General features: G+C 49.2%; 6 protein-coding genes across 9 annotated transcripts; 2 read left to right on the top strand and 4 right to left on the bottom strand.

Moving 5' to 3' along the window:
- Positions 1 to 807: 807 nt before the first annotated feature.
- Positions 808 to 4,304, bottom strand: Mag (myelin associated glycoprotein). The gene is made up of 5 exons (XM_036202091.1): positions 4,274 to 4,304; positions 3,543 to 3,878; positions 2,660 to 2,756; positions 2,282 to 2,381; positions 808 to 1,330 (listed from the first exon to the last, which is right to left on the bottom strand). Exons 1-5 carry the CDS (start codon positions 4,302 to 4,304, stop codon positions 1,166 to 1,168), a joined length of 729 nt encoding a protein of 242 aa, XP_036057984.1. The 3' UTR covers positions 808 to 1,165.
- Positions 4,305 to 12,607: 8,303 nt separating this feature from the next.
- On the bottom strand, positions 12,608 to 14,375 carry LOC118583861 (hepcidin antimicrobial peptide). Its single transcript, XM_036187624.1, has 3 exons — positions 14,117 to 14,375; positions 12,836 to 12,895; positions 12,608 to 12,750 (listed from the first exon to the last, which is right to left on the bottom strand). Exons 1-3 carry the CDS (start codon positions 14,204 to 14,206, stop codon positions 12,646 to 12,648), a joined length of 255 nt encoding a protein of 84 aa, XP_036043517.1. The 5' UTR covers positions 14,207 to 14,375; the 3' UTR covers positions 12,608 to 12,645.
- Positions 14,376 to 16,170: 1,795 nt separating this feature from the next.
- On the bottom strand, positions 16,171 to 25,754 carry Usf2 (upstream transcription factor 2, c-fos interacting). Of its 2 annotated transcripts, none has more exons than XM_036182980.1 (10): positions 25,649 to 25,754; positions 25,338 to 25,384; positions 25,106 to 25,224; positions 24,749 to 24,949; positions 24,241 to 24,391; positions 24,066 to 24,153; positions 23,696 to 23,754; positions 17,048 to 17,142; positions 16,824 to 16,952; positions 16,171 to 16,744 (listed from the first exon to the last, which is right to left on the bottom strand). In XM_036182980.1, exons 1-10 carry the CDS (start codon positions 25,708 to 25,710, stop codon positions 16,655 to 16,657), a joined length of 1,041 nt encoding a protein of 346 aa, XP_036038873.1. In that variant the 5' UTR covers positions 25,711 to 25,754; the 3' UTR covers positions 16,171 to 16,654. The 2 variants fall into 2 exon arrangements, with proteins under 2 accessions (XP_036038873.1, XP_036038962.1); XM_036183069.1 differs by having other exon boundaries at positions 24,830 to 24,949.
- A 547-nt stretch (positions 25,755 to 26,301) lies between these two features.
- On the top strand, positions 26,302 to 45,713 carry LOC118581936 (protein FAM187B-like). 2 transcript variants are annotated; one of them, XM_036184359.1, is made up of 4 exons: positions 26,302 to 26,507; positions 42,360 to 42,493; positions 43,109 to 43,313; positions 44,505 to 45,713. In XM_036184359.1, exon 4 carries the CDS (start codon positions 44,692 to 44,694, stop codon positions 45,466 to 45,468), a length of 777 nt encoding a protein of 258 aa, XP_036040252.1. In that variant the 5' UTR covers positions 26,302 to 26,507; positions 42,360 to 42,493; positions 43,109 to 43,313; positions 44,505 to 44,691; the 3' UTR covers positions 45,469 to 45,713. The 2 variants fall into 2 exon arrangements, with proteins under 2 accessions (XP_036040252.1, XP_036040338.1); XM_036184445.1 differs by lacking the exons at positions 26,302 to 26,507; positions 42,360 to 42,493 and adding an exon at positions 42,658 to 42,690.
- Positions 26,730 to 42,520, bottom strand: Lsr (lipolysis stimulated lipoprotein receptor). Of its 2 annotated transcripts, XM_036178750.1 has the most exons (10): positions 42,130 to 42,520; positions 40,895 to 41,239; positions 34,806 to 34,925; positions 31,786 to 31,842; positions 31,061 to 31,207; positions 28,106 to 28,273; positions 27,931 to 27,990; positions 27,719 to 27,850; positions 26,944 to 27,572; positions 26,730 to 26,856 (listed from the first exon to the last, which is right to left on the bottom strand). In XM_036178750.1, exons 1-10 carry the CDS (start codon positions 42,221 to 42,223, stop codon positions 26,821 to 26,823), a joined length of 1,788 nt encoding a protein of 595 aa, XP_036034643.1. In that variant the 5' UTR covers positions 42,224 to 42,520; the 3' UTR covers positions 26,730 to 26,820. The 2 variants fall into 2 exon arrangements, with proteins under 2 accessions (XP_036034643.1, XP_036034728.1); XM_036178835.1 differs by lacking the exon at positions 31,786 to 31,842.
- A 6,722-nt stretch (positions 45,714 to 52,435) lies between the features above and the next one.
- LOC118580901 (protein FAM187B-like) lies at positions 52,436 to 61,648 on the top strand. The gene is made up of 2 exons (XM_036182960.1): positions 52,436 to 53,148; positions 61,276 to 61,648. The coding sequence occupies exons 1-2, from the start codon at positions 52,436 to 52,438 to the stop codon at positions 61,646 to 61,648; spliced, it is 1,086 nt and encodes a 361-aa protein (XP_036038853.1).
- The last annotated feature ends 6,279 nt before the right edge of the window (positions 61,649 to 67,927 follow it).

Below are 67,927 nucleotides of genomic sequence, written 5' to 3'. Positions count from 1 at the left end.
AGTAGCATCTTCCCTCAGCGCTTTCTGACTGTGGCTGCAACATGAGCAGCCACCTCAAGTTCCCACTGCCCTGCCGTCCCTGCCCGGATGGACCGTGCCCTCAAATCACGGCCCAAAATAAACCCTTAAGCTGCTGGGATGGTTTGAATGAAAAGTTCCCAGTAGGCTCACGGACTTGGACACTTGGTCCGTGGTTGCTGTCTGTGGAGGTGACAGACGGCCTTCGTGGAGGAGGCAGAGCACGGAGTGGGGGCAGACTTTGAGTGCATATAGTCTTGTCTCACTTCCTGTCCTCTCTCTCTCTGTTTCCTGTGACCACCCAGCTTCCCACTCCTGCTAGCGTGTCCGATGCCAAGTCTCTCTTATCATAATGAACTCTATACTGGAACCATAAGTCAAAACAAGCCTTTTCTTGAGGTTGGAGGGATGGCTCAGTGGTTAAGAGCACTAGCTGCTCTTCCAGAGGACCTGGGTTCAATTCCCAGCATCCACATGACAGCTCACAACTGTCTGTAATTCCAGTTCCAGGGGATCTGATGTTCTCTTCTGACTCTGCAGACCCCAGACGTGGTATATTCATATACATGCATGCAAAGCACACATACACATAAAATGAAAGTAAATACATCTTTAAAAACAAATAAATAAGAAAAAAAAAACCCTTTCTTCCATAAGTTGCTTTTGGTTACGGGATTTTCTCACAGTAACAGAAATGTAACAACGTTGTTTTTGTCCAGTATTTTGTTACAGCCATGTGAAAAACAACTGATACACCCCTTTTCTCCAAAGGACGGGTCTAGACGGGTCTAGAATGCCATTTGGCATTAGGACATTTATTTCATGTCCCTTCTGTACAGGTCCCAGGGCCAGGTAGGGGGACAGGAGACAAAGGAGAGGGATCGCAATAAATAACACGGACAGACAGAGCGCCCCTCTAAACAGCTGAGGCTAAAGGAAGATAGAAGGAGCTGTAACGTGGCCATGGCATGTTGGCAAGGAGGAACAGCTGGGGAGGAGGGGAGGCCGGGCCCCCAGGACCTCACTATCTCCTGCCCTCACCCTTCCTGCCCTCAGCCTACCACTTTGAAGAGGAAGGGAGCCCACAGCCAGTGAGGGCCAGCGAGGGTCCTGAGGGGGTAAGCCACAGGGCCAGCCCCCAGGTTCATCACTTGACTCGGATTTCGGCGTACTCAGCCAGCTCCTCCGTCAGGGTGTAGCTGTCCTTGGTGGGTTGTTTTCCCAGGTCTGAGTGGGAATAACTGAGGTCCAGCTCTGGGGGTTCCCCCCGAAGACCCAGCAACCTCCTCTCAGATCCCAGGCGCCTCTTGCTCTATGGAGGGGAGATGACCATCAGCAGGGTTCTCTCTGACATTTCCCCATGCCAAGACTGGGGTGCTGGCACCGCTTTCCTCAGGGAGCTCCACAGTCACAGAGTCCCATTCAGGATGGGGGGGGGGCAGGCTTTGCAAGTGCTGATGCCCACTAACAACACATTTTTTCATTGCTAACCTTGACATTTGCCTAGGAATTCCAGGCTCCGGCAAGCCCTCCGACAAAGTAACCTTAGGGTGCAGGCTTTAACCCAGAACACCTCTCTAGAAGAAATCTTGGTTGGACTGCCCTTTTGGAAGGCCTACAAGTGCCTGTTTCAGTAAACCTTACTCTCTTTGGATCTGGCGCAGGGTCTCCCTCCTCAGTTGAGGAAATCCTGGGGGTGTGACTATCCATTTCCCCATCTCTCTATTCCTGTTTCCCACCCCACCAGCATTTGGACACACAATAGCACAGTGGCCACAGACAGAAAAAACGGATCAGCAAAGGAACAGACTAGACAAGGCCGGGGCTGCTGAACGAGGCTGGGATTAACCAAAGAGTGCCACAGACGCCTGACTGGAACACACACACATGCACACCAACCCCGAGGCCCAGCTAGGGCCCGGAGGCTGGCACACTGAGGCCCCCGGAACCTACCTCCTGGGGCTCTCAGTGACCTTCCCGGGTAGAGACCTCTCTGGACTATATTGAAGAAGGAAATGCAGTCACAGGCACAGGCGGGGAGGGCGGGGCTGCCCAGGCCCCACCCCCCAGCCCCCAGGAACAGCCTCAGCAAGGAGTCTCCTCCCCAAACCCCATCTCCAATCCAGCCCTCCAAACACCCGCCCATGAGGCTAGCCTCCCTTCTGCCCTGGCTTCACAGGCCTCCTCCACCCCACCTCCACTCTCAGCAACCTTGATGTGACATTCCCTAGCTAACCAGGAGCCGCGGGGGTGTGGCCCTCACCTCATACTTATCAGGTGCCCCGGAGATTCGGAATTCGGGGCTGTACAGGACGTGTGGGTTGTCTCCCGCTGAGAAACTGGGGCTGTTTGTGACGTTCTTTCTGCAGGGAGGCATGGCACACCAGTTTTATTGGGTCACCCTCTCCTCACACCAGAGTGGCTCCCTCCCTTCCCTGCTTCCAGGGTTCCTGTGCTTGCTGACAGGTGGAGAGCTTCAAGCAGCTGCAGCATGGAACATGGACAAACGTGTCCCCAGGGAGACTTTCTGTCCTTCCTGCCCGTACAGAACTACCCAGGTTTGCTCACCCCAGCCTCCCACAGGTTCTCATCACCCCGCTTCAAGACTCCACGTTTCCGGATCAGCGTGAAGGGTACTCACTTTCTGCGTGTCTGGGTGATGTAGCACACAATGGCTATCAGGATGGCAAAAGCAACCACGGCGCCTACAGGCCCAATTTTGGCCCACATCAGTCGGTCTAAGGGCAGAAGGGGCAGGAACCCTCAGGGCTATTGTTAGGCCTGAGGATGTCTGGGTTCGCAGGACTCCAGGGTCAGAGCCCAAATTTTTAGGCAGCCTCTGATCACCAATTACAAAGTGAGCTTTTTTAGTATTGGAGTTTGAACTCTATGACCTCCTAAGCAAATGACTGATCCCTAGGCCCCAGCCCCTCACTGGGGGGTTCTAGGCAGGGGCTCTACCACTGAGCCACACCCCAGCCCCTCACTAGGGGATTCTAGGCAGGGGCTCTACCACTGAGCCACACCCCAGCCCCTCACTAGGGGATTCTAGGCAGGGCTCCACCACTGAGCCACACCCCAGCCCCTCACTGGGGGATTCTAGGCAAGCACTGTACCACTGAGCCACGCCCCAGCCCCTCACTGGGGGGTTCTAGGCAGGGGCTCTACCACTGAGCCACACCCCAGCCCCTCACTGGGGGATTCTAGGCAGGGGCTCTACCACTGAGCCACACCCCAGCCCCTCACTGGGGGATTCTAGGCAGGGGCTCTACCACTGAGCCACACCCCAGCCCCTCACTGGGGGATTCCACTTATAGTCTTAGTAAGTGGCTTAGAACTCATAATTCTTCGACTCGGCCTACCAGTAGCTGGGATGACAAGTCTGGATAATGTCTTTTGCTATTTATCAGTCTACATAGCTGGCCCATGCTCAGCGACTTGATCATCAGCAGGAATAGGGGTTGAGCAGATCCAAGAGCCCTCCCCCACCTTCCTTTGGCTCCCACCCCCAGATCATCACTCACGTGCTCCCTGGAAGGGCAGCTCTAGGCTCTGGGTGCCGTAGAGGTTCCTGGAAGTACAGATGACCCGGGGTGGGGCCTGGGCCTGCCCCCGTAGTGTGAGGATGCTGGTGAGCAGGAGGCCACTGCGTTCTGAGTACACGAACTCCCTCTCTGTCTCATTCACAGTCACGTTGCGGGAAGGCAGCTCAAAGGCCACAGAAGGTTCTGGGTTGGATTTCACCACACACAGGCACTGCACTGTGTCTCTGGCTGCAGCACAGTGTGACTCCAGAAGGATTATGGGGGCAACTGAAAGATTAAAATCAAGACTAGGGTGAGACTGGGCCTCCAGGACTCCTTGGTAGGGGCAAGGTCAGGGTGTCCAGAGGTGGGTGAGCTAGCTCTGTGTAGGTCCTGGCCTAGAAACATGGAACTCCCAACCACTTAGTAACCCTGCCCACTGCATGTTGTCCCTTCAGACTGGTCACAACCCAGCAGCAACGTGGGACTTCACAGCCCCTGGAAAGTGGTAGGTCATCCCCAAGCACAGAAATACACTAGCCTGCACTGGGTATGATAGTGCATGCCTGCCTTTAATCCCAATACTGCTGAGGCAAAGGCAGATGGGTCTCTGTGAGTTCGAGGCCAGCCTGGTCTACTTGGAGCTCCAGGCCAACCAGAGCTACATAGTGAGACTGTCTCAGACAAACAAATTCACCAGCCTAAACCAACATCCTCACACTCATACACACCCTCAGGCCTCCTGTGCTCAGTGACAGTCATGGGGAGATTCAAGAGAGAAAGAGACTTGAGTTTGAAATGACAGGCACCTCAGAAGGACACTCATTTCTCACTCTGCACAAGATGCGGGCATCATAGTGCTCTCTCACACACACAAGTTCTCCTAGTAGATACCTTACATGGACCACCATGACATCCAAGGATTCTTTCTTTGGATCTTGACCCAAAGAGCATACCAGCCCAGGTGGTTGAGATGCTCCTTGTAAGACTCTCCTGCCTCTGCCACTGAGGTGACTCCAGCCTTGCTATGACAAGACAACTATACTCTCCCATCTGCACCGTCTCTAACTTTGGCCATGGACTCTCATTGTGGTTGGGGTGATGTTTTCCAAAAGGGACCTATGGGCTTTGGCCATTTGAGTATCCAAGCTATAGCCTCCTTTGGCAGTTTCCTTCCCTCTTCCCTGGCCCTGATGATGCCCCCCAACTGGCTTCCTCACCTGGAACACCCTGGAATTCCGATCCCCTTCACTCCCATCAACATCCCCCTCCACCCAAGGTCACTTGGCTGAGCCTTGCTTCCACAGCTTTGATTACACATGGAGTCTAGGATGGGTTTTCCCTTTTATTTTTCCAGGATAGAAGTTATATTACAACGTTGAATGATGCTTTTGGTTTGTTTGTCTTTGTTTTTGTTTTTTTTTTTTTTTTGAGACAGAGCCTTGTTATGTAACTCTGAATAGCCTGGAACTCTCTGTGGTTTTCTGTCTCCCAAGTGCTGGGATTTCCAGACTTGAGTCATCATGTCCAGCTAAATTATTTAATGCGTGTGTATGTATGTGTGTGTGTGTGTGTGTGTGTGTGTGTGTGTGAGAGAGAGAGAGAGAGAGAGACAGAGACAGAGAGACAGAGAGACAGAGAGACAGAGACAGACAGACAGAGAGACAGAGAGTTGCACATATATATATGCAATTGTACATTTATGGATGCATGCATATGTGGACGCCAGAAACATTGGGTGTCTTTCTCTATCACCTTCCACTTACTTTTTGAGACAGGGTCTCTCACTAATAATAGAGCTGGCCAGCCGATCCTTGGAATCCTCCTGTCTCTGCTCCCAGTACTAGGATTACAGGTGTCTGCCATCCCACACAACCCATGGCTTTCCTTGTCCTTTTTTCTTCTAACATGGGGGCATGTGGTTTGAACTTGGTCCCCTGTGCTTGTACAGGAAGCACATAACACACTGAGCCACTTCCCCAGCCCCTAAAGTATGCTTTTAAAACTGTTCATTTATCATCAACTACCTGGCACCTCTCTGCTGGCTCTAGACCAAGTGTTGGTGCTGAGTGAATTCTGACCCAAACCTTTGGCACAGGCCAAAGACCATCAGCTCACTGACTACCCACCTCCAAGCCCCGATGTTCTTATTTATATCTTAAATCAATTCATTTCTATTAATTTATAAGTTGCCATGTGGCTTGTGGCTTACCTGTATCTGAACATCTTCTCATGGCAGTGGCTGGCAGCATCTCTCTGCCCCAGCCTTCCTGTTCCCAGAATTCTCCTCTCTCCTTGTCCCACCTGTGCTTCCTGCCTGGCTACTGGCCAATCAGTGTTTTATTTATTAACCAATCAGAGCAACACATTTAACATACAGAACATCACACAGCACTTCCCCTTTTCTTTTTTTTTTTTCAAAAAGGAAGGTTTTAACTTTCACATAGTAAAATTACAGATAACAAAACAATTATCAAGCCAGAATTACAGTTATAATATTTAGTCTATTTATAATATTTAGTCTATTTGTATTTGGCAAAATTAAAGAAGATATCCTATCTATCCTATATTTGTGAGTCTAAGGTTTCATATCTAACTTATCTCCTACCATAACTAAGGAAATTATAACTATATAGTCTTCAACTACCCCAAAGATCTCAGAAGGATATACTATTACCTGAGAAATGGGAGAAGGATGCAAGCAACTTTTGGGAGTCTTGCAACAGTAGACAGAGACAGCTGGCAGCCTGGACAGTCATCCAAAGTTCTTTTGTAAAGTTGGGGCATCCGTCTTTAGCCCACAGGTCTGGAGTCTCTCAGTCACTTTTCTCTGTGTCCTGTAGAATGTCTGGCAGTTGCCCCTGTGAAACAGGAACCTGAAGAACCATTTTGCCAAGCAAAGTTCAGTGGTCACCTTCCTATGGTCCTGCATGTCCAGTCAATCAAGCAGTCCAGGAAAAAGCAGTTTCTTGCCCAAAGGGCTATTTTTGCCAAGAAGAAGATAAATCCATACAGAGTGTTTTTGATGCCCATTCTCCTCTCTGAAGTAAATCAGTGCTGCCAGGAGCAGACATGTCTCATTGTCCAGAAAGTCTAAATTTTTAAAACATTTTAAATGCCATATTCTGTAGGTCTTTGAAGTGTTTGAAGATTACTTATCTATCTGAAATATATCTTTGTATACCTAGAAGAATTAACTAACATGGCTACAAGTATGATTATCATAGATGACTAATTATTAATCTACTTCTTAATTATCCATTACAATTTTAAATGAGTTACATAAACATAATACCTCAAACAAGAGTAGATATATATATATATAGTATAACAAAATTAACTTTAAATTTGTATCAATAAACTAAAATCTATAGCAATGTAAACATTTTAAACAAGTTGTTATTCTTTAAAAGTAAGTTCATTAATCTACCTTTTCATCCTATCATATATAAACTATCCCCTTTTCTTTTTTAGAAAGAGATTGCATTTATAATCAACCTGTTTTAAATAAAAATATTAGTTTTTGTCTGTCCCCATACCAGAGGATTCTTTTTGGGACACAAGAATCTCTTAACCTTTTTTTTTTTTTTTTTTTTTAATGTGCCAGTAACGGTGATGGGCAGAAAGTCACAGGAGCAGATAAATCTGCACCAGAGAGGAGTGATTGCAGCTGGAGCCTCAATGCCTCCGTCTCTAAGTTAAAACTGATAGGCCCAGGGTACACTCTGCTCCAAGTAGTGGTGAGCAATCAACCCAGGCCAGAGGAAAAGAGAACACCAAATCTGAACTAAAAAAAAGAAGATCTAGAAGATTTCTGAAAGACTGGTGACAAGTGCCCACTACAGATGCTAGAGTGCTGGCACCTAACTGTGTGTGTACTCAGTATCTTTTCGGCTTCTCAGAAGTTTCAGAAGAACTGCACAACCCTTTGGCATGATTCAAACAATGGAGAGTTTTGGGGTAGCTGGCTTTGACATCCCAACTCTGCCATCTACTGGCTGAGAGTGGCCAGTTAGCCTTTAAGATGGGTTAGTAAAGGTGGGAGGACTTTGGGGTTTGGGTTTTTTGAGTCACAGTCCTGGGTGGTAGTGTTAATGCTCAACACTGTGGAAGTACCTGGGAAGGGAGTCTCAGTGAGGGGCTGCGAGAGATTTTGATTGAGTTCATTAAAAAAGGAAGACCCACTCTGAAAGTGAACAACATCGGTTCATGGGTCATCTGTCCCCTGACACACACTGAATGAAAAGGAGAGAGAGAACTGAGCTTGGCATTAACTGAATTTGGCTGTGGATGTGATGTGACCAGCTCCTTCAAGTCCCTGTTAACAGCAATGATGGGCTGTAGCCTGGAAACATGGAGAGTATTGTATCAACAACAAAGAAAATTAAGATGCCCAGGCTGGCCTCAGGCTCCCTAGCTAGTCAGGGTTTAACTTCTGATTCTTCTGCCTCTGCCTCCTGACTGCTGGAATTTGGGGGTGGGGGAGTGCCAATGTGCCGGGCTTATGCAACACTGTAAATACAACCCAGGGCGAGTGAGCCAATTCCATCTCCAAAGCCAGCTTGGTATATTTGGGAATGTGGGCACAGCTTCTCTCACTGTTTCCTGCTGGAGGGGGTCACTGTATCTTATGGGGACACAAAGAAGATTTTAGGATTATGGAGTAGTCATGAGGGTGTATTGTCTGAGCCAGTTTCCATTAAACCATTCTGGATGTCGGATCATCTGGGCCATGGTGTCATCGGAGACCTTTCAGGGGGTCTTGGCTGGTCAAACCTGATGTATCTTAATCTAGAACAACTCCATAGACTCCAGCTTTCTGTGGAAACAAAAACAGAGCCTCCTTTCCTAAGCAACATATCCTTACATCCAAATTTTGAAGTCAAGGTACCTTTAAAATATACATATTGGCTTAACTCAACAGCTTTTACAATCAAATATTTTTCTGTAGTTAAGAATCCCAAAGCCAGTTGCCAGGCAGTGGTGGCGAAGGCCTTTAACCCCAGCACTCGGGAGGCAGAAGCAGGGGGATCTCTGTGAGTTCGAGGCCAGCCTGGTCTACCAAGCAAGATCCAGGAAAGGCACAAAGCTACACAGAGAAACCCTGTTTCGAAAAACAAACAAACAAACAAACAAACAAACAAACAAACAAGAATCCCAAAGACTGACCAGGCTGCCAGTTGTCTCTGTCTACTCTAGCAAGACTCCCAAAAGTTGCTTGTGTCCATCTCCCGGTTCTCAGGTAATATTATATCCTTCTGAGGTCTTTGATGTAGTTGAAGATTAGATAGTTACAATTTTCCTTAGTTATAATAAAAGATAAGTTAGATATGAAACCTTAGACTCACAAATATAGGATAGATAGGATATCTTTTTAAATTTTGCCCAATAGACTAGATATTATAAATAGAGTAGATATTGTAACTGTAATTCTTGCTTGATAATTGTTTTGTTATCTGTAATTTTACTATGTGAAAGTTAAAACCTTTCTTTTTGAAAAAAAAAAAAAAAAGGGAAGTGCTGTGGATATCGCTCTGTGTAAATAAAATGCTGATTGGCCAGTAGCCAGGCAGGAAGTCTAGGCAGGACAAGCAGAGAGGAGAATTCTGGGAAGTGGAAGGCTGAGGCAGAGAGACGCTGCCAGCTGCCACCATGACAAGTAAGATGTAAAGCACCAGTAAGCCACGAGCCACATGGCAACTTATAGATTAATAGAAATGGGTTAATTTAAGATAGAAGAACTACGTTGGGGACTTAGCTCAGTGGTAGAGCACTTGCCTAGCAAGTGCAAGGCCCTGGGTTCAATTCTCAGCTCCACATTAAAAAAAATAAAAATAAAAAGATATAGGAACTAGATAGCAAGAAGACTGCCACGGCCATACAGTTTGTAAGCAATATAAGTCTCTGCATGTTTACTTGGTTGTGTCTAAGTGGCTGCGGGACTGACGGATGAGAGAGATTTGTCCTGACCCTGACCGTGGGCCAAGCAGGACTGGAGAAAACTCCAGCGGCACAGGGTCCTCTCTCCCAGTCCCTTCTGTCTCCATTCATGAAACCCCTAATTAGCTTCTGGTCCTTGTCCACTACAGCTGCTTGGGTCTTAAGAGAAATGACCTTTCAGTGGGCTGAGCAACCAGAGAATCTAGGCAATCTGCATTCACCCTGGGGCGATTGGCTTGCAGGGAACCCTGGACCACCTTCATTCCAAGATGCTCAAGTCATATCCTTAAAGTATGGGTGAGGTGAGAGGGACTCCTGAAGAGTGTGAAAGGCCAGGCCAGGGGGTGGAGCTCTTCATGAGCTCAGACATTTTCCAGAATATGAATCCTGTGCTTTGCTGTGTGTGTGTGTGTGTGTGTGTGTGTGTGTGTGTGTGTGTGTGTGTGTGTCTTAGCCATATAACCAGGGTCTATGATGTCACTGTTGGGGGTGGGGTGCTGCTTTCTGCTGCACTGAGTAGCTCCTTGTCCACAACCCCACCCCCACCAGAGGTTGTGGTCAGTGTCTCTGGTTTAACAGCATCTTGTCCAGCCTGCGTTTGTTAGGTTAAACAAGCTAGAGCCAAGAGAAGCCAGGGTGGCAGAAATTGCAAGGCTGAGAAAAAGTATGCTTTGTATTGGGCTCTCTTCACCTCCCTCAGACGAACGAACGGCCTCTTAGAGTTTCTGATGGCAAAAGGTGGTGGTGGATGAGGTTGATGCTGGCTTCCAGTTTAATTAAGTTTGTCCTATAGATTGATTTTTCATTTTCTTTTTAAGTTCCAGTTGGGTTGAGGCAGGGGGAATGCAGCAAGTTTAGAAGCCAGCCTGAGCTACATAGTGAGTTCTGGTGTAGCCTAGGCTACATATAGGGATAGAGATGTAGGAAAAGTTGGCACAGTGCTTGCCTAGAACCCACAAGGGTCTGATTCTCAGCACTGCATGATGGCACATGCTTATAAACCCAGAATTCAGGAGGTAGAGATGGGGGGGTCAGAAGTTCAAGGCCATTCTTGGCTACTTAGAGAGTGCAAAGCCAGGCTAGACTATACGAGACCCTGTCTAAAAAAAGTAAATAAAAAGAAGTCTCTTTGGGCTCCAGGTATTCTTAGTGGTGTAAATATTTGGCTGTGAGGCCTGGCTTTGATCAACCAGTACTGGGGGAAAAGAAGGGCCAATTGATGAGAAGCACTTTTTGTTGTTGTTATTGCTGCTGGTTAAAATGGCCATCCCCAGCTTAGGTGCCAACATTTAAAGTAGTAATAGATTTCACAAGAAGGCTTTCCAGACTCTCTTGACAAAGGCAGATGCCCTTCTCAGTGGTGGCCTGCCTCTGGACATGGTGGCCGGCTCCCGGGGATCCATGGGTTTGGGCTATTATTTCTCCTCCAGAATTTGACAGCAGCCACGTGATCAGTGTCTTTTCTCACCACTAAGGCTGCTGTAATCCTACAAGCTGGGATGATAGTGAATTACATCTCATGTCTCTCTATGTCCCTATTAAAAGTAGAGCGGTCCGGCTGGAGAGCTGGCTCAGTGAGTAACGTATTTGCCATACAAGCGTGAGAACCTGAGTCCCAGCACCAGCATCAGAAGCTGGTGTGACAGCACGCGTCTGTGTCCAAGCATTTGTGAGGACACAGGTGATCCCAGAGACTCACTGGCCAGACAGTTTAGGGGAGTCAGTGAGCTCCAGCTTCAGTGAGAGACCCTGTCTCAAAAACAAAACAAAAGAAAAAAAATGAAACAAACAAAACAAAAACAAAAAACCAAAACTAAATGAAACAAAAACCAAGAAAAAACAGTGACCTAGATGTGCTGGCACAGGCCTTTGATCCCAAGACTCATGAAGCAAAGGCAGGAGGCTCTCTGTGAGTTTGACAAAGCAAGTTTCGTACCAGCTGAGGCTACTCTGGCTGTTACCTGTGTTCACAGGCACACATACACGTGCATGCATTTTTAAAAAGTGTTTTGTTCTGTTTTGTTTTTGATTAAAAAAAAAATCTTTTAAAAAGAAAGAACAAGACTGAGAGGCAAGTCTATTCAACTCTCTTCCCGTGTTGCTACATAAACTTCAGATCATCTGATGTGGGAAAGAAACCGAAGAACAGACACAGATGGCTTCGTGCAGATTTCTAGCAGCCTCAAGGCACAGAGACTTGCATTAGACCTGCACAGCCTACTGAGTGTCTGTCCTTGGGCGGCAGGGCTTGCAACAAGCCCCTAAGCCTTTGTTAAGGGGTAAAAAACAAAACAAAACAAAACAAAAAAACAAATGCTGTGAGATAATCCTTCTGTACACTGTATGCATTATTCTCATTGGTTAATAATAAAGCTGTGGCTGGAGAGACGGCTCAGCAGTTAAGAGCACTGGCTGCTCTTCCTGAGGTCCTGAGTTCAATTCCCAGCAACCACATGGTGGCTCACAACAATCTGTAATGAGATCCGGTGCTCTTTTGTGACCTGCAGACAGAACACTGTATGTGTAATAAACAAATCTTAAAAAAAAAAAAAAAAAAAAAAAAAAAAAAAAAAGCTGTTTGGATCACAGCAAGGCAGGATAAGGTTAGGCAGGACAATCAAACTGAGGACTGGGGTGAAGAAGGGCGGAGTCGGGAGAGACAGCGAGCTGCCCAAGAAGCAAGATGCCAGAGAACCGGTAAAGTCATGGCCACGTGGCAATACTTAAATGACTAGAAATGAGTTAATTTAAATGTAAGAGCTAGTTAGTAATAACCCTGAGCTATTGACCGCACATTTTGTAATTAATATATAAGCCTCTGTGTATTTATTTGGGACCAGGCTGTCAGGACAAAAAGCACTGTTTATGGTGGTGCACACCTTTAATTCCGGCACTCAGGAGGCAGAGCCAGGCAATCTCTGTGAGTTCAAGGCCAGTCTGGGCTACTAAGTGAGTTCCAGGAAAGGCACAAATCTACACAGAGAAACCCTGTCTCGAAAAACAAAAACAAAAACAAAAAAAACCAAACAAACAAACAAAAAAAGCACCATTTACAAACAGACACTGTAGTTTAAAAGTACCATCATCACCTTTATTTCAAGTTTATAAATAAATGGGGGGCTGTGGGGAAGCTGGGTGTGTTGAGAGATTGGGGCACACAGCTCTATGTTTTGCAACAGAAGCCACAGGAACCATTTTTACAGCATCCACAGCAGAAAAGGCAGACTGGGAGGTTGGTGTCTCGCTTCTTTCGATTTGGGATCAGGAACTGTGTGGAAGAGAAGAGAGGTGAGCTGCCTTACTTGGGCATGGGGAAGCCTAGGGATCAGGGAGGGAGTCCCAGTTGCTCTTACCGACATGTCGGCCCTGGCTTCTGTCCTGTGCCCAGGCTGTAGGGCTCCAGGCTGTCTCGCCTGTAGAAGTAGAAAGGATACTTGAGTACTGTGGGGTCTCCAGCATTCTTCTGGTGTGTCTTTGCCAGCTTGTTCCTTCCCCAGGAACTTAGGGACCTGTTTATATGGAATTCCTAGAAGAGACCTCACTGCCCTGTTTTTCCCATCATTCTTTGGATGTTCTGCTTCATAAAAACATCTCACCTTTGTTGTTACTGTCTTCTTTCTGGACACTACCCTCCCAATGGGTCTCCCTGCATCTTATCCCTTGTAATCAGGTCACCACATAGCACAGTAACCTATCATCATCAGTTGGATTGTGGATTTTCCCTTTCTCAGCAACCCAAGGACCAATTATCATCTGCACAGCTGTCTACAAAACTTGGCAGTCAGAACTGCCACCGCCCTCTCCTTACTTCCAACACTGATGCCACCTATCAGACCCTACAGATCCAAGGGTCCTGTGATTGCCTTTCACTTGAGTGCCCACTCTGCTGTCTCAGATCCAAGGCACAAATCTAGTATCTTTGTTGTTGTTTGAGACAGGGTTTTTATAGCCCAGGTTGGCACTGAACTTGTTATGTAGCCAAGGATGACTGTGAACTCCTGATGCTCTCACCTCCATCTTGAGTGTCTATAACAAGGCTGGCTCAGTAGCACTTCCTTCCTTACAGACTTATGTGCATGAGTGTCCTGCCTGCATATATGCATGTGCACCACAGGCATGCCTAGTGCTCATGTAGGTCAGTAGGCATTAGATGCCCTGGAACTAGAGTGAAGGATGGTTGTGAGCCATGATGTAGGTGCCAGGAACTGAACCCAGGTCCTCTGCACAAGCATCAAGTGCTTTAACTGCTGAGCTGTCTCTCCAGCCCCTTCTGTATCATTTTCCTATAAAATGTTTTTGCTTGGCTTCCTGCCACTTGGTTCCCCCTCTGGTCCTTCCTCATAATAGTCATTCCATCCATCATCTTTTGTGCTATCCATAAATACATGTTTAGAAAACAGTCATTTAAAGGCAGTTTAAGGAATGCCCTGACTGTGATGGGACAGCCAGAGGAACATTTTGTCTGGCTTCCATCATGTTCCTCATGCTCCCTGTAGAGCTGAGGGTGGGAGTCCCTCAGCCCTTCCACTCAGGACCACTCTTGTCCTCTCAGTGGCTGCCCTGAATGCTCAGTGTTGAGGAGCCCCTGCCTCCCGGGGATGGCTCTCCCACTGTAGCAGGCTTAGAGTGCTCACCAGCTGCTGGAGAAGGGTGCTGCTGTTGGTCAGGCTGGCGATGAGGAGAAGCAGGAGACAGGCAGCCTGGATCTTGGTGCTCTGTACCATCTTGCCTTCTGTTCTGCTGTGCAGTCCAAAGATTTGCCTGGTGTCTAGGACCCAGTCTCCGTCCTTTTTATGGGACCGGTTGGAGGAGGGGACACCTGAACCCCCTCCCCTTTGCCCTGACTCATTTCCAAGAAGACAGTGGCGCCGAACAGGCGGGAGAGATAAGCGGGAACAGTGACAGGGGACAGACAGGGTTGTGTCACCCTGAGCCAGCAGAGGTGCGTCCAGGGGGTGGGGCAGCTAGCACCATGGACACAAGCCTCCAGCCAGCCACCTGTGACGTCACCCTGTGGATCGCAGAAAAAAAAAAAACCCAAAACCTTTCCCCTAGACGTTGCCTGTCTCCCTTATCCATGTCTCCAGTATGGCTGTCACTCACTGGGCTCACCAGAATGACCTCAGCAATGGGATACACATGTGCAGAATGCAGCCAAGCAGGAGTCGGGAACAGTGGCCAAAGGACTGGACAGACAGATGCCCAAGCATAGACTCCACCATGGTGTCCAATGTCCAGATCATACGATGTAGCTCTCGTGTTAAAGTCACTTTTCGCCTGTGGTGGTGGCAGTCATTATTCATAGCCAGAGCCAGCACACTTCCCAGTCCAGCATATGAGCTAGTTCATCCTTTCACATGCCAGCGCACAAACTAATTCACCTTGTCTTTTAACCAGTACCAATTCACTTCTGTGTTAATGGCTGGTGCTACTTGGCCTCCAAGTGGTTGCCTACTTCCTCCTGGGTTCACTAGTGTTGAGGCTTAAAGTTGCCTTCTAGTCACTGACCCAGGGGCCTGGCCTGATCTATTTGTCAAACTTCCATCTCCCTCCTAAGCTCAGGGGGCACAGTAGCATGTCAGACTTGGCTTGGCAGAGCAGACTATACCCACCACACAACTCCAAGTGCAGTGGAATTATGCCAAAACCTTCTCAATGCCACGCTGGGAGAATTTACACCACAGAAATTGGTACACAGCATACACTAGGGCTTTTATAGTTGTGTTCTTGGGGTACTATTGAAGCCTGGATCCCTCAATGTGTACGGCCTGGACATTATTAAACTTTGACTCCAGAGAGAGGCTAGTGGCCACCATGCCTGACTCACACAGGGACCATCCAGTCAATCTGTGTAGAGCTCTGGGAATGCTGCTGCTGCCACTCTGCTGCTCACTAGGCCCTCATCTGCTTCATAAGCTCTCAGAGAGCATTAGGGAGTGGGGAGGTCAAAGACGGGGTTCTCAGAAACCAGGGGCCATCAGATGTACTGAAGTTGTGGCAGGTCGAAAGTGCAGCAAGGTAAAACTGACAGGCAGCCCCAGATCCTGGGAAGGGTGAACCATTCTCCTGGGGACACGATGGTATCCCCCAGCCCTGCCAGGCATCACTGTGGCTGCTCAGGACAGGTTTCATCATCAGCCAAGGCCAGGGGTCAGAGCACAGGCGCCAGAGCCACTGTGAGAGGCGACAGACTGCCGGGCCAAGCCTGGCTTTCTGGCCATCTGCCCTCCCTTGGGGGTGGGGGGCTCAAGGCCAGGCCCCATCATTGGCTGGTGCAGAGGGGTGGGCTTCAGCCCCAGAGTTCAGGGATGCTCACCAGTCTTGTTTTCAAGAAGCCCTGACCTGGGAGATTCCAGCCTCCCCTCCAACATCAGGGGCCATGTCCTTGACCCAAGTTCCCATACCCTAATCTGCACTCCAGGGCCTCAAGGGAGAAATTCAGCCCTTAATTCTCCCAGTGGCTTGCCCTTTATCACGTCACCCAGCCATTTCCACACAGCCACAGTGTAGCTGAAGCTTAGACCTCAGGAAGGCTCTATGACGCCCACCTGTCCCCATGCCCGACATGGACCGACACACAGACAGACAAGGCGGGGCCACACTGGCCAGTTTATTGCAGTTAAATACCTCTCTCTCTATTTTTTTTCTCCATTTTTCCATAAAGAAAATTAAAACACACACACACACACACACACACACACACGCACACGCACACGCACACACACACCCACACACCCAGAGGGGAGCAGGGATCCAGAAACAAGAGGGATGGGGGACGTGGCCTCCCTGCATAGGTCCAGGCCCCAGGGAAGGCGCCCCCAAAGCTCCCTCCTTCCCATAAGCACCCTGTCTCAATACCTCTCGAGACCAAGGAGGCAGCAGGCAGCGGGGCCTCTGTCCTCCTCCCTTGCTCCTCCTGGTGAGCCCACTAGAAGTGATGGGCTGGTGAGGACCGAGAAGGGAGGCTGATGGACAGGTGGGCAGGTGGGCATCATTTCCGCATGGAGGAGGGTAGTGGGCAATGTATCCACAGAAATGCATTATGTCTCCTTGTTTTTGTTAAAAATCTACTATAAAAAACGCAGCTTGGGGAGGGGCATCTCCCTCTCTGTGCTAAGGGCTGGGGGAGGGTGGCAGAGGCCGGCAGCAGCCGCAGGGTGGGCCGGTGGGCATCACTGCCGGGTGCTCTCGCCCACCATTTCCAGGTTGTGCTGCTGCAGCTGGGCTCGAAGCAGGGCGTTCTCATTCTTCAGCTCCTCAATCTGCAGGTACCACAGAGGTCACATGAGCCAGGGGCTAGCCCTCGGCCTCCAGGCCCGTGGATTCCAGGTCCACACCCACCTGCTGCCTCAGGAGCTCGTTGTCCATCTGCAGCCGCTCGGCCTCCTTGAAGGTCTCCTGCATTCGCTGGTTGGTCTGGCGTAGCTCCCGGATGTAGTCACAGGCCTTGGACAAGATGCCCCCTTTGCTCTGGAGTGGGGAGCAGGCAAGGGTCAGAGGACAGGACAGCGCCTGTGCCTGGGGTTAGGCAGACTTCCGGAAGGGAGGGACATAGGGATACTTACCGCTCCTGTCTTGCTGTTGTCTGCATGACAATCTGGAATGATTTTCGAAAGCTGGACAATCCAGTTGTTGATCTTGTCCCTCCGTCTCCGCTCCACTGTAGGGACAGGGACAGTCACGGCTTCATGGCACTAGAAAGGACCTCACAGGGACCCTAGGCTGCCACCTCCCCATGGGCAGCCCAATCAAGTCTCAGGTGCCACACTGTCAGACAGAAACCCACGCTGACAACTGCCGGCCCAGTTCACTACCTGCCTAGCACACTCAGACACTGGCGCCAACATGGACGAACTAGTCACAGCACACGCTGCCCGGCTGAAATGCAGCTCTAGGCACTGGGAGCCATATCTTTTTTTGAGGGGCAGATCTAGCAACCCCACGGCTCCTGTAGTTCTTGCATTTCACTCTCTCTGTTCCCAGAGACTCTGGCTTCTATGATTTTGCTTTTCTCATCTTTTTTTGTCCCCTTGGGGATTAGGGTCTCATGTGGGTCAGACTGGCCTCCAACTGTGTAGCCAAGGACTTTAAACTCCTGGCTCTCTTGCTACATTTCCAAAGTAGCCATTATGCCTGGTTTAACTCACTGCTGAGACTAAGTCCACACTCTACCAACTGAGCCACAGCCCAGCCCTTCTCATCTGTGAAAACCTGATTGTGGCTTAGGGCCTGTTTAAAACTCCTCCACAGCCTTGGCAAGCTGTACTCTTCACACAATCGAGGGCTCAGGCTCTGAGGCCTGGCTGGCCCTATTGACCTCACCTCACCTGGGAAGGTGAACCCCATACCCTGAAGACAAAAGATGGCAAGGGACAGACCTCAGAGTCCAGACTTGTGCTTTAATTAAACTCTGTAACCTCCCACGGTTAGAGCTACACTGAATGACAACTGTCCTGTAGACAGGGCTTCCCTCTGGCCTGTCCTATGCTCAGGATGCCTGCCAGGAACCACCTGACTTGGAACCAGTTTCACAGTGAGTTCTAGCAAGGCTTCCTGGCCTTTCCTTACCTCCAGGGCACAGAAGACCCTGGTACTCCCAAGTCCCCTCCAAGCCCCCATCCACTTGTCATGAGGGCTAGAGACACCTGTTGAGTTTGTGGAGGGGAGCTGGGGCCTAGAGCCTGATGGGCTGTGGGAAAGGGTAAGGGGCATTTCCTAATGAGGGCAGAAAACAGGGAAAACTCTTAAGTGACGGGGGTGGGGAAGGTGGGTGAGGGTGGGCCCCTTTCTCTTCAGACCTCAACTCACACCTTGCCCCTGACATTCCTTTAAGGGACCTCGGCGCCCAGGAAGAGTGGAGGCCTCTGCCTTTGCTACGGTCAAGAGCCTCCCACTCGGGCATGAGTAATTTCATTTTCCAAAGCAGACTATCTCCCGCTCTGTCCACTCCCTCTTCACAGCAACGGTTCTTTCTGAGATCTTTCCAATGTCCTGCCAAGAACACAGCCATGCTGAGTTTGGTAAGGGCTAGGTTATGCCTCCAGTAGGCTTAGGGCTGGCTCACTGTCACTGACCGCTAAGTATGGTAGAATCTTCTGGGAACTTGGTGGCGGAGTCTAGCCAGGGCCTGGAAGCACTACCCACTGAGTTCCCTGGCAGAGTGCTCATCTCCAGGGTTCATTTAGTACTTCCCCACCCTCCTACTGTCCATTTCCCCCAGGCATTAGACTCATTAGGGTTAAGAGTAGATGTGTGTGTGTGGCAGAGCTCCTTTGGTCTCCATTTAATTCTGCAAAATGTAGAAGTGTGTGGCTTTAAACATGGATGGAGTCCAGGGTGGACTCAGCCCTGGCTTTGTCCTGGGTGGTGCTCATGACACCACTGTGAAGTGACGTAAATGGGGAACACTGTGCCCACAATAACTGTGCCCAAGAAAGGACAATGTGGAGCAATACTTTCTGCATAGAGCCCACAGTAGGATGAATCTCCAGAGAGACTTAGGAAATATTTGGGTTTCTTTGAGGGACCCCAGGCAGACGGATAATAAGATCACACAAAAGATGACATGTAGCACTTGTAGGGTTTGTGTGTTGTTTTTACATAAGCTGTCTACTGCTTGTGTCCAGATTAACGTAAGATGGTTAGGCCTGTGGCTTGGAAAAACTATTAGGACACACCGGACCAGCAGAAGGCCAGTTATCTCACAGAAGCCCTGCAGTTACAACACAGCACTTAAAAAACATCTCACAGCCAGACGTGGTGGTGCACACTTTTAATCCCAGCACTCAGGAGACAGAGGCAGGACAGAACTCTGAGTTCCAGGCTAGTCTGGTTTACATAGTAAGTTCTAGAATAGCCAAAGCTACATAGGAAGATCTTGTTTCAAAACCCAATAATTAAACCCCACAACTCACAGCACAACCTGTCAGGATGAAGGAAGAGCGAGACAACACAGTGGGAGACATTAGCAAGCCTCTCTCCAAGAAAAGAAAGAAAACAACGTCAGGCAGCCGGAAATCTCCAGCCATCTCAGCCAGCTGAGCCTCCTATGGACGACCTTTCCGAGAGGAAGGCACACGTCCACCATGGTACCTGTGGCACCTTCTCCAAGCTAGACTGTACACAGAGCCTAAGGTAAGTTCCACACCCTCAAATAACTGGAACCACACCAGCTACGCTCTGACTACAAAGAACTGAGAAATCCAACAAAAATGCAATCCTAAGCCCCACACAGGTCTAGAAATTGGGCAACATGCTCCCTGAATTTCCTGGGGTCAAAGAAGAAATCACAGGAGATCTGGAAAATATTGTGAGATAATAAAGACATTTGTCCAAATGGGACAGTCAGACAGAAGTTGCAGCTACAGATTTACATCAGAAAAAGGCTTGTTCGTTTGTTTCTTCCTTCTGTGAGACAGGTTTCTTACTGTGTAGTCCAGGCTGGCCTCAAACTCACAACTCGGCCTAAGCCTCACCAGCTGGGATTACAAAATGGAACCATATCCAGCTTTAAAAAGCAAAGATTTGGGAATTCCTGCTACTAGGGAATAGGAAGCAGGAGGCTTCCAAGTTCAAAACCAGCCTGGGCAAATTAGTCAGGCTGTCTCAAAAAGATTTCTTTAAAAAGTGAAAAGGCTGGGATCTAGTTACAAGAGAGCACTTTCCAGCACACTCTAGGCCCTAGGTTCTACCCTAGTGTCAGACAAGGAACTCTCTGTAAGACCACTAACATAAATTAAGACCCCAAGTAGAAAGACTCTATTACAAACAGTAAAAATTAATAAATAGAAAAAGCAACCTGGCTCAGCATTTCAAGTCACGTTTTATGTAAAGACCTGCATTTCTGCCGCCAGAGAGTAAATTCTGCTACCATTAACAACAGGCTCCCCACCTACCCCTTGGTGCAGGAATGCTGGCTGCTTACTTAGGGCCCTGCAGGAACCTTCGGGAACTCCCTAACCCTCACCCTGGCAGAAAAGCCAGAGGGAGAAAAGAAAGCGATTACAGGGAAACTCACGTTAGCAGAGTCCTGGGAGGGCAAGGGTAGAACTCTGAAGCTGCCCTGTCTTATTTCTGGCAGAGAAGCATACACAGAGCCTCTCCGGAGGGTAGACGGCATGTGCTGTACAGACAAGTTGGGTTAAGTCTCACAGACAGCGAGACATGGAGATTTTGAGTGGCAATTTCCAATGCCCAAGAATAGAAACTCCATCCTGTGATGCCATGGGGTGGGCCAAGCCCTAGGAGGCTGGGAAGAGGCGACTATCACCTTTCTGGAGAAAAAGCAGTAAGACTTCCGGTGCTGGGGACGAGTCCTAGTGGGGACAACTAGAGCTTCCAGGCACCCCTGGCCGGTGCTTACTAGCAGATGGAAAGGGACTCAGATTCAGGCCTTAAGAACACCCAAAGCCGAATCCAGCATATTGGGCGTTAACTGCTTAGATGCAAGATTGTAAAACATCAGGAGTGGGCGTGCGGATTTAGCTCAATGGCAGAGTGCTTGCTTAGCAAGTGCAAGGCCCAGGGTTTGACCCTCAGCTCAAAAAAAAAAAAAAAAGAAACAAAACAAACCATCAGAAGAAACTTCTGCCAACCGGGGTTCTCCCATTGTGTTGTAAGTCTGTATTTAAAACCTCCTCCCTCCTTCAATAAATGATGTTTGACATTCCAAAAAAAAAGAAGAGGGGGTCAAGGACATGATGGGGAAACCCACAGAGACAGCTGACCGGTGCTAGTTGGAGCTCACTGACTCTGGACTGACAGTCTGGGAACCTGCATGGGACCGAACTAAACCCACTGAATGTGGGTGACAGCTATGTGACTCAATCTGTTTGTGGGGTCCCTGGCAGCAGGACCAGGACTTATCCCAGGTACATGAACTGGCTTTTTGGAGCCCATTCCCTGTGGTGGGATACCTTGCTCAGCCTTGATACAATGGGGAGGGGCTAGGCTCTCCTTCAACTTGGTATGCCAGACTTTGTTGACTACCATGGGAGGCCTTACCCACTCTGAGGAGTGGATGGGGGTAGAGTGGGAGGGAGGTGAGGAGGTGGGAGAAAGGGAGGGAGGGGGAACTGGGGTTGGTATGTAAATTGGAAAAAATTAATAATAAACATATTAAAAACAAAAACAAAACACCCACAGCCAAAGCTGGTTCCCAGTTCTTGAGGGCATCTGCTGTAAAGATAGCCAAGACAGCCTTAGGTCTCAGTTAGAACACCCAAGGCTCAGTCTGAAGAGCAGATAGTTACCTGGTTGTTATAGGAATGGGTGGGGAGGGAGAAACAAAGAGGACATTAGAATAAGAAAGAGAGCCGGAAAAGAAGGGACATTCCCAAAAGCAGCGGGTGTAGAGGTGGGGTTAAAAGGCAGGGGCAGACGCTTGGAGCTCAGACAGAAAAGGAAGCCAGCAGATTTGGCAATGAGGTCATCACAGGTGACCTTCAATGGAGCCAGTCTGGTAGGCCAGACTGCCAAGCCACAAGGAAGACAGGCAGATGGTGGTTCAGACCTTCTACAGGTTAAAGCCGGAGGGCTGGTTGTAGCTGGTGGGTGGTGGGTAGGGAACTGCTTGTCTGAGGATGAAAAACAACAAAGCCCCCAAGCTGGATGAATCCAGGGGTAAGGCGCATACTCAGTGGGAGGCTGGAGTTGGGGGGGGGGCTAGGATCACTGAGGGGGTTGTGTTAGTCATTTTCCACAGGACAACACAGGTGCAAAGATTGAAAACCCAGCCTGATCTGGATAGAGGAACTATAACAGCCTGAGAAACCCACCAGAGGCTCCTCAAATTCCCCTGCACCAAACCAACCTCAAGCTCCAGTTCACCCTTTCCCTTCAAAGCCACCTGACCTGGGCATTAGACCCCAACCCAGCAGATCCAGAATCTTCTCCCTATGCCCATTCTCCACATCTTGTCACTTCAGACCAGGCCTCCCGTTTCCCAGAAGTCATCTCTAGCATGTGACTTCTTAGTCGCTGTTTTCCCATCATCTTATCATGCTGGTGTTGCCATCACCAGACTATACTCCCAGGTCAGGATAGCCACTCTGGGAAGAGCTTCTAGAGAGCCGGTGTGAGCCAGCCTGGCAGGTCCCCTCCCAGCCCCAAGACCTTCCTCTTCCCCCCCATTCTGCTCTTCCTCAAACTTAACAGTGTCTGTGGCTGAGGAGGCCTAGGCACTTGTCTGTTTCTCCCCGAGAGCCCTCTGAAGCACGCCTTCCCTCTGCTGCACTCACTCGGCATTCTCTCTTCCAGTGCTCAGGCATGCTGAGGGCACATGGTAACTGTGTGTGGCTTGTGTCCTACCCGTGAGTGGTGTGAGAGCCCAGACCTCGTCTCTGCCGTTATCTACACTTGAGGCCTAGCTGGGGCTGGCATGGGTGTGTGCTTGCCAGCTGCTTAGAAGAACAGTGGCACCCCCAGCCCCTGTTCACATCAAAGCACCCTCAAGTCTCAGGGCCTGAGGTCTCCATCCTGGTTCATTCTCAAAGAAACCACACAGGACCTCAGTGACAAGCCAACAGGACCCCTGAAGCAACTCGACTCTCTTCAGCCTGTGTCCCACTCTGCTTGCCAAGCGCCCAGAAAAACCTTCCTGGGGCAACCTCATTTCAGCGCCTGAGCTATCTCTCAGCCACAAGCCGTTCTTTGTTGGCAGTTCTGACTGCCCTCTAGGCCAGGCTGTAGACTCGGCACAGAGTCTGTGCCGCCCTGCCTGCCTGGGACCCAGGGTCAGGGAGTATTTGTTGAGTGATGGCTGTTTGGGTGTCAAAACTGCCCTGCTTTGAGGACGCTCCATGCTCTACACTGGTGGAGATGAGGAGCGGCACTCAGAGACAGACAAGACACCTCAGAGAGGAACAGCAGCGTCTGGGAGGGCGGGAGGCTCTGGCTTCAGCTGGCTGAGGCTGCCCAGCTACCCACGGAGGGCAAGGAACAAGTGAATGAGAAGAGCCAAACCCACATGCGGATATGGGGTCTGCCATTTTAAGAGGATGGCCCATAGAACAAATCAAAACCACAAACTGGGCATGAGAAAACATCTGGCCTAATTTCCGTCCTCTACCTTTCCTAACAGCTTCCTGCCTTTCACCCATCAGCCCTTACCTACGAATTCAACACACACCTTTCCCACATCCGGGCATGCCAGGGAATGGGCTCAAAGCCCCCAGGAGGCCAAGAGCTGGCCAAGGAACGCACCACCCCCTTACCTTCATTGTGCTGAGCTCGTCTTCTCTCATCTCGAGGAGTTCTGGTTCCATCGATTTTTCTAGAATAGAAGGGGAAATAACAGATACCTATTATTTCAGACCTATCTCTTCAAGTATTTATCAAGCTGTCAGACTCCACACACACCTTTGTTTTTAATGGCACTAAGGACCGAACCCAGGGCTTTGCAAAATGCTAGGCAAGTGCTCTACCACTGAGTTACCTCTTCAGCCCTTGACAATTATTTTTGCAAAGTAAATCCTTGTGAAAAGAGAGAGGGAACTTTCAAGCTAACGAAACCCACACCCCACTCCTGCTGCACACTGACAGTCCTAGCTGCTGGGCCCCCAACAATGAGGCTGTAGCACATACGGGGAATAGGGGTGCGTCCGAGGTGCGATTGTCCTCTGCGTCCCTGTCTGGAGCACATCCTGGGGTGTCATCATAACATAGAACTGGCCTGCAGGAAATGTGCAGTGAGCATCAGGAAGGGGCCAAGGTGGAACTAAGTAAGTGATTTCCCTCGTTCTACCCTTCCTTCTCTTACCTCCGGCCTGTAGGCTCTGGTCTGTGGTCTGTACAGACACAGCGGTGGTATCTCCCACACTGGATGCTGGGAAATATGCAAACCGTGCTTCCCCGCTGACAGCTTCTGCGGCTGGGCTGCCACCATTGCTGAATGGATTTTGAATTACAGCCTAGGGAAGAGGACACAGGCCATCCTCAGGCACCCCTGTCAGCCCACCTTTGTTGTTGGGGGTTGGTGTTTATTTACTATGATGAGAGGTGAGGGGGAAGCCCGCTGTGCGTACCCTTCCGTCTAGTATTTCATCTGTGACAGGACTCAACTGTCACTAGCCCAGCGACTCTACTTTTTTTCTCTAAGAAGTTTCTCCCCGTTTTATATGGAAAAAAATAATTTCAAGCGACCTGTCCAATGTCTGTGCAAAACATCAACCTTCCACGGCTCGCCGGGCTAGAGAACACCGTTTGTGGGTCACATCCCCACCCCTGGGACCTCCCCCCACCCCTCCCACAAGCTGCGGGCCACCTACCAGCGGGAAGGGTGCCGCGGGACCCGGGGGTACAGAGGCAGCGGCCGGGCCGGGGCGCTGGGCGGCCCCGTCCACACCCACCTGGGTCACAGCCTGCTGCCCCCCCGCGAAGGCAGCTGTGGACACGACGCTGACGGCGCCAGCCGCGTCGCCCTGGCCGTCCAGCTGACCGTCAGTCACCTGGACTACGCGGTATGTCACCTGCAGGGGGCGGCAGAGCGACGAGACCGACGCTAGGGCCCGAGGCAGGGCCAGGTCGGAGCCTCTCCCTGCCCCGCCGCACGCGTCCGCCCGCCCGCCCGCCCTCCGCCCGCCCCGGCGCCGGCCCTCAGGGCTCCCGGCCCGCGGCCGCCTCACCTGGCCTCCATTATTCTCTGTGCGGAACTGGTACTGGATATTGTGGTCGCCGAACGCCGCCTGCTGGACGCTGGCGATGGCCACCGCCGTCTGCTCCTCAGCCCCCGGGCCGTCCCCGCCTGTGGGGGCAGCAGGGCAGGGGGCACGCTCAGCGGGCGCGCGGGGCCTCCCGGCGTGCCCGGCCTGCAACCCCGGCGCGGGCCGCAGCCCCCGTGGCCCCGCAAGCACTCACCTTCCTGCAGCTCGACGCCCTCCTCGGCCTCGGGTCCCTTGTCGTGGCTGCGGGGGCACACGAGGGGCAGGGCCCGGCGTCAGCGAGGCCCGCACCCCGGCCGGGGGGCGCAGAGGGCCGCCGCCCGCCCGCCAGGCCCGGGCCCCGCCAGGGTCAACAGTGTCGCCGAGCCCCCGCCCGGGTCCCCTCCCCGCGGCCTCCATTTTGAGCCGGGCCCGGAGGCCGCTCGGGATCATGGCGGCCCCCGCGCGCGGGGCCGAGGGGCCGGGGCCCAGGGCGCGCGGAGGGGCGCGAGCCGCCGGCGCGCTTACCTGGCGGCGGCAGCAGCGGTGGCCGAGGAAGCAGGATCCAGACCCGGGTCCAGCATGTCCATGGGGGGGGGGGGGGGGGGGGGGAGGGGAGGGAGGGGGGGGGGCGGGCGGCCGGGGGGGCCCGAGCCCGGCGCTCACGCCGCGCGGCAGGAGGGGACGGAGGAGACACGGGAGCCGCTCGCGCTGATCACGGGGACAAACAGTGGGGTCATGTGAGGAGGAGATGCCGCCGCCGCCGCCGCCGCCGCCGCTCCTGCAGCCGCCGCCTCCTCCTGCCGCCTCCGCCCGCCGCCGCCGACTCCGGGCGGCGTGAGGCTCCGGGCCGCAGCTCGGCTGCCCCCCGCCCGCCCGCCCGCCCGCCGGTCCGCCGCACGCGGCCTGGGGCCTGCTTCCCTGAGCGCTCGCCGCCGCGACTTGAGCTCTTTTTTTTAAAACACGGCCCAGTCTGGATGGCGGCCGCTCCGTTCCCTGGATCTCCGGCTCGCTCGCCCTCCGCCCGGCTTGGCCCGGTCCGGCGGCGGATCGTGGCTGCAGCCGCCGCCGCTTTCTCTCCCCCCCCCCTTTTCTCTTTTTCCTTTTTTTTTTTTTTTTTTTTCCTTTCCTCCTTTACTGGAGCTGCGCGCGCGCGGTGGCGGCGACGGCGCGATCCCGGGGCGGACGCGCGCGGGGGAGGGGAGGCGAGGGCAGGCCCCGGGGACGCGCGCGCTGTCTGTCTCTGGTGGCGGCCGGGCGCGCACGCGCTTGGGCCCGGGGACTCAGCAGGGACCACCACGGGCTGGAACGCGGGCCGGGCTAGAATGCCGGGCCACACGCACGCGGGGCTCAGATCGCCGGGGTCACAGGGCTTGAAGACTGTAAAGTAGGTCGTGGGGGAGACCACAGGACTTTGGGGGGGGGGGGGAACGCGCGCGCGCGCTCCCGGATGCGGAGCGCATGCGCACGCTGGGGCGGGGCAGGGCGGAGGCGGCAAGGGGCACGTACTCCAGGCTGCAGGCCAAAGAGAAGGCAGAAGGCCTGTCTAGTCCCTTCCTGCGCTGGTCGTGCCCCCCCCATCTCGCTCAGCAAAACAGACGCTTAGAACTTGTGATTAGGTATTTTATTAGTCTTGGTAAAGAGTTTCATCAGTACTCCAATTAAAAAAAAAGTATAAAAGCTACATACAAAACGTGGGATCAGACGACTAAACTTTCCCGACTCAGGGCCAAATTCTGCAAAGGAAGAAAAGAAGAAAGTGTGAACTGGACGGGCTGGGGAGGAGGGTCTGGAGGGTCTGAAGTCAGAGGGTCCGGGCTCACCTTTTTCATCCTCCGCTCCCTCGAGGCCTGCGAGTCAGTCTCTGAGTAAGGAGGCGGCGCTGGGGGGTAGTGGCCTTCCTCTTCCTCATCTTCCTCCCTGTAAAGCCGCCTTCGCTCTCCAGACTCCTTTTTCTTTAAGGCCTCTTCTAATAGTCGCCCATCATACTGAGGGTCCCGTGACCTGGAGCCAGCATCCCGAGGGTCCCGGGATCTCGGACGGGACCTGGGGTCAGCACGCCGATCCCTAGACCTCGAGTCGTCATAATAGTGGGGATCTCGGGAATGTGGCAAGTCCCGGGGATCGTCAGGGTCGTAGAGGTCATCCCGGCTGCGGCTTCTGGGAGGTGCATAGGCCCGTCCTCTTCTCCCACTACTTGGGGGAGAAGACCTTCCTGATTCAGTGGAGCCAGGCCTGTTGATATCATCCAGAGCATCTACAGAGCGGGCCCGAGGCCGCCCCGATCCCCAGCAGCCCCTTGGCTGTTCTTGAAGGGGTTCCTGCTCCCACATCCTGGGACTCCGAGGCGAGTGGCCACTCCACCCCTCATCCCGGATTGGGGTAAGGGCAGGACCCCTGGAAGGCCGAGATCTCCAGTCATCTTCATGGAGGGAGGTGACTTCACTCATGGCTGTAGAGAAGGGAGATGTCACTGGTACTAAGATAGGTCCAACCTTGTGACCCATAGGCTCACACCCTCCCCTGGGAGCACAGCAGGCAAGGCAAGATTGGTAGCAAGCATGCTTCACCCCCCTTAGACCCAAGTTTGCAGCTCACCCCGTTCCACTCGGCCATTGGGAGGGCCAGGTCGGGAAGGGTCAAAGTTGGCTAGCTCCTTCTCCATATAGTATAGGACCCTCATGGAGTCGTCCTGCTGGCTGGCCTGTATCCTGTAGCCACTTCTTACTTCTGAGGAGAGGAACAAGGTGATTGGTTTGGAGGGGAGGAAATGCAGGCACATTCAACCTCAAAACAACAGGTTTTTTTACCTGAGGTTACACTGCCATCCACATCCCGCATCAGAGGTACCTGGGAGCTGTGGCCACCGACTAGTAGAAATCACATTGTCAGTAACTGCTCTTTGGAGCAGAGCAGGGCACTCCCGGTCTTCCATGCTCCCTTCCAGCCCTATCCCACCTTGTTTGGCTTCCCCCCAGGCCTTACCTGAGCTGTTCCTGTCAAAGTCTCCAGGGTACCTGCTGTAGGGAGGGCCCATGGGAATCATGGCAGGTGGTGGTGGTGGTGGTGTCTTGGCAGGAGAGAGGTGGGTGTAGATGCTGGGGGCATAGATGCTGGGGACACCTGAGGTGGCTGCTTTTCCGGCAGCATAAACTGGGAGGGCAAATTGGGATGAGAAAGGTGATCAGAAGCTATGCTGTCCCATGCTGGAATGGGATTCTGGGGGACATGAGTTTGCCTCTCCATCTCATTCCTGCAATACTATAGGTTAGGGAACCCAGCCTTCACCAAGTTCCTGCTTCCCATCTGACCTCACATGGAGCTATGTGAGAATGGGTGCACACTGGCAGATCAGGGCACCAGTCTGCACATGGTTCCCTGCCAAGGGCTGGCAATGGAAAGGCTTCATGCAAAATGCCAGGATGACTGTGTGTCTGTCCGTGTTTTGGTACTGGGGAAGGATCCCAGAACCCTAGACTTTTTTTGTCTTGAGACAGGCTTTCTTTATAAGTGGCCCAGGAAGATCTTAAACTCATTGTGTAGCCAAGACAGACCTTGAACTTGTGACCCTCCTGCCCCAGCTATCATAGAAACTAAGAATAACAGGCTTGCACCTAAAGGCAATAGTAGGCAAGGTCATTCCCTTTAGAGAAATAAAACTGCCCCCCCCCCAAAAGCCCCCACTCCGGGACCACTCCTGTCTACATAAGCTGAGGCAGTGTAGCCCATACTGTGGAAAAGTCGTGACCGTGGAGTCAGGCAAGGACATGCACACAGGAGCTTCGGAAGTTACCTTGCCTGCACCCAGGAGTAGTGCACACATCCAGGGTTTCGAACTGCTGGCCACACCCCACACTACCCACCCAGCTGATTCTGGCTAGACAGCTCAAGGGTAAATCCTCAGCCTAGAGGCTGGGTCCTGGTGGCAATTCCTAACTCAAGTCACTGGATTCAGCCTGGCTTGGTGGTGCAGGCCTATAATACCAGCTACCTAGGAGGCTGAGGCAGGAGGATTACAGCATGTTCCAGGCCTGTCAGAGCTAGAGGGTTTTGACTGTTTATCAACATCATCTACATTTAGTGTGTGTGTGCCACAGCATGTGTGGAAGTCGAAGCATAACTTCTGGAAGTCTGTTCTCTCCTACCACGTGGGTCCCAGGGCTTAGATCCTTTGCCGCAAGTGCCTTTACTGAGCCATCACACCAGCCCTGGCTCCCTGGAATCTGGTTGATGTTCTCAGGATTTCTATATTTTTCATTTGTGTATGTGTGGTGGGGATAGGTGTGTGCATTTGAGTGAAGGTGCCCCTGGAGACCAGAGGAGTAAGATACCCTGAAGCTGGAGTCACAGGCAGTTGTGAGCTGCCTGATTTAGCCCACCTGGTCCCAAACTCATAGAGTTCCACCTGCCTATGCTTCCTGAATGCTGGGGTTATGGGTATGGGCTAATCTCTCCAGTCTTAAAGGGCTACAGAGTTTTAAGGCCAGCTAGCTTGAGTAATTTAGGAAGATGCTGTCTCAAAATAAGTAGAGAGAGGCCCAGGAATGTAGGTCAGTGGTAGAGTGCTTGAGAGTCTGGGTCCAATACAAAAGTCACTGGGCCCTGCTTGGGACTTTAGAAGCTCCTTGCTCCTCTGATTTGGAGGCAGAAAACTTAAGTGCTCAGCTCTACCCATGAGGAACCCCTTCATTAGTTAAGGTGACTGGCTGGGTTATAATTAGCAGTAGGAGCTGGGGCAGAATGCACAGGAGGACCCTCCCATGGGAGGCAATGAATCTGTGGGTATGTGACACGTGAGTTGAGATGGATAAAGTATGGTTCTGGGATGAAGTCCCTGTCTTAGTGGTTGTAGCTCTTGGGGTCCCCTCCACATCTGTAACAAGGACTAATCAAGAACTGCTCCTTGAGAGCAGCATTCAAGCATACAGTCTGGCACCTTCACTCCAGTCCCTTAATGGTTGTACCCCTAATAGAGAAGGGAACATGGCTCAGAGGCCACACACAGTACACAGCAGGCCTCCTTGACCTGTACACTGGCTCACGGCAGTGGCCAACAGGAGCAGGTGTGGAACACGTTATGTGGGCCCCACCAAACTCCCGCTGTGCAGAGCTCTGCCCACCTAGCTAGCCTCAAAGCCCCATTTGGCCTGTTCTTTTCTGTGGGCTATGCACCAAGGTGCAGAGCTATCCTAATAGCCTCCCAGGGAAAACTAAAGGGCCAGCAGCTTTGTCCCCTAAGAGGCACAGGCAGCTGGAGTCACCCGCTTTCTCGTCTTGTTCCTCTGCTTTAGGTATGTGCTTCCTTCGTTTCTGGTCCCAATTTCTATCCCCAGCCCTTCACAGGTGCCTACCTGGATGTGAGGGCTGTCTCAAGACAGGCTCCATGTGGCACGTGCAGTTTGAGTGGTTGTGTGCTGCTTAAAGTTGGCTGAAATGATGCGCCCTACAAACCCTGCTTGGTTTCTTACCTTTCCACTTGAGGTTTTTGTGTTTTTTTTGTTGTTGTTGTTGAGGCAGGCTCCTGTGTAGCCCAGGCTAGCCTTGAACTTCAGATCTTGTCTCTACCTTCCTTCCCACAGTGCTGGGATTGCCTAGGAAAAAAACTGCCACTCCTCCTGGATTGTGTTTTAAGGAAGCTTTACTTTTCCTGTGAACACTATCTTATAACGCTAGACGTTACTATTCTTGGTGGTCTTGCTTTTGAACCACAGCCATAGATTATCCTCTCAAAAGAAAAACCTCAGAGTCAGGGCTGAAGCTCAGTGGCAGTGTTTGCCTAGCACCACAAGAGAAGCCTCAACCTTAAAATTAAAAGCTGAAGCACGTGACCGATAATGGAGAGCAGCAAGTCTTACATGGTCTGCTGTCCACACTGCCTCGGTCTCCAGATCTGATGTGCCCGTAGACTTCCAGTACAGGAAGCAGGTGAGGGGTACTTACGGGCCTCAGGGCAGCAGCACTTGTCTGGGCAGCAGGGACATCTGACATAGCAGCAGCAGGTGTGGGGACAGCACTGGCACCAGCAGATGCCCAGGAGGAGGAAGAGAAGGAAGCTTGCCAGGCAGACCACGACGACAAAGAGCCAATCTGCAGAGAAAGGAGAATGGGCTCTGAGCTGGGAGGCCTGAGTAATGACAAAGATGGACAGGGATGGGCAGGGCACCCAGGCTCCACAGGGTGGTGTGGAGCCAGCTCTGGGCCAAGGCACTAGCTGCAAAGCTCCTCAGAGAACCTGCAACTACCACTTGGTTCTCTGTGCCCAAGACTAGGGCAAAGCAATAGAGGGATGCCAACCCCACTACAGCCAGGTTAAGTCCCCACAGGAGACCTTATCCTGAGTTCCAGCAGACAAAGCAGAGGGCAAGAAGGAGCCTGGCTGGAGCAATACAAAAGTCACCTTCAGGAAGGGAAAGCCACAGCCCATACCTGCAACCCAGAAGAACACAGCAGGTGCCAGTCACTCGAGTCCCTTGCCTACACCCCGGAACCTCTTCAACCAGCCCAGGCCACCCCAAGCCCTCAGCCAGGCCACTAGATGTCACAGAATGGGGCAGGTTTAGTGGAGGTCCACAGCGAGAAGTGATTAGGGGGTAGGGAAAATACTAGAAACAGAAGCAATCTATCAGCCCCCAAGAGAATCCCTATCAGGCATTCCACCCCCATACCTTCCAAGGGCCCCGCCCGAAAGCCAGGTAGGAGCTCAGGGGTCTCTGAGGTCCTGCCTGGAGGGACAAGAGAGAAACAAGATTATGTTGGCCATGGCCAGCCAAAGCCCTTAAAACCCTTTAGAACGGCCAGTGTCAACAGTGGAAAACATGCCCTGAGCAGTGATGGAGACAGTGGTGACCTAGGGTTGTCCTGGCTGGAGGGCTATGCCTTCCACTCTGTCACAAGGGTCCCATCTGAAGGGTTTGGCCTCAGCCTGGCACTCCCATCTTCCACCTACACTGGTCCTGTCAGGCATGGTAGGTATACTTGAGAGACCACCAAAAATTGTTTATTTTTGGTTTGAAATGGTCTCACATGGTGGTTCAGGTCTGGAACTTGAAGCAGTCTTGCTGCCTTCCACCTCCTAAAGTTCCAGGATCACAGGAGCCACCACTCAGGGCTCGAAATGAGGAAGTTTTGGCAACTTACAGCTGCTGAGGAAGTCAGTCACTTTTCTTTGGGGATGTGGCCACGGGTTAGGTTTGCCCATACTCCAGTGGGGATGGTCCTCCACCCGTGAGCATAGAGCCAATAAGAACAGGACTCAGGTTATTTTTAAAAAACGGGTGAATTTGGGAGGAGTGTGTTGGGGGTATCTGGGGCAAATTGAAAGTGGGTTGGAAGTGGGTTATGTGCATGCATATGACCAAAACATATTATATACTTGTATGAAGTTATCAAATAAAGGTTGTGTCAAGGTTAAATTTTGAATAGTATGTATTTTTGAAGCGCTGGAGGTTGAACCCAGGACCTCATGAATGCGAAGCATGTGCTTACTACCTAGCTCCACTCCACCCACAATAGTCTTTCCAACGCAGTAAGGGCCATGAAGGCACACTAAAGTCGTATATGGTCCTGAGCCTGTGACCCTTGAGGTGTGAGCTCTGTGCACAAATTGGGTCGTACAAGTTGAGTTTCAAGACCCAGATGCTATGGAGGTCCTGTGTCCCACAAACATCAGGAGAGTATGTACACACACACACACACACACACACACACACACACACACACAGGAAACTATGGCTCTACACAAACACACCTCTCTCCAGAGCACATGCACTTAACTGAAGCAGGAACAACAGGGGTTTAAACAAGCCTTAGCTACATAATGAATTGAAGGTTACATGAGATCCTAGCTCACAACAAAGAAGAAACAGATTAAAAACCTAAAACATGTGGTCCAAGAGGCCAGAACTTTGCCTCATGACACTAGGAATACTCTCCTCTTCCTCTGAGGGCACAGCCGGGGTTTCCACCGGCTCCCTGACTTACCGTCACCATTATGGTGGCTAATACTGTGCAGGTGAGTTACCTTGGGATTTTAAAATTTTCCCAGTCTCAGTCAGTTGTGCGGCACCTGCTATGAGTACCTAAGAGGGAGGAGGTATGGGAGGATCGCCACTTCAATTTGGGCTACAAGGTGAGACCTTGTTTCAAAAAAAAGTTCCTAATTCAATTTTTAATAAGATAAGCAACTAGATATAAACCACAAACACGGCACCAAACTTGTAAGACCCCGAGTAGCTCCAAGAACTATTGATGGTGCATGCCAATAAAGGTCCCTAGGTCATCAGAGGATGGATTCCACCAAGTACCCTTTGTCCTGTGGCTCAAGCCCTCTCTGGATCTGTTTGCATCACACTTGCTCACATGTGAGGATGGCAACACACAACTGAAGCTTCCTCTCACATCCAGCACATGCCATGCAAGACTAAGGGATGACTTCTGATTGGCCCAGGCAAGGAAACCACTTGGCCACACTGGAGACCCTGGGGATACTACCCTGCCCCTGCCATCCGCCTTGTTTTACAGACTCAAATTTCTACACACTGCATAAATCACACACAGCACCAACACCAAAAGGACAGAAGATAAACTTTGTGTTTGGACAAAGGGTTCATGGTACACTGTAGCCCTGGGAATGTGGCAGAAGGGAGGTCCAATCTCAGTTATATAGCTAGCCTTCCAAATCCTGAATACATAGAAAAATATCTGAAAGAAGATGTTCCCACTCCCTTTTTAACAGGTCTCACTATATAGCCCAGGCTAGCTAGAAATTCACTGTGTAGCTCAGACAACCTGAAATTCAATATGGCGTAGGTTGTCCTCAAAGGGACTATGTGGCTTAAGACTTGGCTCCCAAGCGCAGGGTTTCAAGGGCCACCACACTCTCAGAACACACCACCTTATCAAACATGTGCGGACTTGTTTTCTTGCTGTTATCCTCTCAGCAACAAAGTAACAGCCTGCATTATAACATACTTGCCTTATCAGCTATTCTAAGTAACCTTGAACAGTGAAAGGTTACAGCTTCTATGTGAGTTCGCCACTGTTTTCTACAAGGGATCTAGAACCGACCCCTCCCAGTCAAGGGAGGTCTCACTACCAATCAACTCTGCTACCTTTTACTTTTTTGTTGTTTGTTTTTGAGGCAGAGTCTTTCTATTTTGTAGATTTGCCTACCCTGGAACTCGCTCTGTAGACCAAGCTGGCCTAAACCAGAGACCCACCTGCCTCCACGTGTGTTTTTAAAACGAGAAGCCAGTAGATTCCTCAGTCCTCTCCACTCTTACTTTGGCTCTGGCTGATTTGAATTTTTAAAATTAAAAAAAAAAAAATTTTTTTTCCTTTTTTTTCAAGACAGGGTTTCTCTGTAGCTTTTGGAGCCTGTCCTGGACTAGCTCTGTAGACCAGGCTGGCCTCAAACTCACAGAGATCCACCTGCTTCTGCCTCCCGAGTGCTGGGATTAAAGGCATGCGCCACCACCCCGCACTCCGGCTGATTTGAAATGCCATATAGGGAAGGGTTCTGTCTGGGGTGCAGGGCACAGAGAAGCCCAAGTGACTGGCAGTGTCGCAAAGTGGGTGGGGGAAGCAGGCGACATAGCTCGATGACAGAGGGGAAACACAAGAGTAGACTAAAGGAGCAGCAGTCCCCGCCCCCCCTTCCTCCCACCCCAGGGCCCTCTGAACTCACCGAGGACAATGAGCTCTGCGTATGCCTCGTTGTTCCCATCCAGATCCTGGGCTGAGACCACAGAGCAGTAATACACCCCACTGTCCCCCCAGGCCGTCTGCTCGAATGTCAGGTCAGCATCTGGGTCAGGAGGAGACAGTATGAAGACACCTCAGGGGAAGGTGTCTGTCCGTCCTTCCCCCAACCTCCCCCATATCAAGGGAAGGGAGCAAGGGTGCAGGGCTGCAGAAATGGCTCAGCAGTTCAGAGCACTTGCTCCTTTGCTGAGTTCTCAGCACCCACACGGAGAGCTCACAACCGTCCGCACTCTAGTTCCAGGGGATCCAGCACCCTCCCCCGCCTCCCCAGGTACTGGGCATGCACACAGTGCACATAACGTATATGTAGGCAAAAATCAGACACATGAAATAAGTACTAAATCAGTAGTTTTTGTTTGTTTGATACAGTATCTATGTCGCCCAGACTGGCCTTGAACTGGAAATCCTCCCAAACTCAGCTTCCCAAGTGCCGGAATTGCAGACACTACCCCACCCCGCTAAAATCAAACACCAAACATGGGTTATTTGAAAACATCTGGGTGGGTGCCAGGCATGGTGGCACTGGCTGCTCATCCCACACTCAGGAGGCCAAGGCAGCATGGTCTCAAGCTGAACACCAGTTTGGGCTAAAGTATGACATCTGTGGCTCAGTGGTAGAACGCTAGCACAGGGCGGCCGACTTAGATCCCCAGACACGAAGCAAAAACAGCCAAAACAAGCCTAGGAGGTGAGCATCATTATCACTGTGGTTTTGGAGGTGAGCCACGTGGTGTGGAGTGATGACCTAATCCAGCCAAAGGCAGGGTCAGTCTGACTCCAGTGCCTGTGCCTTCAACTCAGACACATCCTTCTTCCCAAGTCCCAAAGCCCAAGTCTCACGTCCCTCATCAGACCTCGAGGCTGGGCAGGCGCCTAACTAGGAAGCCAAGCTAACTAGGCCAGATCCCAGATAGGAGATGCCTGGGCACCAAGGAGTGGGTGTGACAGGTGTGGGAGAGGCACTGCCAGTTCCAAGCCCACCCCCTCCCATTCTGTCCCCACATTCCAGGTCGGTCCCAGGCTTGGGGACGCTCTGGTCTGCTGTAGCCCCAGGCGAGGAGCCTGCTAATTATACCATTAATGAAAGTCTTTTAGCACATCCGGTTTCCTCTCTACTCCTCAGGCTCTAATTAGTTACATCCTTTCCTCCACCTAGCAAAGCAGGACAGGGAAGCTCTGCCCAAGTGGTAAGCATTTCTTCTAGCCAACAGAACCCCAGGGGATCATGGCTGTGGTCTTTTCAGGCATAGGCTCCTAATGACCTGCCTGCCACCTGGTCCCATGGACCTAGGACCCTGCATGACAGTCTGTCCACCCCACCCATGTTAGCTGTGGCTGCCCAAATCCTGGTACCTGGCACCTACTGGGACACCAGCTATGAAAGGCTAAAGCTCCCTCAAAAGAAACCCCTTTCCAAAATCCATCTAGATCATGCCGAGCATAGACCCCAGGCCTGCAAGACCCTTAGCATGTTCTCTGGCCACTGGCTATGTCAATGTCATCCCCACTCTCACTGGCCTCCAGCCCATCTTTTCTGCTCATCCAGCTAGGTTCCTTCTCCTTGCTCAAACCCAACCTGGAGGAGCACTCTTCCTGGCCACACCAACTGACGTGGCTTCTCTGCTCACCGACAGCCGCCTGCCACCCTGCTCATATGCTAATTCCCACTTCTTCACCTCTGACAATATGGCAGAACGGAGTCAGCCTCAGTCACCTCTGATTCCATGGAGGGCTATCTCTCTCCTTAGCTTTTATCGCTTGTCCCAGCATTCCAGACATCGGGTTATCAAATAAATGCCTTCGGTATTCAACATGGCTGGGGGTATGAGTGGCATGTCTATGATCGCTAGCACTGGGGAGGTTAAGGCAAGAGGATGGATTGTTGGAAGCCAGCCTGGAGAGACCACCTCAAACCCTGTCCCCCAACAAACAACAGACATTACTGCACTGAATGTCCCAGGAAGTGTTTAAGTAACCTTCATTAGAAAGCAAAGGTTCAGTGGGGTGGTGGTGGCTCACACCTTTGGTCCCAGCACTTGGAAGGCAGAGGCAGGTGGATCTCTGAGTCTGAGGCCAGCCTGGGCTACCAAGTGAGTTCCAGGACAGCCAAAGGTACACAGAGAAACCCTGTCTCCAAACAAACAAACAAAACAGAAAGACAGCAAAGAAAAGAAAGCAAAGGTTCTCAGTGTGTCCAGAGCACCCTGAGGTTCCCTGGCCTTTCCAGGGGATTCCAAGGTCACACTCATTTTACAACACTAACATGCAATCAGCCTTAACCTCTCAGGAACATTCAAAAGCATTCCCCATGATATTTAATCTCATAGCAAATTAAAGCTGCTCAGAGAATCTTGCTTCTACTGAGCTAGGCCAAGGAAATGCACAGGAATAGTAAACAATGCCACTTACCTCATTTAAATAACTCCTTTCTTAGTTTTGGAATTTTTTTTATAATAGGTATGTTTAGTTCTTTATTGGCTTATTTTATTTCTTCCTTCCTTTTTTGAGACTGGCTGGCTTGGAACTCACTATGCAGAGCAGGCTGGCCTCAAACTCACATTTAATTTGCTGAATATAAAAACAAAAGCTTGAGCCAGATGTGATGATATAGATAATATTAATTCCAGCACTTGGGAGGCTGAAGCAGGATTGTGAGTTCGGTGCCAGCCTGGGCTGCAGAGTGAAATCCTGGAGAAGACAGACACAAACGGTTTCAGAGTTGTTCAGCGATTCTAGAAACTTCATGGAGGAAAGTTGTTCTCAGTGTACTTCCGACCAGAGCTAAAATGCACACTGCCTATCAGATGGTGAGAAGCAGTATAAAGGACACGACCTGGGAGGGATAGAAGGTGCCAGGCGTGGAAGCGGGGGCTGTTTAGCTCTGGGAAGGCTGCCCAGGGTGACCTTGGAGGAGTGAAGACTGACTTCTGGCCATTGTTGACTGAGGTGTTATGCACAGATCCCCTCCAACGAAGACATCCATCCTTTCATAAAACCCTCAAAAACTCAGTAACTTAAGACTGTCCTAAATATTCCAGATTTTTCTTTATGGCTTTCTGGACCCATGATTTCCCACTTATGTGTCTAGGATACAACAGTGGGTGTTGGGTGCTGTGAGCTGGGACACCCATGGTTAATGCTCTTGGAGATACCATGATGGGTGGGGGTGGGTGGGAGGGGACCTTGATTCCATGGGACTGGCTGGTGGGGAGGCCCACTGGCTGTTCTGTCGCCCATGGGTCTACAGATCTGATCGCTTTTCCCTAACCTATGCACTCTACAGCGGGTCCTGCCCAAAGATGGAGTGAGAAGGAACCCCCACCACAGGAAATGATTACATAGGCCAGACATTAAAACCAAGGGCCTCCAGGACCAGACCTGGGCCTTGCTGTATTGTATTTGGCCCATCTGATGTTTTCAGAACCCATGAACAGTAAGGCTTTCCGGCTTCTTTTGATCACTCCTGAGGCCTGGGCCCACCTCCTTCCTGTGGGGCACACCCTGTTCCTGGTCCCTGCTGGCCCCCAAGATCACAGGGGCTGGGCTCTTCCATGGCTACGTCCTGACTCCCTATTTACACATGGCAGAGGGGAGCCTCAGGATTTCAAAGGTCCTCAGGGTCCTATTCAGTGCTGCTCGGAATGGGGGACACGGCTCCAAGCAGCCTGAAGAGGTTAGCATGAGGGCCTGTGATAAAACACAGGAAGAGGCACTGGGGGATGGACACTGACTTTTCCCACCCCTTTTTTCTTTTGCAGTTCCTGGGGACCTGTGTCCATGCCCACACTATTGGGTACCATACCACCAGCTGCATTCCAGCCCTTTTACTGTTTTAATTTGGAGACAAGAGCTCACTAAGTGGCCCAGCTGGCCTTGAGCTTCTGCTTCCCTGCCTCAGCCTGGAGTAGCGAGGGACAAGCAGGCTACACTTAACTTTCACTCTTAAAAATTAGGAGGGTGGGTGAGCCTAGGGATGCCACCGAGAGGCCCACCTCTCTTTATCCTCAAAACTGAAGAGGAAGGAAGCTCCCACAGCCACTTGGACTTTCGAAAGGATAGCCACTTACCTACCACTGTTGAAGTAAGCCAGCTAGACACCCAGTCTTTGAGGTCTCTGGGTCATGAGGGTCCCCCAGGATATATCCTGATGGACATTCTTGAGTTTTTCATCCCTCAGAGGAGACCCAGGCCCAACCAGCCTTCTGTATTTGTGGTGTCCTGATGACTGTTGGGCAATTAGGCCCAGTGTGAGCCCCTAAGGAACTCAACCTCTCCCCAACTTCAAGGGCAGCTGGAGGCCTAGGTGAGTTTCCATGGAGATTCAAGGCAATTCCTTAGGACCTGATGACCTGGGACCACCTTTCATCTGTGATCTGATATGGAGAGGGCACACTCTACAGCCTGGTTTCCCGGGATCTGTAAAGAGTAACCCTGCCTCCTGTGCTCCCACACAGAATTAAAGCCAATCCTCTAAGGCTAAGAATGGGTGGACACATCCACTACCTGGGTGCCTGCACCCTGGTCACTGCCATCCCTGTGTCTGCCCTTTGGGTTCTTCAGAGTAACACTGAAAGATGACACACCCAAGTCATTCAGCACACACAACCAAACGCTCCTTTCTTTGGGCCTTGTAAAACTACCTGAAAGCTCCACACTTTCAAAAAGAGCCGGGCGGTGGTGCACGCCGGCAGGCGGATCTCTGTGAGTTCGAGGCCAGCCTGGGCTACAGAGCGAGCAGGCTCTAAAAGCTACACAGAGAAACCTATCTTGAAAGACCAAAAAATAAAAACATTAAAAACCAAAATCCTCCGAGACAGGGGCTCATGTACCCAGGCTGGCCTCCAACTTGCTACATAGCTGAGATGGGTTCTAACTCCTAACCCAGCTCCCCAGTGCTAGGATTACAGGCGTGCACCACCATGCCAGCACTCTGTCTTCCTAAGTCATCTCCTCACTGCCAAAATGTCACCTCTAGAAGGTAATTTAGGGCAGGAGCAGGACCAGAGCTCTTCTGCTTACCACTGTATTCCCAGTGCTTCTAACAGCACCCGGGACACAGCAGATCCTTGACAAACACCAAGTCAATGGCTGTGGATGTAATTCAGTGGTAGAGCCCCTGCCTAGAATCCCCCAGTGAGGGGCTGGGGTGTGGCTCAGTGGTAGAGCCCCTGCCTAGAATCCCCCAGTGAGGGGCTGGGGTGTGGCTCAGTGGTAGAGCCTTTGCCTAGAATCCCCCAGTGAGGGGCTGGGGGTGTGGCTCAGTGGTAGAGCCCCTGCCTAGAATGAATGAATGAACAAATGATTGGACACTAGGCCTACAGTGGTGGAGTTAGGATGTGTAGCTCCCAGCAAGTCACTCCTCTGTAGGGCCTCTGAAAATATGACAATGATAGAATGGAGTGACTCAGTTGCTGTGTGGTCTGAGTTAATCCACTCCAAGTTGAATCAGGCCTTGGGTCTCACTACATGCAGCACAAGCTGGTCTTGACCTTAAGATTCTTCAGCCTCCGCCTCCCAAGTGCTAGGATTATAGGCGTGAGCCACCCACTACAGCTGGCTGCAGTGTATTTCTTATTGCTGGCATTTTTAGTATTAATTATAAAAGAAATCCCCACTTTGATCTCCACTAGGTTGTTTGTTTTAAATCTGCAAGTTTCTGACATTGTATGTTGGGTATGTCTCCCTTACAACACTGTGAGCTCCACAGGAGAGTGATGTGATGGCTTTATTTCTGTCTGTGTTTTCAGAGCCTGGAACAAACCTGTTATGTGGTAGGGGCTGTATTGTGGGGTAATGGGATGAAAGGATAGACGGAGGATAGGTGATATGTGGGTGATGGATGTGTGGGCAGGTGATTGAAAGAACAGGTGGAGGGATTGGTAGATGGATGGGAGAATGGGTGGACAGGTGGGTAAATGGAAGGATCCCTCCCTTCATTAGTCCACTGAGACACTCACACACTCTCACCCCACCACCCACCCGGCCTCCTCCCGCCCGCCTTGCCCCACATACTTCCTGTGATGGTGATCCTCCTGCCCTGGTAGTAGTCTCCTAGGGTCACGGCATTGCCCTGCTTGGTGGCTACCACCCTAACAGTGCGTACACTGTCCTGGCACTCCACATAGGGGTTGTAGCCAGGGTTGCCAGCTACCAGCTGGGCATTTATCTGGTTCTCCACGCTGGCAGGGGAGAAGGCATCAGCCACGCGGTCTCGGCAGAATGACTTGTACTTCCAGATCACGATGGGGGATGAGATTGAGTTGCTCATCTGATAGGTGCAGGGCAGTGTCACTGGCTGGAACAGGATCACTACGTGGTAGGGGTCAGACACAGTCACCTGGATGGTGCTGGCAGGAGCTGGGAGAAAGAGGAGGGTCAGCCCAGTGGGTACCACAACAGCAAGGAGCCACACCTGACAATGTGTGCGGTTATTTTTTGTTGTTGTTTCATAGCACTTGGCATAGTCATTAATCCTTTAGACTGGTCAGACAGATTGGATATGCCCACTTTATACACCCTTGGGGCTGAAAAGTGATAAATATGTAGCTCCACGGGCCAGGTCCCTGGAATACTCTGTCTACCTCTCCCTACTCAGAGACTCATCAAAATGCACACGCAAACGCAGCAGATAGAACCTTTCGGCCCCCACCCAAGCCAACATTTATGTAGGTGAGCGCTGGCCATCCGAGGTGGTTAGAGGTTCAAAAGTCCACCCCACAGATACCCGGGAGGTGGGTGGGGTAGGGAGTCCCCAATTCCACACCCACTCTAAGCCAAGGTACTGTTTCTCAAGCTCTTCTTTCGGGAAACGTCTGATGTAGCCCTCGAGTGCCCTCTCCCCGTTACCCCCACACTTAGAAATCTTGGGGTGTGCCCAAGATCCCAGTGCCTGGCCTTTCCCGTGATTGGGGTGGGGGGAGCTTTGCTACTGTCCCACAAAGGGGCCCCTTCTCCGTACAGTTCTCAGGCTTAGGATTCCCAGAGTTTCACTTCCTGTTATCTCCAACAAAGGCGGAGGAGAGGGCTGGACGCGCCAATATAAGAAAAAATTCCCTATCTCTGGCATACAGGGGTCTTCCCAACCAGGCGGGATCTGGTGGTCTCGAATCTACGCCCCTGAAACTAGCCATCATCCCCCGCCCCCGTTGGTTCCGGCTCCTCCAGGACGGTAAAAACCTCAGCCCTCTCCATCCACCTCCTGTAGTGTCCTCCCGTCGTCCCACAGCACCGGGGACCCCATTCCTTACCTGGACAGTAAGTGATGAGAAAGAGCCACAGGAAGAGCATAGTGGCCGGCCGGGAGCCAGGCGCCCCCAAACGCGCGCTGGGCACGGGCGCCATCGCGGCCGTCTAGCAGCGACGGAGCCCGCGCGTCCCCTCCCAAGTATCCCAAGAGTAGGGGGCGCGGCGAGCACCAAGGCCGAGAAGGGTGCTTGCTCCACCCGGACCCTAATCCAAGTCCATTTTCTCCACACAGAAGGAGTTCTAACCTACAAAAAAAACTTGGACGAAACTCATGCCTTCGGGTTTCCCAGGACAACTGACCCCGGCGCGCGGTGGCTCTACGGGTCACTCCTCCCCCTGCTCATTCCCAGGAATGGATCCGCCCAGGTACACAAGGGTGGGAGCCTCGGGGCTGGGCTTGGGGGTGGGCGGCAGGGGAGGGGCTTGCGGGCCTCCCTCCCCGGAAGTGGGCTGACTCAGGTGCGCTCCTGCCCCCAGGGCCTGAACCAAGCGGTCAGCTTAGCCAGGAGGGCTCCCGCACCCCAGGAGACCTGTGCAGCCACCTGCTGCTCTGGCCAAAGTTGGTAGGACCTGTGCTCCCTGAAAACAGAGACCCTCTGGGGGTGCTCCACCTGCCGAGAGGGGCCGGCCCTGTCGCGCACCTGTTCGCTGCGGGTCCACACCCCTGTCCCCGGCGCCGATGGACCCGCCTAGGTGCGCCCTGCGGGGAGGTGCCAGGCCCAGCTAGGTCCCGGCTGGCAGAGGCGTGTCGCTGACGCCGCCTGCCTTCCCACTCTCGTCCGGGTGGAGGAGGTGTCGCGGGGCTTTCTGGGCTCCCAAGTTGGATGACTCAAGGAATCAATGAGGTCCCCCTAGGAGGAATGCTCTGGCCCCGCAGGCGATGCTCATGGGGACAAAACCTTTGAAAAAGTTGCAGTCGTACTTCGGCAGTTTCCTTAACTTGTTTCTTTTCCACCTCCCCCCGGACATCCCTCACTCTAGGTCAGGCTTCCGGAAGTTCTGATACTTAAAGGCGCTGAGCCAAGACTGGAGACCGGGAGACCTGTTTCGGTTCAAAGGTTCCCAGGCCGTCACCTGCACCCGGGGCGCCGCCAGAGGCTCTCGCCCTTCTCAGCGTTACTCTGCTACCTCCTGGTGGCGCCGAGGAGAAACGCATCCTAGGAAATTGTGAACTGGCCATTGCCTGGTGGGTTGGGAACCCGATCATTTTATTGTGTGTCTTGTAAAACTCGTGTCAGGTCACATGCTTCCGCTCAGAAATCTCCCGTAGTCCCTCCTTACTCCCAAGCAAAATCCAAATACTCACACTGGCCTGAATGTCCCTCCCCAACGTTACTTGCTCTCTTCGCTTAGTTGACGTCAACCACACTGGCCTGGCTGGTCCTGAATCAGACTTTCACGCGTCTGGTTTCGCTACCAGAATTCCCTTCCTGCTGCGAACGCCTCATCCCATTTTCCTTAGGGCCGCATTCATAGGCAAAGGCTTCTCATAAAATTTCACCCTGCTCATGAGCCATCATGCTTTTTTTAAAATAGAGGAAATCTCCAGGCGGTGGTGGTGCACGCCTTTAATCCCAGCACTTGGGAGGCAGAGGCAGGCGGATCTCTGTGAGTTCAAGGCCAGCCTGGTCTACAAAGCAAGTTCCAGGAAAGGCGCAAAGCTACACAGAGAAACCCTGTCTCGAAAACCAAAAAAAAAAAAAAAAAAAAAAAAGGAAATCGCCATTTTAAAACCAGTAATATGCGTTACTGTGTGTTTTGTATACGTCACTATCAATATGTTATCGATATTTAAGACTTGGTCATCCATCATCTTCAACATAGGAAAGAAAGAATCTGTATTAGATTAGAACCCACTCTAACCACCCCATTTTTCACTCAACAGTTTTACAGCATGAAAGTCTGAGAGTAGGGTTTCAGCATATATCCCAGGGCGGGCTTATCCTCAACTTCTCTCTCCCACTTTTTCCCCTTTGAATCATTCACTGTCATCTGATTATTTTACAAGTCATATTTTCACCATCCTAAAGACAATCCTGCTTAGCAAATATTCCACCCTACATTTCCCGGCCCTTCTGTGGTTCCGCGGGGCTACATGGTCAGTTATAGTTAGTAGCATATAAGCAATGCCTATAAACACTAAGGTTTTCAATACCATCAATATTAGCACCACCATCTGGGACCCAAATGTGTAAACTGTAGGGGATGTTTGGGTTCAAAGCACACCACTATCTTCATGTACTGGACATGTAATGCTGAATAACTTGCCTTTTGAGTTCATTCTATCTACTTCCTGGGGATAACTTACACACACATATTTCATTCAGATTTTATTTTATATTCATGTGTCTGCCTGCATGTATGTCTGTGTCCACAGAAGCCAGAAGAGGGCATCATATCCTCTGTGATTGGAATCACAGACATGTGTGGACTGCCATGTGGGTGCTGGGAACCAATCCCAGGTCCTCTGGAAGAGCAATTGGTGTTAACTGTTGAGCATCTCCCCAGCCCAAGTTTTATAGATTTGCTGGACCGTGGTACACAGGGCTAAGCATTCAAGTTCTATGGGTGATGTCACAGTGCCCAAGAAGGTTCTAAAGTTCCTTCTGTACTCTTACTCAGCCATGCTGGCCACTCTGTGGCTGGTTAGTCTTTCTCTTCCCATGCTGTGGGCCCAGAAACTAATCAACTGTCCCTACAAGAATGTGTGCCAGTACGCCCTGCTCTCGGGCAATGACGTGATCCTGGAGTGTAACCACCACAAAGCACTATGGTATTTTTATTCATCTCTGGAGGACAAACTGTCCATGCTCAACTCCATGCCTAATGTGAAGATACTGCCTGGGAGCAACCTGCAGTTATCCAGCCCTCAGCCCTTCCAGACGGGGCTCTACCGCTGCCTAGATGGTCACATGACCCGTGTGGTGGAATATGAGATTGACTTTCAGGATATAGCTCTGCTGCATATTACACACAAAGACCTGGGTCAAAAGCCCATGGGAAATGAGACCATGAACCTAGGAGGCGAGGTACTCGTTTTTACCCGCTGGGATCCTTGGCAAGACTGTAACGGTTGCGAAAAGCCGGGTGAGCGCAAACGTCTAGGCTACTGCTATGTGGAGGAGCCCCTAGGAAAATCCATGCCCTGCTGGCTCTACCTGAGAGGGGAGAAGGTGACCCACAACCGCCTGCAGCCTGAACTCCAGCTACAAGCCTGCCAGGTGCCCTGTGACATCGCCACAGAAATCAACCAGCCGTACTTTGTCTTTGACACTCATCAGCTGGACAAAAACACCAACTACGAGTGGCTCAGCTGTCCCTTGGCTTCCATCTACAGGTAACCAGAACAGGGCCAACAGCCTTCTCTTAGGCCTCTGTCAGTGCTGGTCTGGGGAGGGGGCGCTTTCTGTTGCTCGGGGTCTCCATCCAGTAGACAAACTCTTCCTCCACACCCAGAAGCCTTCACGGTCAGTGAGAGCCTAGAGTGACTGGTTTGCTTAGATATTTCCACACCAGAAATCTCCTCTGAACTGGGATCTGGGCAAGAGAAGCTGAGGAAGGTGGTGACTGACCAGAGACCAATTCTCTGCCCACACAGGCAACCTGGAGCCAGAGTCTCAGGCCCAGGCTCATCAGTGTAAACATGGATGTGGGTCCTGTCTGCTGACTGGACCCTGATGAATATGGTTTGCCCCTGTCTCCTTGTACCAATGCCATGTGTCTTAGACCTTTCTCTTTCTATTTCTTTTTTGAGACAAGGTCTCACTGTATAGCCCTGGCTAGCCTGGAACTTGCTATAAACTCAGGATGGCTTTAAACTCACAAGAGATCTCCCTGGCTCTGCCTCCTGAATATTGGCATGAAAAGCATGCAGCACCATGCCTGGAACACATTTGTTTCTTCCTCTGTCAATATTTTATGTAAGTAGGTGAAGGGTCATGGTATGATGGAATAATTATTAAACAAAGAAATATCAACAGCTGTGTATTGCATGCAAAAACTATTGGTAAAAACATAGATTTATTAGGACAGCCAGAGCTATGTAGTGAGACCCTATCTCCAAAAAGAAAGCAAGTAAATAAAAGCCCAAAACAAACAAGCAAAACAAAACAAGCAAATAACCAAAATCATAGATTTAGAGAACTTTCTGGAAGACAGCTTATTGGACGTTCCCTGGTGACTGTCCTTGGTTATTACAGCTGAGGAGGATAGTGTGGTTCCTTTTAACTGCTTTTTAAAAAAATCCTCGTAAGACTCACATAGTTAATTTTTTATGTAAGATTTATTTTTATTTTATGTGTATGGGCGTTTTATGTGCATGTATTTATGTGCACTCCATGTGTGTAGTGCTCACAGAGGCCAATGGATTGCCTGGAACTGGAGATACAGAGGTGGTGGCCCTTCATGTGGTGCCTGGGATTCAAACTTGAGTCCTCTGGAAGAGCAGCTAATGCTTTTAATGGCTCAGCTACTCCTTTAGCCCTTAAATCAGTGGTTCTCAACCTTCCTAATGTTGTGACCCTTTAATACAATTCCTCATGTTGTGGTGATCCACAATCATAAAATTATTTTTGTTGCTACTTCATAACTGTAATTTTGCTACTGAGTGGTGTCTCAGTTCCTAAAACCATTGGAAATACATGTTTTCCTATGGTTGTGACCCACAGATTGAGAACCATGCCCTAAATGGCTCTTCTAAAATGAAAATGTCGACTTCAGGCATGTGAAGTTCGTTGGAATGTCCCTCTCCACTTGGCTTCCTGGGTCAGGCTCTGTTGTTAGTCTTGGTCTTTCCTAGTGGGTGCTTGCATTTTTTCCTCCTTTTCATTCTGTCAGACTGGTGGTTTAAAATGAGAAATTTGGGGCTGGAGAGATGGCTCAGAGGTTAAGAGCACTGCTTGCTCTTTCTTCCAAAGGTCCTGAGTTCAATTCCCAGCAACCACATGGTGGCTCACAACCATCTGTAATGAGATCTGGTGCCCTCTTCTGGCCTGCAGGAATATATGCAGATAGAATACCGTATACATAATAAATAAATAAATCTTTTTAAAAAAGAGAGAGAGAAATTTGGTGAGGGGTAATTGGAGAGACGGATCAGAGGTTAAGATAAGAGCACTGACTGCTCTTCTAGAGGACCTCAGTTCAATTCCCAGCAACCACATGGTGGCTCACAACCATCTTTAATGAGATCTGGTACATACATGAGGGCAGAACACCGTATACATAATAAATAAATAAACCTTTAACACCCCCCCCACCCAAAAGGAAAACACTTGATCGCCAGTTGGTGGCACCATTGGACAAGTTCCAGGGAGGAGCAGCCTTGCTGGAGGAAGTCCATCATTGGAGGCAGGCTTGGAGAGGTTAAGGCCTCACTCCACTTCCCGTTTCTTCTCTGCTTTGGATGGGATTGAAATCTGATCTCTCAGCTTCCTGCTCCCACTGGCATGCCCGCTGCTTGCTGTTAAGCCTCCCCTCCATGGTAGTTAGCCCTCTGGCACCATAAGCCCAAATGTACTCTTCATTCTGTAAATTGACTTGGTCACAGTGTTTCATCACATCGACATAAAAGTACCTGGCACAGCTTGATTCTGGGGGCCAGATCCACATTTGCTGTTGTGTTCCAGAGGGAGACAGTTGATTGTGGAAGACGTGATAGCAGGCAGGGAAGGCATGTAAACAGGAGCAGGAGGCTGGCTGGTCACATTGCATAGTGTGCAGGGATACAGTCCATCGTGAAAGTGCAGATATGGTGAGGGTAGGCTCCGTGGTCGCTGGATCTCCTCACCTCTTATCTTGGGACAAGAAGCAGAGAGCAGCTGGTTGTAACATATTTGGAAGCACTTGTTGGTAACTGTTTCTGAGCTTGGGTGTGTGTGTGTGTGTACATATATATTACTGAGTTAACTTCTTTAGTTGCAAATATAAAACTGTTGCTTTTTTCTTGTGATAGTGTGGTTGAATTTTTTTTCCACAAATTTACCCATTCCATCAAAGCATCAAGAAGTTTTGGCTTTAGCTTCTTCCGGTGATTTGAATGAGAATGACCCCACAGGCTCCTAGATTGGAATGTTTGCTCACCAGGGAGTGGCACTATTTGAAAGGACTAGGAGGTGTGGCCTTGTTGGAGGAAGTGTGTCACTGGGGAGGAGGCTCTGAGGTTCTCAAAAGCCCAAGCCAAGCCCAGGGTCTATCTCTCTTCCTGCTGCCTGTGGATGCAGATGTAGAACTCCCAGCTTCTTCTCCAGCACCATGCCTGCCTGCAGCCATGCTTCCCGCCATGATGATAATGCACTGAACCTCTGAACCACCCCTAATGAAATGCCATCCTGTTTGAGTTTCCGTGGTCATGGTGTCTCTTCATAGCAATAGAACACTGACCAAGACTCTGTATATTGCTGTAGTATGTTTTTTTTTTTTTGTTTTTGTTTTTGTTTTTGGTTTTTTTTTTTTTTTTTGTGGCTAGCCTACTCAAGGCTTTGTGCATTCTAGAACACTCCCAGCTCTTAGTCTTTTGAGGCAGGCTTTCATTAGCCCAGACTGGCCTTGAAGTCAGTGTCTTCCTACCTCTGCCTCCTAAGTACTGGGATTATAGGCACGGCCGCCATCTTTAGTTCCATTCATTATCATTTTATGTCTATAGGAGCAGTACTATCCTTTTAAGTTAATCCCAGCATTTGGTAGATTTCTGTAACTTCAAGGACAGCCTGGTCTACAAAGAGAATCCAGGCCAGCTAGGGCTACACAGTGAGACTCTGTCTCAAAAAAACAAAATAAGATCTTCAGGATGGCTCAGTGGGTAAAAGTGCTTGCCACCAAATCCGACAACCTGAGTTTGGTGGAGAAAAAGAAATGACTTTGACACACTGTCACCATGCTACATGTTTGCCTGTAATCACACTCAGGCTTGTGCAGGTACACCCAATGCTCTATTAACAGTCTCCTCCCAGATTGACACATCCCACCCTGCAGGAAAGCGTCTTAAGCAGGAAGGCAAACATCTCAAAACAGCTTCAGGAAGTCCCTGAAACTGGCCAGATTCACTAGGCCCCACCCTGCCAGAGTCAGCAATAAAAGTTATAGAGAAGATTCTGAGACCACACCAGCTGCCTGGAAGAAGCAGAAGCAAGCTGAGCTGCGGTACCAAGGCACGGGGAAAGGACACTCTCCAACCTGTTGTGCGGCCTGCAGGCTGTGCAGTGGGCTCCAGGTTCTAGCTGTGTGAGCTGTCACCCATGCCGGGGTGGGCTGTGTGTGTGTGTGTGTGTGTGTGTATAGCAACTCCCCAAGAAAAGTTTTTTTTTTTCTTTTTTTTTCAGAGCTGAGGATCGAACCCAGGGCCTTGCACTTGGTAGGCAAGTGCTCTACCACTAAGCTAAATCCCCAACCCCTCCCAGGAAAAGTTTTGTCACTCAACACACACATACACATAAGTAAATAAATGTAAACAACAGCTGAAATTAAAGTACCCCCCCAAAAAAAATATCGGGTAGTTTTAAGCAAAAATCTCCATAAAAGCTCAGTTCTGTGTGGACTAGCTGAGGACATCCAAACGGCCAGAGGCTGTTTCCTTTAGGAGCAATTACTACACGTTCATCTTTCTAGCAACTTTCTAAAATGTAACTGCCATGACAGACAGGGATGGTAACATGTGACCTCATGTGATATGAAGGTGTCAGAAGCCTCGCTTCTTTATTAGAAGTGACAACTGCATTTCTAGAATCACCTCAAGTTTCCTGTCTGAAAAAGCGCTTAGGGAAAGATTTGGGGGCGGAAGAAACTGTGACCAATATGTATTAATTTAAGATCAATTGAATTTTGCAGATATCTTGAGGGAAGCGTTAGGGACCAATCTGTCCAAAGGTCCTGAAGCCAGAATGCCTCTGCTTGCCTGGAAATGCTCCAGAAGACAGGACAGAAGTTGGCATGAATGGGGTAGCCAGAGAGATAGAGAAATCAGAACAAGGACCAGTGAGGATTTGGCCATTGCTCCCTCCTCAGGGGTCTGAAGAGATGGCTCAGTCATTAAAAGCACTGGTTCTGTGACTCCAGGAAATCCTGCGCCCTCTTCTGGCTTCCTTGGGTTTAAGGCACACATGTGGTACATAGACACACATGCAGGTAAAACACATCTATACATATAACATTAAAACATTTTTTTTCAGGGATTGGGGCTGGAGAGATGGCTCAGGGGTTAACAGCACTGGCTACAAAAATGCCCTCCCTCCCCTCACCCTTGCCACCTGTGGTGGGTGAGAGAGTCAGCCCTGCCCCTCACCAGCTGCAGCACACAGCAGAGTGGGCACAGCACCTCACCTGGCAGCACACTAGAGCTGACCCTGTTGGCAGGGGCACAGGTGAGCCGGCCTGTGGGCATGAAAGCAAGAGAGCTGCCCCTGCCCTCTCCCTCATAAGCCTTGGTGGCAAGGGTAAGGGAACTATGCCCTTCCCCTCCAACCCTGTACCCCCTGTGACAGGCTGAGAGCAGCCTCTGGGGCATGAGAGGGCAAGAACTGGATGTAGTGGGTAGCCATTCCAGCTTTGACCTGGAAGTTCCAACCCCCATTGAAGCTTCGATAAGGGTCACGCCTACAAGGTGGGGTTGAGAGAGGACCCTGAAGACCTGAGATCTGGATGCGCGGGCTCTCTTGGTTCCAGAACCCTGGACGCTGGAGGTAGACTGAGCAGAGTTCTCCAGAGAACACCTCCGGACTGCGCCACACCTTTCCCAGACCCTGCAACCTATCCCTTCACCTGTAAGTTACCCCATAAAATAAACCTCCCTTTTAACTACATGGAGTGGCCTTAATAATTACACCAATAACTGGCCCGCAAAACAGCAGAGCTGGCCCCGGTGGTGTGAGTATGGATGGACTGGACCGGAGGGCGTGAGAGCAGGAGAGCGGGCCCTTCTCTGCGCTGTCTGCTGCAGTGGGTGAGCTGCAGGGGCAGTGCTGGAGAGCTTGCCTGTGTGGTGATGATGAGGGAAAGCTGGCGGTCTGACTAACCCAGCTACCACCCAGGCCCAGAACCAGGACTGTGAGATACCCCACCCCAACATCCACCTCATCTGTGAACTGCTGGAGCATGTGAAGGGGCCAGACCTGCAGATCCAAAGCTGCAGGATCTCCATGACACAATTCAACAACAGGGTATCCAAGAGGAGTCCCAGTGAGGGCCCAGTATCTATTGTGTAGCAGAAACCAGAGGCCTCGAACCAGACCAATGACTCATTGTGATAAGCACTTACAAGTAAAGATGTATGGACTAAAGGGTAAACTGTGTGACTCACTGGGCCTCACTACAGCTTCCACGCTGAGATATTTTGTTGTTTTGGTTTGGTTTTTGGCTTACTTTTAATTTGATTTTTTTTTGGGGGGGGGGTTGCAAGAGCAACGGGCAGAAGTGAGGGGACAGGGAGATGAGTGGGATTGGGATGCATAATGTGAAATCCCCAAAGAACAGAAAGTTAAAAAAAAAAAAAAAAAAAAGAGCACTGGCTGCTTTTCCAGAGGGTCTGAGTTCAATTCCCAGCACCCACATGGAGGCTCACAACTGTCTGTAACTCTAGTTCCAGGGTACCTGACACCTCTTCTGCTCTCCTAGGATCCTGTACACACACACACACACACACACACACACACACACACACACACACACACGAACACAAAAACTCACACAAACACATATACATAAACATGAAAATAAAATTATTTTTAAAAAGTAGAGTGTGGAGCTGGGCAGTGGTGGCACACGCCTTAATCCCAGCACTTGGGAGGCAGAGTCAGGCGGATCTCTGGGAGTTCAAGGCTAGCCTGGTCTACAGAGTGAGGATCCAGGACAGGCACCAAAACTACACAGAGAAACCCTGTCTCAATAAAACAACAACAACAAACAACAACAACAAAGTAGAGTGTGGTGGCACACACCTTTAATCCCATCGTCAGGAGGCAGAGGCAGGCAGATCTCTGTGAGTTCAAGGCCAGCCTGGGCTACATAGTTCCAAGGAAGTCAGGGCTACACAGTGGAACAATGTGTTTGGGACATAGTCTACACATGCAGGAACAGCGTGTTGAGTGTTCACACGTGTGACACCAGTGCTACTGCATGGGCTTGAAAATCCCCTCTTGGGAACGCAGATGACAGAGAAAGACCCTGACTAGACAAATTACATCCCAGCTTGTCACAAAGGGAGGTGGTGGCTATAGCCTCTTTGTTCACTCCCCTGCTCGACTGAGGCTTGAGTTCATGAATGACCTCACAATGTCCAGGCTGGTGGCCAGTGCACAGCCACCTTCCCAGTCCACCATGCTTACCATCCTGTGGATACTGCTCAGCTCTCTGCTCCTCGTGTCAGGGCTCCACCTTCCCATCAGCTGTCCCCGGGCCAAGGAATGTCAGCTGGCCCTCCTCTCCAACAACGATGCTCTCTTGGAATGTGGCATCTCCCAGGCGCACTGGTACTTCTTTGGGCTGGACAGAGGTGACAAGCCCGTTAGCCTCTCCATTATTTCCAATGCGAAACAGAATCCAGATGGAAGCCTCCTCATCAAAAGCCCATCACCCTTCAACACAGGCCTCTACGAATGCCGGGACAAGAATGGGAACCAAGTGACTGGGTATAAGATTGATTTCCAGGATATCAAAAGGCTGCATGTCACACATATAGACCTGGGTCAGAAGCCCCTGGCAAATGAGACTCTGAACCTGGGCCACAGAGAGGTACTGTATACCCGGTGGGGACCTTGGCAGAAATGCAACAACTGTAAGAGCCAGGGGGAGCGCAAGCGCCTGGGGTACTGCTACGTTAAGGAGCCTCTGGAGGAGCCCGTACCCTGCGGGTTCTACTTGGGAGAGACAAAGACATATCATGACCGAGTAAAGCCTGAGATGCAGGTGGAAAACTGCCATGAGACGTGCCAAGGCCCTCTGACGGGTGGAGACTATGTCATCTTCGATAACTTCAGGCTCACAGAGTCAGATTCTACACAGCTCACCTGTCCCTTTGCGTCCATCTACAGGTGACGAGACCCTTTCACCAGCTCTCCCCCTGGTCCCTTGTCCCAGGGTTCTTCATGGTGAATCTGTGCCGGGCTAGTAGGTGTGTCTTGGTAGGTCAGCCCCATTGGTAGTCATCAGGAGTCAGTGAGAGCATGGGAGGAAGCCAAGGATGCTAGAACATACCTCTCTGAAACATACAGCAAGAGTATGTGTACAAAAGTATACTGATTGTAGGGAAAGATTTTTTTTAAACCTCCTTAAGAGTCTCACACTCATTAATTTCTCTGTTGTTTGAAATGATAAGATTCTTCAAAGAGTCAGGGGACCGTGCTGCTTGCTGATTGCACGGCTTTAAAGACATCATTAAAGTTTTCTCTGGAATGTGAATCTGATTGATGCGTGTTGCGGTGACCTATGAAGGAAGGAAGAACAGGTTCCTGTTAGGGCTTCTGCTCCTCATCCAGTTCTTCCGGTTAAGTCTGTTAAGTTGTCCTTTCCCTCTTAACTCTGGTAGTTTATTCACCCAGCTTGTTAGATTCACATAGAGGAATCTTCAGGATTAATCTGTTAAAATCATTTTTAATGTGGCATTATTCATGAGATAGTCCGTGGTTGTATGTAAAGTCACGGGGTGAGGAGAGCATTTTGTGAGTGAAGATTGTGAATATTTCCAAGGCAATGTGAATGTTTTAAACTTACTATTGTTTCCTCTTCTTTTCAATTATATGCTATGACTATTAAGCTTTTTATTAAACCAAATAAAATCTTAGTACTCAACATGAAGAAAAGCAATCTCACAATTCTATAAAAATTATGTTAAAATATGGTTGAAATGACAAAAATTTTTTGTTTTGTTTTGTTTTGTTTTTTTTCCAGACAGTGTTTCTCTGTGTAGCTTTGAAGCCTATCATGGAAATAGCTCTGTAGACCAGGCTGGCCTTGAACTCCCAGAGCTCTGCCTGGCTTTGTCTTCTGAGTGCTGGGATTAAAGGCGTGCGCCATCACCGCTGGTGACAAAGGAAAATTTTTGTTTATTAATGTGCTTTTGTGATGGTTAAATATTCAGAATTAGTGGCAATATTTAAAGTGTGTGTGTGTGTGTGTGTGTGTGCGCGTGTGCGCGCGCGCTCTTTGTCCGAGTACAGTGTTACAGCTAAAGGGCTGACCAAAAGGGATTGAAAGCTGACTTAAGCATGGTGGTGCACACCTCTAATCCTAGCACTGGGGACATACATTCAGGCAGATCCCTCAGTTCGAGGCCATCCTGATCTACATATGAAGTCCTAAGCCAGCTAGGGCTACACAGTGAGACCCTGTCTCAAAAAAAGGAGGTGGAATGGAAAGCTACTTTAGACTGATAAACGATGCATGAAAGACTCAGCTGCTACCTTTATTGATGACTTCCTGTCTATCAGTATTCGCAGCTCCTTTGTATTTGAGAATGATCAGAAAGAGGCCCAAGTTAAGGTAATTCCAGAAACCCCGTCTTTATTTTTTTAGAGATGTATTTTTATTTTAGGTGTTGAGTGCTTTGCCTGCATCTATGTATGTGCACTATGTGGGTGCAGTGTTCCCTTGGGGCCAGAAGAGTGCGTCAGCTGGTGCTTTTAACCACTGAGCCATCTCGCCAGCCAGAACAAAACCATAATTAGATAGGGCCTAAAAGTTCCCTGAGTCCAATATGTGCACCAGGTGTTTCTTATATCTCCCTAACTTGAGTCTTTTGCCTCCAACCTTTTTATCACACATTTGGCTTTCATTCCTCAGGTATAGAGCAAAGGGCTGAGTGAGGGCACCATTACAGGGGAGAGCAGGAGGATTTCCCGAGATTCTCTGTGAACTTGTTTTGCGGTTGAGTGTAGACAGACATTCTATAGCCCTGGAGAATAAAACCACAGCCATCAGGTGAGATCACGAGTCTCAGAGGCTTTCTCTGCGTCTTCTGTGGGTCATTCTCAGCACACCCTTAACAATGCAGGCGTAAGAGATCAAACCAAGTCCCAGGGGTGTGACCCAGAGAAGTCAGTAACCATGAAGAGTCATTTTCTAGGAAGGTTGTGTCCACACAAGCACTTTTAATCAGGCTTCTCACACACAAAATCATCCACCCTGGGATGGCTACAGAGAGGCAATTGGAAGATCAAGGTGGTCTGAACTGTAGACTCCACAAAACCACAGATCTGAGCCACTGCCAGAGGAACTTTTGGGTGTATGATGACCCCATAATGCAGAGGTTGGGAAATAGCTTCAAAGCAGTCACAGTGTCAGCAACACACACACTCTGTGGAGCTCAGTCCTAAAGTCACACAGAAGCGTGCCTAATTATCTTCCCCAGCCCCTTGAGATTCCAGAGCATCTGGAGGAAGGTGCTTGGAGTAAAATGGAGGTCCAGGAAGGAGAGGTTGAAGGGGAAGAAAGACATGGGTGTATGGGGTTTGAGGTTCGGGAATAATACTAGTATAATTGCTGTGTTCCCCATCAGTGTCAGAATGTAGGTGATAGAAATAGTTGGAAGAATCATCTCCAGCTAGGTCAGAAGAGCCCATAAGATAAAACCTTCTGGGTTGCTGATACTGATTCTCATCATTGTTTTTTGTTGACTCTAGCTTACAGGTCACAGCCTCTTACTGAGGGAAGCCAGGCCAGGAACTGTGGAGGAATGCTGCTTGCTGGCTCACGGGTCCATGCTCAGCTAGCTTTCTTATTCCACCTAGGAGCACACACCTAGGATAGTGGACTAGACCTCCTACATCAATCAAGACAATCCCCTACTGACATATCTGAGGGCCAGTCTAACCTGGGTAGTCCCTCCAAGGTGGTTCTAAGCTGTGTCAAATGGACAATTAAAGCTAAGTAGGACAGGACTCTTCACTCTAGACTTGAGCTATTTGACTGAGGCTTGAACTGATAAGATCACAGAAGGCTGGGAAGGTGCCTCAGCCCCAAAGGAAGTATTCATTCTGTGGAGACCTCCTCCAACCTCCAACCTGGTCCTCGCCCTACCCTTCTCCAAGAAAGGAGTGGACAGAGAGGGAAGGAGACGTACCTGAGGAACTTGGTCAGTCTTACAGGGAGAGAACAGTGTGGTAGTCTTGGTAGCAGTGGATGTTGAGAAGCATTCTAGTGCTAAGCAGTTTACAGTTTGCAGATCTCCGAGCACGGGCCTCAGAAGCAGTGGGTCTTGGAGGATGGAAAGAAATGAAGGCACAAATTCATTTCTGTGGCACAAAGGAGTCTGGGGGTCTTGGAGTCTGAGGCAGGGAACAGTCTCTCTGCCTGCAGCTCTGCCAGAGTCCTGGAGTAAGCGCCCCACCTCGTGTGCAGGGAGCCTCCCGGGAGGCTTGGAGGCAATCTTCTTCCTCCTCCTCTGTTGACTCCTGCAGTCATTCTGTTCATGAAATCCCAGGAGTCTCATCTTTGTTGTCTTGTTTTTGTAGGTTTGTTATATATAGCCTTTATTACTTTATTATATAGAAGCATGTTCCTCCCAGTCCTCACTTCTCTTTTTTTAAATAAATTTTGATCTCCCTCTTCCCTCCTCTCACCCCTTCAGCCTCCCCCCGCCACTAACCTACCCCCCCCCATTCCCTCCTCCAAGAAGGTAAGGCCTCCCATGGGCAGTCAGCAGAGCCTGGTACATTCAGCTGAGGCAGGTTCAAGCCCCTCCCCCTTCATCGAGGCTGTGCAAGGTGTCCCGCCATTGGTAGTGGGCTCCAAAAAGCCAGCTCATGCACCAGGGATGGATCCTGATCCTACTGTCAGGGGTCCCTTAAGCAGATCAAGCTACACAACTGTCTCGCTTATGCAGAGGGCCTAGTCCAGTCCCATGGAGGCTCCACAGATGATGGTCTATATTTCATGAGTGCCTACTAGTTTGGTTTGGTTGTTTCTATGTTTCCCCATCATGATCTTGATGCCCCTTGCTCATAGAATCCCTCTTCTCTTACTTCGACTGGACTCCTAGAGCTCAGCCTGGTGTTTGGCTGTGGATCTCTGCATCTGCTTCCATCAGTTACTGGAGAAAGGCTCTCTGATGACAGTTAGGGAAGTCACCGGTCTGATTACTGGGGTAAGCCAGTTCAGGTACCCTCTCCACTATTGCTGGTACTCTAAGCAGGGGTCATCCTTGTGGATTCCTGGGAACTTCTCTAGCACCCAGTTTCTCCCTATCCCCATGATGTCTCCCTCTATCACGGTATCTCTTTCATTGCTCTCCCACTCCATCCCTGTTCCAGCACAACCATTATGTTCTCATCCCACACCCCCTACCTTCCATCACCCACCCCTCATCCCCAGTTTACTCATGGAGGTTTCATCTATTTCCTCTTCCCAGTGTCCATGTGTCACTTTTAGGGTCCTCCTTATTAGCCATCTTCTCTGGAGCTGTGGGTTGTTGCCTGATTACTCTTTGCTTTATATCTAGTATCTACTTATGAGTGAGTACATACCATGTTTGTCCTTCTGGGTTTGGGTTACCTCACTCAGAATTATTTTTTCTAGTTCCATCCATTTGCCTGCAAATTTCATGCTGTCGTTATTTTTCTGTGCTGAGTAGTACTCCATTGTGTTTTTGTACCACATTTTGTTAATCCATTCTTTGGTTGGGGACATCTAGGTTGTTTCCAGATTCTGGCTATTATGAATAATGCTGCTATGAACATAGTTGAACATGTATCTTTGTGGTATGATTGAGCATTCCTTGGATATATGCCCAAGAGTGATATAGCTGAGTCTTGAGGTAGATCGATTCCCAATTTTCTGAGAAACCACCATACTGATTTCTATAGTGGCTATACCAGTTTGCATTCCCACCAACAGTGGAGGAGTGTTCCCTTTGGTCCACTGTTTGTTTGTTGTCCTGGATCTCACTATGTAGACCAGACTGGCCTCAAACTCAAAGGGATCCACCTGCCTTTGCCTCCAGAGTGTGCCATCACTACCTGGAGTCTGATTTTATGGAGGTGTCAGGGAACCAGCTAGGTCCTGATTGGCTGAGTGTGCCTATGCAAATAAGGTGAAAATAGGACCAATCAGGGCAGAGGTATCAAACCTGGTTGGAGAAGGAAGAACCCAGGGCCCAGCAAAAGTTCCTAAAGTTCCGAGCCAGGTCTGCTCTGGTCTTAGTCTCTACAGAGGTGGGGACAATTGTCCACATGACAGTGATGACACACACGTGGGCTGCCTGCTCAGACTCTGGCTGCAGTTAAACTGGGGAGGGAGGTCTCTTAGCAGAAGTGATGTTTTTCTCCTGCCTCTGCTGCTGCACTAACAGCGGAAGCAATCAGCACGCTCTGCCCTCTGCCGGCTGCTTCACCTTCAGGGCTCCAGCCTGCCTCGCTGTTGGAAGGCTCCATACTGGGAGCCCACCTACCCATGATCACTGGATTAGTGTGAGGACCTGAGATCAGATCCCCAACGCCCACCAGGTGTGACAACCTGCACCTGCAACTCCAGCCCTGGAAGCTGGGAGGGCAGAGATAGGGGATCCTTGGAGCTCACAGGCTGGCCAGCCTAGCCAATTTGAGAGACCCTATCTTAAAATATAAAGGTAGGGAGCCGGAGAAGTGGCTAGTGGTAAAGAGTGCTTACTGTTCTCAGGGGACCTGAGTTTGATTCTTAGCAGCCGTGTCTGGTGGCTCACAACTGCCTGTCACTCTAGCTCCAGAGAGACCTGCTCTTCAGGCTCCTGCACTCTCATGCACGCTGCACATACACAGTCATGCACGCACATACACAGACACGTACACATGATGGCTCAGCAGTTAAGAACAATTGCTGCTTTTACATAGGACCCAGGCTCAGTTCCCAGCATCCATATGGCTGCCCACAACTGTTTGTAACTCCAGTTCCAAAGGATCCAAGGAGCTCTTCTAGCATTGGTGGAAACCAGGCACATGTGGTGCACACACATAGATGAAGGCAAACACTCATTCATACACATAAAAAATAATAAATTAAGCCTTAAAAAATAAAGGTAGAGACATGGACCCCTGGCCTCCACGTGCACGTCTGTACATGTATACATGTACACGCACTTCTGTACATGTATGCATACATGAATACATACACGAACACACACATAACGGTTGGGTACCAATTACATGAATGTGCTTTGCTTTATGAGATGAGCATGAACTGTTGGAGGACAAAGTGATATGAAGGGTCCCTCCCCCTCCCGAGAGCACAAGTGTTGAAGGCTCCTTACCAGCTGACAACCGGTTTTCAAAAGGGATTGGATCCTGAGATTGACTCCTCGATGAAGTCATCATTTAATGGCCCTGTGGAGAGATGGTAGAAAAAGTGGGGTCTACCTGAGGAAGTAGGTCAGTGGGGTCTGCCCGAGAAAGATAGACTTGTGTCCACCTCCTTCCCATTCCTCTGTTTCTTGGCTTCCATGATGTGAATAGTCTCTTTGACTACACACTCTGTCTGTCATGATATCCTGTTTGGCCTCAGGCCCAAAGCAATGGATCTGGCCAATCTTGAGAAAACTCCAAAACCATGGGCCAAATGTTTCTTTCTTCCTTCATGTGTTTTCTCCAATGTGCTGTCCCGATTAGAAATCTGACCAACATAGGAGTTGTATTCACTAGAATAGAACTGGGGGATGGAGGAATGAATGGCTCAGCAGTTAAGAGCACTGGCTGCTCTTCCAGAGGTCCTGAGTTCAATCCCCAGCAACCACATGTGGCTCACAACCACCTATAATAGGATCTGATGACCTCTTCTGGAGTGCAGCTATACATGCAAAGCACTCATACAAAAAAAAAAAAAAAGATCATAGAACTGACTGGGTGTGGTAGCACACGCCTTTAATCCCAGCACTGGGAGGCAGAGGCAGATAGATCCCTATGAGTTCCAGGTCAGCTAAGGCTAGTAAGACCTCATCTCAAAACAACAACAATTGTATTCTCTGCTACTTTGGAGTCCAGAAATCAGAAGCAAACTTTCAGGAGGCTTCCCTTCTTCTCAGGTACGGGATAACATCCATCCCAGCTTCTGCGGGAACCAGAGCCTCTCTGACATTCCCTGATTGGAAGCTTCATTCCCCATCCCCACCATTTCTTGGCCTTCATCCAGGTATCTTTATCTGTCTTGGCTCCAAAAGGTCACCAGACATGTTGGACCTCAAGGCCACTCTACCCCAATATGATGTCATTGTAACACATTGACAATAAAAGGGTAGCATTCTGAGATTCTGGGCAGTGCATAGATTTCAGGTGGACACTATCCAGTTCAAGACTAGCCTGGGCCTAGTGGACTGATTGTGATGTTTGAGAGGGCTACTGGCCACAGGAGCTTGTCTGGCAAAAGTGTCATGTTCTACAAAGGCCCCGTTACAACACTGTCTGCTCAGGATCTCTGTCTTCTAGGCTCATTGGACAGGAAAAGCCGACTCACTCATTTGCTCAGGAACATTCTAGGTATCCAGGAAACAGTGATGAACATAGGCTCCTCCTGCCTGCTCAGAACAATTATATTTTTATTTCAGGACAAATCAGACAACATGACATTTTAAAATAATGAGTCCTCTTTTTGAGAATGGGGGTTCTCTCTATGTAGCCCAGGCTAGCCTCAAACTTGCCATCTACCTGCTTCAGCCTTCTGAGTGCTGGATCCAGATGTGTGTACCATCACATCCAGCTTGAAATACAGTATTTTAAACATGGCTAAGGGCTGATGGCAGGTGGGGGGGATTAAAATTCTAAGTGGGGAACCAATCAGGGAGAGGCCCTTCTGAGAACTGGTCACTCTGGCCAAGACAGGAGGAGATGAGACTGCCCTGTGCTTTGAGCAACAGTGTTCCAGGTGGAGGGCACAGCATAGATCTCAGAGGCCCTTAGGCAGCGAGGCTGAGAAAGCCCAACACACCTGTGTGGCTGGGCATTATTTATAAGAGGGGACCGGATTCCAAATTCTTTCAAATTACCTCGAGGCAGGTGCCGCCACTATAGCTCTGTTCTCAGATGAGAAAACGGTTACAGAAGCTAGTGGCCTTGGCTCAGGCTACCCAGCCAGTCAGAGGTAGAGGTCTAGAAGCTTCCCAGGCCACACCTTCCCAGCACCCCCTGGTAACTTTTACAGTGCCTCCAAGCCCCCGTTCCCTCCAGGTCCCTGAAGTCTGACCCTGTGCTTCTTCCATCCAGGCCTGTGCGCTGGGAAGCCAACGGCATTGCTCTGACATGGCGGGAGCAGCTCTCCGGCAAGGACCTCAGCAGCTTCATGGACCTGTACAGTGGTGGCCAGCAGCTGCAGATCTTCCAGCCAGCCATTTACAGATGTTTTGTGCAACAGGAACTGATTGCCCAGTTCAACCCCGCAGCCTCTGTGGATCTGTTGGAGGCTGAGAGTCAATCCAAAGGCCCAGGGCAGCGGCAGTTCGGCAAGGCAGACTCGGTTCTCAGGGGCCTGCAGCTGGTGCTGCTGATGGTCTCTGTACTGGTTGTGGGAGGGCTTCTCTGTAAGGTGGTCTTCCGTCCCATCCAAGGCAAGAAGAATCAGGTCCTCCTGGTGAAATAAACTGAGCCCTCTGGACCCAAGGCGACCTGGTCCCTCTCCACCATTTCTTCCTTAGCTCTAACCATCCGTGGCAGCCTCACACTAGCCCCCGGAGGTGTGTGAGCCAACACAGACCTGGATTAAAATCTAATGGCCACGTCACACCTTGTTCTGTGCCTACTTGGTTAATCTATTGGTCATTCCATTGCACAGATAGGGAAACTGAGGCAAGACTGTCTAGTCATTGAAGAACTGGGACTCGGGGGTTCCTCAGAGGGAGGGAAGGAAGGGACCTTCTCAGGGTGTGTGGTGTGACTCTCTCTGGGGAGGTGGGACAAGCATCTCTCCATCCCAGATTGGACACTAATGACAGACTGAAGAAATGAATCCACTCAAGCCTGGTTTGGTGCACTAGTGAGTTTATTGGGGTTCCTTACAGGAGAAGGAATGAGGGGGTGCTTATATGAGTGAGGGTGACTATAGACGAATTTCTAAACCGTCTTATTAAATAAAAAACACGAAGCCAGGTATAGGGATGAAAGCCTTAAAGATCAGGGAAACGGTGATAGCCACCAACCTTACCTCTCCAGCTCTGCAGTTTCCAAAAGGGAGTGACTTCCTGTCTACCCGCGCCTTTATTGCCTTGCTGTTCTGCCCTCTCATTGGCTCTTAGCCCAGCCACCTCACTTCCTCATCACTGCCTGTCTATACAGACCTCCAGGTCTCTATGTTGGTACTGGGATTAAAGGCGTGTGTCACCGCGCTTGGCTGTTCCCTTTTGTGTCCTTGAACACACCAAGACTCTGCCTGCCATGTAATCAGATTAAGGGCTTGTGCTACCACTGCCTGACTTTTGTGTTTACTTAATGGCTTGCTATTTCCTTTGATCTCCAGACAAACTTTATTTATTAACATACAAATAAAATATCACCACATTTCAGCACAAATAATATATCACATTTCCACTTTTTTGTCTAATAAAAATAAAAAATAATAAAAAAGTTGTAATGAATACAAGAAAAACTATATACAATAAGCACAATAACTATATACAATATATATGAGTAATAAATGCATCAACAATGTCTAGTCCATTTGCATTTGACAAATTCAGAGAAAATATTCCATTATCTATCCTATTTTGCTAGGTCCGAAATGTACCTAATTCACTTTCTATCCTAACTTGTATTACCAACAGAAAACTATCTTGTGATGTCTTTCAAACTTATACACTTAACACCTCTTAATGAGTTTCTTTTCTGAATTTTTTTAACAAGGAAAATTGTTACAACTATCTAATCTTCAACTCTCTCAGAGACACAAGAAGGAAATAATATTACCTAGTAAAACAGGAAATGCAAACAAGCGACTTCCAAAAAAATGTGAGTTGACAGAAACAGCCAGCTGCCTGGACAGTCAGCCAAGGTTTCTCAGCAATGTTGGGGCATCATCTTCAGACTCATTTGTGAAGTAGGATGTACACAAAGCTTACATCTGACCTCACATTCGGTGCAAGTATTCCATGTACCAGATAAACTTGAATTCTGCCAATGTCCTGTCATGATTCAGGATTTTAAATTCTGGAAATTGTGTTTTTGGAATTTGGCTGCCTATTCTTCTCGGCTTGTGGGTGGCTTCATATCAATTTTGATGGTATCCACAGCTAATCTTCTCCTGTAGAAACAAAAGCAAAACCTCGTCCCCAACATAACACATATCCTGGTTTCCATTCTGAGGTCAGCACATCTTTAAAGTATATAGGCAGTTTAAATTCTGTAGTTTTTTCCTACTATCCAATGTCTCTCCACAGCTGTTGTTCCTTTCTCATTAGCATTGAGAAAATTCAAAATTAGTAGAGCATTATATAATCTGTTTCTGGGGGTTTTTGTGTTACCCCTTTCTGTTTATTTAGCATATCCTTTAGAATTTGATTTGATCTTTCTATAACTGCTTGGCCTATAGGATTATGTGGTATACCTGTAATATGGTTTATATTGTAATAAACAAAAAACTGTTTCATTTTACCAGAGACATATGCTGGAGCATTGTCAGTTTTAATTTGTGCAGGTATACCCATGATGGCCATAACTTCTAGCAAATGTGTGTGATTACAGAATCGGCTTTTTGAGAACCCAAAGCAGTTGCCCATTGAAATCCTGAGTAAGTATCAATGGTATGGTGTACATATTTCCATTTTCCAAATTCTGCAAAGTGAAACACATCCATCTGCCAGATTTCATTCCTCTGAGTACCCTTTGGGTTACATCCTGCTGGTAATGGTGTCTGATTGTAGAAGGAACAAGTAGGACATTTCTTTACAATTTCCTTGGCTTGTTGCCAGATTATGGAAAAATCCTTTTTTAAACTTTTACTATTGACATGATATTTTTGTGTGAAATTCTGAGGCATCTAGCACATTTCCTATCAATAATTTATCAATCTCATCATTACCTTGTGCTAGAGAGCCTGGCAGACCCATATGGTTTGGATGTGCATTATATATAAGGAATACTTCCTATTCCTGATTATGTCTTGTAACTGAATAGTGAAGTTAATTCTGACTCATCAGGGATAAATTCTGCAGTCTCAGTATGTAATATCACAGCATACTGAGAGTAACTATATTGAGAAATTCTGAAAAATCCATTAATACCAACAGAATAGCATACAGTTCTACTTTTTGAACTGAATTATAAGGACTTTGAACCATTTCACTTAAATTTTTTTTATTTGTAACCTGCCTTTCCTTGTTTGTTTGCATCTGTATAAAATGTACGAGCTCCAGATATGGGTGTTTTCCGTACAATTCAAGGCAAAATCCAATCAGCTCTCTTTATAAGATCAATTCTATCGCTTTTGGGATATTTGCTGTTAATCTCTCCCAAAAAATTACTGCAAGCTATTTGCCAAGGTTCACTTTCTGTCCATAATTTTTCAGTGTCCTCCTTAGTTAAAGGTACAACAATTCTGCTGGGTCTATTCCTGCTAATTGACAAAGTCTCAATTTTCCTTTTAAAATCAAGTCAGAGATCTTTTCCACATACGTTTTTAATTTTTTACTCTATTTGGTAGAAACATCCATTCCAATATAATATCTTCCCTCTGCATTAATATTCCTGTAGGAGAATGCCTAGAGGGTAAAATAACCAAAATGCAATCCAGCTTTGGATCAATACGATCTACATGTCCTTCATGTACTTTCTTTTCTACCAAGGCCAATTCTCTCTCAGCTTCAGCTCATAATTCTCTTGGACTATTTAAGTCCTTGTCACCTTCTAAGGTTTTGAACAAATTACTCAGTTCATCATTTTTTACCTCAACAATAGTTTGTAGATGGGAAATGTCTCCAAATAATCTTTAAAAGTCATTAAGAGTCCATAATTGATATCTCCTAATTTGCACCTTGGGGGTCTAATTTTTTGTAGACCTATTTTATATGTTAAATAATTAAGAGAATCTCCTCTTTGTATCTTTACAGGAGCAATTTGTAATCCCCAACAGGCAAAATTTTCTTTACTTCTTCAAACATCCTTTCTAATGTATCTGCATTTGAATCAGCTAGTAAAATATCATCCATATAATGATAAATTATAAATTTAGGAAACTGTTTACATATTACTTCCAATGGCTGTTGTACAAAATATTGACACAGGGTTGGGCTATTCAACATTCCCTGTGGGAGAATCCTCCATTGATATCTCTTAACCAGTTGAGAATTATTATAAGTAGGCACTGTGAAGGCAAATATTTCTGTCTTTTTCTTGTAAGGGTACTGAAAAAAAAAACCAGTCTTTTAAATTGGTAAGTATAAGAGGCCATCCTTTAGGTAACAGAGTAGGCAAAGGAATTCCAGATTCTAGAAAGCCATTGGTTGGATTACTTTGTTAATTGCTCTTAGGTCTGTTATCATTCTCCATTTACCAGATTTCTTTTTAATAACGAATGTAGGAGAATTCCAAGGGCTGGTAGATTCTTCAATATGCTGAGCATTTAACTGCTGTTGTACCAGCTCTCTTTCTTTCTTTCTTTCTTTCTTTCTTTCTTTCTTTCTTTCTTTCTTTCTTTCTTTCTCTCTCTCTCTCTCTCTTTCTTTCTTTCTTTCTTTCTTTCTCTTTCTTTCTTTCTTTCTTTCTTTCTTTCTTTCTTTCTTTCTTTCTTTCTTTCTCTCTCTCTCTCTTTCTTCTTTTTCTTCCCCCCCCCAAAACAGGGTTTCTCTATGTAGCTTTGTGCCTGTCCTGGAACTCACTCTGTAGCCCAGGCTGGCCTCGAACTCACAGAGATCCACCTGGCTCTGCCTCCCGAGTAGCTGGGATTAAAGGCGTGCACCGCCGCCGCTGCCACCACCGCCACCACCATCACCTGGCTGTACCAGCTCTTCTAAAGCCTACAGTTTCTCTGTTGTTAAAGGTCATTGCTGAACCTGTACAGGCTTGTCTATTAATCATTTTAAAAGTAGAGCTGTTGGTGTCTTTGGAAGATCATCAGTTATTGTGTCCTGTTCATGTACAATCTGGATGGCTGGTGACTGCTCTTTAGAATAATACCTCCTAATATTTCTCTCAGAAATGTGTTAGTTTATGATTTGTTTCTGAGGCTGGAGTAATGTTAATCTGAGTATTCCATTGTTGTAATAGATCACGGCCCCATAAATTCATAGCTATATTAACCACATATGGCTTTAATTTTCCTCTCTGTCATTCTGGACCTATACATTCAAGCCATCTTGCACTCTGTTTCACTTGAGATAATGTTCCAATCCCTAACAGCTGAACATTTATCTCCTGAAGAGGCCAATTTGGATGTCAAAATTCTGGTGCAATTATTTGCTACTAAACCTTCCAAGAAAAATGTCATTTATTTGTATTTTTAATTTTGGTCTTTGTTCATTTATAGAAGTTTGCAAAAAAATTCACTTTATGGTTTCTCCTTAATTTTCTGTTCTCTTTGCTACAGCTGTTTTATCACACAAGGAGCCTGGTTTATTACAACAGGCATTTGGTTATTTAATTGTTCTGAGAGGGAGTTTCTTCTATGATGGCAGGAAAGGTCTGAACTGAATTTTCTGTGGAGCTTGCATGAGGTCCCTCTGGGAGTTTCCCGAGTACAGAGGCAAAGGATTGACTTGTCTGTCCCTTGTTGATCTGCATTAGTTGGTCCAATGTTTACCCTTACCACACCTTCTGTATATTCCAGAAGGAAGGGGCATTCTGTTGCCATTGTTCCTCGAATAAACATTCTTTCTAGGAATGCCTTGTTTACAGTCCCTTTTCAAATGACCTTGTTTTTCACACTCAAAACATCCGACATTTTCCCTCAAAGCTTTTGAAATTACTTCACCTATCCACAAATCATCATGGTCATGAGACTTAATAATTGTGTCCCTGATCCAATCCTCCAAGGGTGCTGATCTTGCCTTTAATGGTCTGATTATTCTTTTGCATGCTACATTCACATTTTCAAAAGCCAAAGATTCAATTATTATCTGTCTAAGTTCTGAATTTAGTACCATTCTATTTACTGCTGAAGACAGCCTTTGTAAGAAAACCAAGGTTTCTCTGGGGCCCTGTATAACTTTTGTGAATGATTCAATTTTTTTCCTGCTTTCTCAATTCTGTCCCATGCATTCATGGCTGCAATGTGGCATAGAATTAAGGTTTGGTTATCATATAAACATTGTATTTGTATATCAGAGTAGTTGTCTTCTCCAAGAAGTTGATCCTGGGCAATTTCCACACCTCTACTTCTATATAGTATTCTATTGCCTTAGCCTCCTCCTTAAACCTTGGTAACTGTAACTGTGCTCTGGATTCCAAGACATCTGTTACCAATTCTTTCCAGTCCTGAGCAATAATCCTATTACAAGCTGACCATGAGTTTAACATTTTCTTTATGAATGGAGAATGCATGCCATATGATACTATAGCTTCCTTAAATCTCCTTAAATCTAATATTTCCACTGGAGTCCAATTAGCTTGTATATGCCTTGAGCAGGTAGTTCATGTAAGGATAAATTAAGTTTGATTGTTTGAAAATAGGCTGTCTCTCTGTAACTGTATAATTCAATCCTGAAATGATTTCACCTTTAAATTCTTCTGTCTGGGTCTGAATTTCTCTATAATTCATTTTAACAGGTTTCTCTAAAGCTTTTATCTTGGCACTTAATTGACCAACCTTTTTAATACTAAAATAAGGATAATTAAACAAATAATATTCATAACTGATGTTACATACATCCCATCAACATTATTATCTCATTTAATTGTTCCATTTTCAGACTGCCTAATGTGTTATCAAACAAAG

Source organism: Onychomys torridus, chromosome 1 (assembly GCF_903995425.1).
Source record: "Onychomys torridus chromosome 1, mOncTor1.1, whole genome shotgun sequence".
In the NCBI taxonomy this organism is placed as follows: Eukaryota; Metazoa; Chordata; class Mammalia; order Rodentia; family Cricetidae; genus Onychomys; species Onychomys torridus.
Note: the sequence above shows the minus strand (reverse complement) of the source record. Positions and strands in the feature narration are given on the sequence as shown.

What these genes read in the sequence shown, in the direction of transcription:
- Lsr (XM_036178750.1), bottom strand. Translation starts at nt 42,223, where the DNA reads ATGGCGCCCGTGCCCAGCGCGCGTTTGGGGGCGCCTGGCTCCCGGCCG. An exon ending in CGCAGAGCTCATTGTCCTCG is followed by an intron (nt 31,843 to 34,805) that starts GTGAGTTCAGAG and finishes TTGTCCCTCCAG; the next exon opens with GCAGGACCTCAGAGACCCCT. An exon ending in CAATGGCCGAGTGGAACGGG is followed by an intron (nt 27,573 to 27,718) that starts GTGAGCTGCAAA and finishes CCTTCTCTACAG; the next exon opens with CCATGAGTGAAGTCACCTCC.
- Usf2 (XM_036182980.1), bottom strand. Translation starts at nt 25,710, where the DNA reads ATGGACATGCTGGACCCGGGTCTGGATCCTGCTTCCTCGGCCACCGCT. An exon ending in CGGACGCACCCCTATTCCCC is followed by an intron (nt 23,755 to 24,065) that starts GTATGTGCTACA and finishes CTTCTATTCTAG; the next exon opens with AAAAATCGATGGAACCAGAA. An exon ending in ACGAGCTCCTGAGGCAGCAG is followed by an intron (nt 16,745 to 16,823) that starts GTGGGTGTGGAC and finishes TGGTACCTGCAG; the next exon opens with ATTGAGGAGCTGAAGAATGA.
- LOC118580901 (XM_036182960.1), top strand. Translation starts at nt 52,436, where the DNA reads ATGCTTACCATCCTGTGGATACTGCTCAGCTCTCTGCTCCTCGTGTCA. An exon ending in CCCTTTGCGTCCATCTACAG is followed by an intron (nt 53,149 to 61,275) that starts GTGACGAGACCC and finishes TCTTCCATCCAG; the next exon opens with GCCTGTGCGCTGGGAAGCCA.
- Mag (XM_036202091.1), bottom strand. Translation starts at nt 4,304, where the DNA reads ATGACTGTCACTGAGCACAGGAGGCCTGAGG. An exon ending in TGAGCACAGGAGGCCTGAGG is followed by an intron (nt 3,879 to 4,273) that starts GTGTGTATGAGT and finishes GCCCCTACCAAG; the next exon opens with GAGTCCTGGAGGCCCAGTCT. An exon ending in GCTGCCCTTCCAGGGAGCAC is followed by an intron (nt 2,757 to 3,542) that starts GTGAGTGATGAT and finishes TTCTGCCCTTAG; the next exon opens with ACCGACTGATGTGGGCCAAA.
- LOC118583861 (XM_036187624.1), bottom strand. Translation starts at nt 14,206, where the DNA reads ATGGTACAGAGCACCAAGATCCAGGCTGCCTGTCTCCTGCTTCTCCTC. An exon ending in GCACCCTTCTCCAGCAGCTG is followed by an intron (nt 12,896 to 14,116) that starts GTGAGCACTCTA and finishes CTACTTCTACAG; the next exon opens with GCGAGACAGCCTGGAGCCCT. An exon ending in AAGCCAGGGCCGACATGTCG is followed by an intron (nt 12,751 to 12,835) that starts GTAAGAGCAACT and finishes TCTTCCACACAG; the next exon opens with TTCCTGATCCCAAATCGAAA.
- LOC118581936 (XM_036184359.1), top strand. Translation starts at nt 44,692, where the DNA reads ATGGGTGATGTCACAGTGCCCAAGAAGGTTCTAAAGTTCCTTCTGTAC.